General features: G+C 38.2%; 1 protein-coding gene, 1 long non-coding RNA gene and 1 pseudogene across 3 annotated transcripts; 1 reads left to right on the top strand and 2 right to left on the bottom strand.

The window, feature by feature from the left end:
- Positions 1-11,767: 11,767 nt before the first annotated feature.
- On the top strand, positions 11,768-19,135 carry LOC122024026 (N-acetyl-D-glucosamine kinase-like). 2 transcript variants are annotated; one of them, XM_042582535.1, is made up of 7 exons: positions 11,768-12,261; positions 13,211-13,353; positions 15,737-15,928; positions 17,374-17,502; positions 18,223-18,392; positions 18,468-18,598; positions 18,839-19,135. In XM_042582535.1, exons 1-7 carry the CDS (start codon positions 12,076-12,078, stop codon positions 18,941-18,943), a joined length of 1,056 nt encoding a protein of 351 aa, XP_042438469.1. In that variant the 5' UTR covers positions 11,768-12,075; the 3' UTR covers positions 18,944-19,135. The 2 variants fall into 2 exon arrangements, with proteins under 2 accessions (XP_042438469.1, XP_042438460.1); XM_042582526.1 differs by having other exon boundaries at positions 11,769-12,261; positions 13,206-13,353.
- An 11,821-nt stretch (positions 19,136-30,956) lies between these two features.
- On the bottom strand, positions 30,957-37,662 carry LOC122024016 (annotated as a pseudogene).
- Positions 37,663-39,637: 1,975 nt separating this feature from the next.
- On the bottom strand, positions 39,638-40,588 carry LOC122002760. The gene is made up of 3 exons (XR_006117718.1): positions 40,482-40,588; positions 39,934-40,218; positions 39,638-39,822 (listed from the first exon to the last, which is right to left on the bottom strand). It is a non-coding gene; the product is annotated as an uncharacterized LOC122002760 (long non-coding RNA).
- Positions 40,589-72,089: the final 31,501 nt, after the last annotated feature.

Raw genomic sequence — 72,089 nt, 5'->3', positions numbered from 1 at the left:
TTGGCAATAAATTAACAAATAATTTGGTTACCTTGTCATTTGCTTCGCACCTTTGGACTTGTTCTTGGCTCCATTTTCTCTTCTTGAGAAGCTTTCCCTTGGAGTTTGTTGGAACTTCAAAACCTTCCATTAGAGCAAACCATTGCTCTATCTCCATCATAAGAAAATTCTCGATCCTTGATTTCCAAGAATCGAAACTTGTAGAAACATGTGGTGGAGGCACCCTTGTGTCGAATCCAAGACCATCTTGGAATTCCATTTGAAGTTGAGCTTGATGATGAAATATTTGACTTGATAGAATTTGCTTCAACTTCTACATCCTCTAGCTTTGTTGCCCCTTCCGGCGATGATTACGATGAAGAGCGGTCTCGCTCTGATACCACTTGTTCGGACCAAATATGTAGCTAGAGGGGGGTGAATAGCTTAGCGCAATCTCGTGCTCGTCGTTGCTTGCTTCTTGTGATAAAATGCACCGGAAAATACAAAGAAACAACCACACAACGCTAACACAACGGATTTACTTGGTATCCACCTCAAGAAGAGGTGACTAATCTAAGGATCCACACACTCACGCACCCTCCACTAATAAAACACTCCTTTACGGTAACTACCGAAGGCGGAAAAGCCTTACAAGCTCACACTACAAGAAGAAAGGGAAGGGAAATACAATACAAGCAAAAGCTTACAAGAGATGCACAAAACCCCTAACCCTAGCTTCTTCCTCATCTCTTGACTTAGATGTGCACCAGCACAAGCCTCCAAGAACCTTCAAGATCTAGCGTGAGAGCTTTGTGGAGTCACTGTGAAGATCTGGGATGAAAATCGTGAGCTCTGGAAGTTCTGCCGAAGATGAACGCACGCCAACAACTATATCCTGCGCCAACGGTCAAATCCCAATCTATCGGATTGCTCCCAATCGATCGAGGAGGCTTTGGATCGATCGACCGATCGATCCAGAGCACCTCTGTGCTCTTGGGAATCGCCTGGATCAATCGACTAATCGATCCAGGGCTTATCGTGCGAAATTGCACCTCCCAATCGATTGCCCGATCGATCGGAGGCTCCCAATCGATCGACTGATCGATTGGGAGGCTTTTTGTTCGCGCGACACTTCTCCCCAATCGATCCACCGATTGATTGGGAGAAGGCTTGTCGCGGGGACTCTCCCAATCGATTGGCCGATCGATTGGGCATGAGCCAATCGATCGGCTGATCGATCTAGCTCTTGTTTTTGCTCAAAAATAAGTCCAAAATCCTCTAAACCAACATCCGGTCAACCATGACCTGTTGGTACATCATGCCTAGCATCTGGTCACCCTGGACCTGCTAGAAGTCCCTCACCAAGTGTTCGGTCAATCCCTTTGACCCACTTGGACTTTTCTCCTCGTGTCAAGTGTCCGGTCATCCTTGACCCACTTGGACTTATCTCCACCAGGTGTCCGATCAACCTTGATCCACCTGGATTTCCTGTGCCGAGTATCCGGTCAATCCCTTTGACCTACTTGGGCTTCCCAACACCAGATGTCTGATCAAACTTTATCCATATAGATTTCCTGTGCCTGGCTTCATTCACCAAGACTTTCCTTCTGCCTAGCTTCACTCACTAGGACTTCTCATTTGTCTGGCTTCACTCACCAGGACTTTCCATACTGCTTAGCTTCACACACTAGGTCTTTCACCTTGCTTCACTCACCAGGATTTTCCAGCTGCCCGGCTTCACTCACCGGGACTTTCACCTAGCTTCACTCACTAGGATTTTCCTTCTTCCTAGCTTCACTCACCAGGACTTCCCAGCTGCCTAGTTTCACTCACTAGGTCTTTCACCTACCTTCACTCACTAGGATTTTCCAGTCTGCCTAACCTCCCAGTTAGGACTTTCACCTGGCTTCACTCACCAGGATTTTCCAGTCAAGTATCCAGTCAACCTTGACCTACTTGACTCTCCTTCACAATCTCACCACATGAACAATTGCACCTGCAATCTCCATGTCTTGTCTCCATGTATTGTCAAACATCGAAACTCAAACATCAAGACTCAAGCTTGAGCCAATTCAAGCTCAGTCAACCAGGTCAACCTTGACCTAGGGAAAATTGCACCAACAATAACCGCCCTACAAGCGCATGCCACGTATCACCGCCTGTCGCCGCATGCCTGAGGTGACAGGATGGGACGTGCCCCTTGGCGTTTTGCATTTTGACGGCCAGATTTGCCTCTAGGTATTCGTGCTACCGATCGGATGGCTTAGCCTTGCCTCTTGACGTCTATAAGCACGCTGCCGCCACCTTCCCCCCACCTTTACTCATCATTCTTATTTCCGGCGACTTCCTCAGTGTTTCTCGACGAGTCCTTCTGCTTCTCTCGCTGTTCCTGCCCCCGGTGAATTCGTTATTTCCTTCTGTAACTGTCTTCTATTCTGCCATCTCCGACACCCCTCTGATGAACTCTTTTACCCATCCTTTGCCCCATTTCATTCGCTTTTCCCTGGCTCTTCTTGGTTATTTCTTCGACCATGGCCAATACCTCGCAGCCCTCGACCCCCACATCGAGTCCTTGGTACGACATGATGAAGTCCAAGTTCGACGAGGACGATGCTCGGGCTCTCACGAATACCTTTGAACTTCCTCCTGGCTATGAGATCCACGTTCCGTTGGCCACCGATTGGCCGTCCGCTCCGCCGAGAGGCTGTGTTTGCTTCTTCCGGGTCCAGTTTGTTGCCGGCCTGCGGATCCCTCTCCATCCCTTTATCGTAGATGTTTGTAAATATTTTGGCTTATCCCTTTCCCAGTTAGTCCCAAATTATTTTCGCCTTTTGTGCTTGGTAATTATCTTGTTCCACTTGCATCGCATCCCTCTGACCCCTTCGGTTTTTCACTACTTTTATTACCCAAAGCTCTCCGATCAGCCAGACACCTTACTCTTGCAGGCTCACCCTGGCCTGGTCTTTTTTGACAGGGTACCTTCCTCCAATAAGTGTTGGAGAGAGTATTTCTTTTTTGTTCACTTTCCCGATCAACCACCCTTCCAGACCACTTGACAACTTTCGTTGGGGCCCCAACCTTCACTGCCCCGTTATAAGAGTACTCCGACCTACTTACATGCTGCCTCCATGCTGATCGGTCAGAAGTTCAACATTCATAAGTTGCTGGAGGAAGAAGTTCTGGCACTCTTCGGTCTGAGCCCGATCAACCCATCCGAGCCGGTCAACTTAGGTAAACTGTTCACCTGCTTCTTTTCTCTTTGTCTAACTGATTTCTTTCTTTATTTTGCATCCGACATCATGATGAGAGCAAGCTTGGTTGGGCAATCGAAACTTACCAACGTCGACGTCGACAAAGTAGTAGTGGTCAAAGTTTTGGCCGAGCGCGGATTCCTACCGGACGATCTTCCAGAGCAGACACCCAACGAGCGTGGGCTTGTCGGCATTCAAGAGGTCGGTGGGGAGTCAGGTCCAGCGCCTATCGAAGGAGCGGCGATTGGTGCGTCGCCCGCAGAACTCTCGGCCACTCACTCCACTCCAGAAGAAGGCTTGCTATCGGAGACGCCGCTCAAAAATACGCGCAAGAGGCGCCGATCAGAGAAAGCTGCTCGTTCAATTTCCTTAGCGGCAAGGACCGTCGATCGGACTGGCACTTCCGGACCAGATGCGCCGGAGGCCGCCAATGTCTCCTCCGACCGGACACCCTCCGACCCTCTTGTCGCCTCTCCAATCACTAGCTTGTCGCCACTATCGGGTCAGGGTCGTATCTTGAGGTCAAGCATTCACCCCGCGCCCTCTTCTTCCTGCATTGGTCGGTCGGCTTCCTCTCACTCAGCCCCGACCGGCCGGAGACGCGTCACTTCAACCCTACATCTTCCTACCAAAGAGCTTTCGGAACCAGGGGGCTTGGCGGATTAGACTGAGCACCGGATCATCATTCGAGGCCACCTGGCCGAGGTGTGGGAGGATGCTCGTGCCCGAGCGGCGACCGCACCCCCGGGTGTGCTAGCGGATAGCCATACTAGGAAACTCACCGGCGTGAGTTTCTCTTTCAGCTCTTGCACTAGTATGGCCTCTTCTCTGCTCTACTCAATGTTCTTGTTTCTGTAGTTTTGGGTGGACGGCCTGGCGATGTGCCAGAGGCTCGCTTTTGTGGAAGAGGAACTGAGATGGCAGAAGGAGGCTCCCGATCAATCGGGGACCACTCACGGTCTGAACGACACTCAAGTGGCTCAACTGCAGGCTGACTTGGCCAAGAGTGAAGAGCTGCTAACCACCGAGCGGGGTAAGAGCACCGAGAAGACTAGGTACGTCGACCGACTCAAAAAAGAGATCACTACCTTCGAGAGCAAAATCATGCTCGCCACCTCCTGCAAGCAAAGGGTCGTTGATGATCTGGAGAAGAAGAATGTGGAGGGCCGGGCTCTCGAGCAGAAGTTGAAACAGACATAAGACGAGCTGAAGAAGGCGGAGGACCTCCTGGTGTCTGAACGGCAAACTCGCAAGTCTGAAGAAGCCTCTTTAAGGAGCCAGCTGTCCGACAAGGAAGTCCATCTCGCAGTGGTGAAGGCGGACCTGGAGAGCGCCCGATCGGCCTTAGAGGCGCATAAAGAAAGCAAGCATAGCTACTTCGAGGAGATGAAGGTGGCCTACATCCGGTCTGACACCTTCGTTGACAAGTTCGTTGCTCGAGTTCTTAGATTCTTCGGTTGCACCGTGGACAATATCTTTGATCAACTCAAGAAGAAGGGGCACCTGCCTGCCGATCTACCCGGCACTACCATTGACCTCGATCAGCTCAACAACTCTATCCCTGACGACACCCTGGCTTATTTGGAATGAGCCCTTAAAAACCTTGTCTTTTGCTCACCTTGCTATGTAATCTTTGAACTGTACTTTTGTCTGCCCCTGTAAGTATCCGGTCGGCAGAAACTTTAAGGCACAACTCGGGTTTGCTTCATATTCGACGCCTTTCTCCGTTTTTTCCGGTGGCTTTCGAATATGACAAGGCGATCGTCTAGGCCCATACTTATCCGACCGCCGATGACGTGAGGGTTTAAGGTCGCCACTCGACGGTCGATGATGCGAGGGTTTAAGGTCGCCGCTCAACCGCCGATGACGCGAGGGTTTAAGGTCGCCGCTCAACCGTCGATGACGCGTTGGTTAGACGGGGACTTGAGGAAACTCATGAGTTGTTTTCTTCCTGCATTCAACAAGGATATACAAACGAAGGAATACATGAATTCATTCGTGCACCTCTTCACCTAGCTCTATAGGGTTGGAGGTGGTTCACACTCCACGGTCGATTCAGCTTTCTTCCCTCCGCGTCTCACAAATAGTAGGCGCCTGAGCGTAGCTTTTCCATCACCATGAACGGACCTGCCCATAGAGCTTCCAACTTCTTGACATCGGCGACCGGCTTGACCTTCTTCCATACGAGATCGCCTGGCTGAAAAGATCTAGGGATTACCCGCCGATTGTAATTTTATCGCATCCTTTGCCTATATGCCGTCAGCCGGGCGATTGTCTTGTCACGAACCTCATCGACCATGTCGAGTTCCATCATCCTCCGCTCCGCATTTCCTTCGTCGTAATGCGATAAAATTACGACGGGTGCATTACGACGGACTCGACTCTGATTTCTATTGGGACTACCGCTTCTCCGTCGTATACCAGATGGAACGGAGTGACACCAGTTCCCTCTTTGGTGTCGTACGCAGCGCCCATAATACACCAGGCAGCTCATCCACCCAACTGCCTCCCATGTGATCGAGCCGGACACGCAGTATTCTGAGAATCTCTTGGTTGGTGACCTCCGCTTGTCCATTGCTTTAGGGGTAGGCTACGGAGGTGAAGACTTGTTGTATGCCATAGCCCTCGCACCATTATTTCAGTTCTTGGCCAGCGAATTGTCTCCCATTGTCCGAAATGAGCCGGCATGGAATGCCGAACCGACATATAATGTTCTGTCATATGAACTTCTTAACCATACTCTCTGTTATCCTTGCTAGCGGTTTGGCTTCCACCCATTTGGAGAAGTAATCCACCGCTATCAGCAAGAACTTTCTTTCACCAGTCACCATAGGAAAAGTGCCGACTATGTCCATACCCCATTGGTCGAACGGACAGGTCACAGTGGATGCCTTCATCTCTGTGGTCGACTGGTGTGTCAAACCGTGATACCTTTGGCAGGATAAGCAGGTGGTCACTGCTCGGTTTGCATCTTCCTAGAGCATGGGCCAGAAATATCTTGCCAGGATGACTTTCCTGGCCAATGATCGCCCGACCGGATGACTCCCACAGGAGCCTTGATGTACCTTTTGGAGAATGTATTCGGCGTCCTCCGGGCCCACACATTTGAGAAGAGGGCGGGAGAATGCCTTTTTGTATAGTTGCTCACCTATCAGTGTGAACCGGGCGGCTCGCCTCCTTAAACTCCGATCGGCGTCGTGATTTCCAGTCAGAACACCCGATTGGAGGAACTTAACGATGGGTGTCCTCCAAACCTCCGAAAATAGAATTCTTCCCGCTCGGTCCACGTTCGCCACTAGGAAGACCCGCTCAATAGGACAATAAGTGGCGATCGACGTTAGTGCACTAGCCAACTTTGCCAGCTCATCTGCTATTTGGTTCTCTGATCAGGGAATCTTACGTATGATGACCTCTTGGAAGCTCGCCTTGAGCCTCTCAAAGGCTTCCGCATATAGCCCGAGTCGAGCGCTATTGATCTCGAACGTTCCGCTCAGCTGCTGCGCGACCAACTGCAAATCTGAATGTATGAGTACTTTGGTGGCCCCGACGTGTCGAGCAGCTTGCAGACTGGCTATAAGCGCTTCGTACTCGGCTTCGTTGTTGGTGGCCTAGTGATCCAGCCGAATGGATAACTGCACCCGATCCTCTCTAGGAGAGATGAGTAATATACCGATCCCACTTCCTTGGCGAGCGGATGAACCATCCACGTACACCTTCCATGAGGACTCAGGTTCCAGATTTTGTACTTCTGCGACGAAGTCCGCCAAGGCCTGTGCTTTTATGGCAGACCGAGGTTGATACTGGATGTCAAATTCACTGAGCTCAGTGGTCCATTTGATTAGCCGTTCGGAGGCTTCGGGGTTGAGCAGAACTCGACCCAAGGCGTTGTTGGTCATCACAATTATGGCGGGGGCCAGGAAATAAGGTCGGAGCCTTCGAGCGGCGAGGATCAACGCATAAGCGAGCTTTTCAAGACCAGTGTAGCGAGACTCAGCATCTTTCAATATGTGACTCAAAAAATACACCGGTTGTTGTTCTCCCCCCCTCTTGCCTGACTAACGCCGATCCGATCACATACTCAGTGGATGATAGATAAATCCACAGCGGCTCCCTAACAGTTGGTTTGGCCAGGATGGGCAGGGAGTTGAGATATTATTTGAGCTCCTCGAAGGCCCGATCACACTCATTTTCCCATTGGAACTTGGTCGCCCGTCATAATATCTTAAAGAACGGCAGACTCTGGTCGGATGACCTGGAGATGAACCTTGATAGGGCCGTGATTCTTCCGGTCAGCCTCTGGACTTCTTTTAGATTGCGGGGCGGTGGCATGTCCTGGATCGCCTTTACTTTGCCGGGATTCGTCTCAATTCCTCGCTCGGGGATGATGTAGCACAAAAAACACTCGCTCTTAGCGCCGAACAGACACTTGGTCGGGTTGAGCTTGATCTCGTAAGTCCTCAGCGTCCGGCAGGTTTCTTCTACGTCTGCACAGAAGTCGATCGATCGGAGAGATTTAATGAGGATGTCGTTGACATATACCTCCAAATTTCGCCCGATCTGCTTTCGGAACACCTTGTTCATCATCCTTTGATAGGTGGCGCCAATGTTCTTTAGCCCGAACGACATGACCTTGTAGCAGAACGTCCCATCAGCAGTGACGAAGCTAACCTTCTCCTGATCTTCGCGCACGAGTGACACCTGGTGGTAGCTTTGATAGGCATCGAGCATACAGATCAACTCGCATCCGGTCGTCGAGTCCACCATCTGGTCGATCCGTGGTAAAGGGTAGGAATCCTTGGGACATGCCTTGTTTAAGTCTCTAAAGTTGATGCATACTCGCCATTTATTACCTGGCTTAGAGACCAACACTACGTTGGCGAGCCAAGTCGGAAATTGAATCTCCCTAATGTGTCCGACCTCTAGCAGCTTGTCAACCTCGGCCCGGATAATCAAATCTTGCTCGACACTGAAGTCGCGCTTCCTTTGCTTGATTGGTCGAGCGTCTGTCTGAATGTGCAGTTCATGCTGTGCCATGCTCGGGTCGACTTCAGGCAGCTCGTGCGTTGACCAGGCGAATACGTCATGGTTCCTTCACAGGCAGGCGATCAGCTCCCCCTTTTGCTGGTCTAGCAGGTCGGAGGCTATAAAAGTAGTAGCTTCTGATCGACTCGGGTGTATCTGTATCTCCTCCTTATCGTCGTACACCAGTGTGGGAGGCTTTTCCCTGATGACGTTCACTTCCATCCGGGGGCATTTCCTGGCGACTTTAGCTTCTTCCTTGACCATTTCAACGTAGCAACGCCGGGCCGCCACCTGGTCCCCTCGGACCTCACCCACCAGCTTCCCCGACAGGGAATTTAATTTTTTGGCAATAGGTTGACATGACTGCCCGAAACTCGTTGAGGGTCAGTCGGCCTAGTATCACGTAGTACGCTGAGGGCGCATCCACCACAATGAAATTCGTGGTGCGCGTCCTAACCAGTGGCTCTTCTCAGAGCGAGATGGCTAACCTCGCTTGCCCGATCGGCAAGACCTTGTTGTTGGTGAAACCGTATAGCGAAGTGGCCATGGGTAGGAGTTCAGCCCGATCAATTTGTAATAAATCAAATGCTTGCTTAAAAATAATATTTACCGAACTTCCCGTGTCGACGAAAGTCCGGCGGATGGTGTAGTTGGCCATTACTGCCTTGATGATCAGCGCATCATCATGAGGGACTTCCACTCCCTCCAAGTCCTTGGGACCGAAACTGATCTCTAGCCCTTCCGACTTCACCTTACTGCAACCCACTGCGTAGATTGATAACTGTCGAGCGTGGCTCTTCCAAGCTCGGTTGGAGTCCCCTCGAGTCGAGCCACCTGAGATCATTTCGATTTCTCCGCGGGAGACGTTTCTTCTATTTTCTTCCTCACTATAGGGTGCCTATTCCAATCGGCGGAAACGCGAGTAGGACTCTGATCTCGCCGATGATGCCCTTGTTGGTCGCACGCCTTCCGACCATCGGTCCTTTGCTCGGTTCTGCGTTCGGGACGTTGCTCTGGGGTGGGAGACGATGTCGGTATTCCCTCAGCTTTGGTCGGTGCACATTAGTGTCGCCTCGGCACTCCCAGGTGTTGTGCGTTCTTGACTGGTGGAATTTACAGAACATTGGGGTCCATTTTTTGTTCTTCTTCAGCAGATTGGCCTCCATATGCACTACATGCGTCCTTGGCTAGGGATACTATTGTATTCCTGTGGTCCGGGGTCCGCGTAGGGGGTTGGTAGTTGCTGGGCACCCTTCGTTTGGATGGCGCGTGGGGCTCGGCTGGTGCTTCTTTTCTATGGGCCGCTTGTGTTTCCTCTACGTTGATATATTCCGTGGCCTTCTTCTGCAGATGGGCGAAATCTCATGGTAGCCTACAGATGAGTGACCGAAAGAATTCGCCTTCTACGAGTCCCTGGGTGAAAGCGTTCACTAGTACCTCCGGGGAGACTGCTGGTATATCCATCGCCACCTAGTTAAAGCGCTGGATATAGGTCCTGAGCGTTTCTCGAGGGCCTTGCTTCAGCGAGAACAAGTTGACGCTTGCCTTTTGATGTCGGTGACTGCTCGCAAAATGGTGCAGGAAGGCAGCCCGGAAATCCTTGAAGCTACGGATGGACCCGATCGGCAGCCCGGTGAACCATCGCTAAGCAGACCCTGATAGGGTTGTCAAGAAGACCCTGCACTTCACCCCATCGGTGTATTGGTGCAGTGTGGCCGCGTTGTCGAACTTGGCCAAATGGTCATCCGGGTCAGCACTCCCATTGTACTCCCCGATCGCCAACGGGGTGTAATGGCGAGGTAGGGGATCCTCCATAATTCCTCGCGAGAATTGATTGTTGACCCGCTCGGGCAAATCATCGTCTCGTGGCGCTTTTCCCTTCCGAGCATCCCTTTCGGGCGCCTCATCTGACGAAGAGCCCCGGTCTCGACGGGCTCAGCCTCCTTCCTCCGAGGGCATCTGGAACAATGCTCGGTGGAAGGGGATCAACGCGTTGGGTGTTGGTCCGAACGTGTCTGATTTTTTGCGGATCTCCTGGTCGGCCACGGGTTCAGCCTCGCAACCCTGATCTCCAAGTTGGCCGGATCCTGAGACGGTTGGCTCTTGTGCCGGGTGTTCGGCCAAAACTCGTTGCTGTTACTCCATCGCCCTCGCCACTCCTGCCTGGATTAGCTTTTCCAATTCTTCCGTCGTCAGCGTTATGATCGTAGGTCGTCCGGCTTCTTCCATTTTCTGCTTCCGGGTTCAGGTTGAAGTTCCCACAGACGGCGCCAATTTGATCCTGCCCCGAAGTTGAGGAGATGGCCGTTGGGAAGTAACGCTGAGGTGACTCTTCGTCTTCGCTAATGATCCTATGCTCCTGCAATCACAAGTCATTAGTGCCAAGCCGGGAGGGGGTTCCCGACAACGGCCCTCCGACGCCCAAGTCATACACCGGCAAGTGAAGATAGGAGCAAAAAGAAAGTGATGAATAGTAGCTTCCAGAGATGTATTCTGCGTACCTTTGCGGAGGGCGATCTCCCTTCTTATATAGAGCCTCGATGAGTAGATTGCATGCTTCCCGAGTGGACATGCTTCTCTAAGCTTTCCCTACAAGCTAGCATCGAGAAGGTGCCCCTGACACCTTACCATAATGGGGCGGGCATATCTCTGCAACAGCGGCGAAAGCTTCCCTCGTACGATTCTCTGTCTTGCCGTTCGATTTTTTGTCCATCTGCACTGATCGTCGGCGGCACTAACTCCCAAAAGGATGTGGGCATGTGCCCCTACTGTTCTTGTTTGTCGGCCACTAGTCTGACCGGACTCTCATCGAATGGTTCGGTCAGTGTACCGCGGCTGATCGGCTAGAGTATCATTTGCCTTTGTGCGCTGCAAGCTCGGCCGTCTCTCACCGAACTCTATCGGCCGATCGACGATGGAGAGCTTTCCGGTCGGCTAGTCAATTAGTTGACCCCCCTGACCTTGACGCCTACCGAAGCCCCGAACTTTCTCGGAGGTGGGCCCTCCTGCGTACTCCCTGTGTCATCCCCCGATCAGAGAGCTTTCCGGTCGGCTGGTCAATTAGTTGACCCCCCTGACCTTGACGCCTACCAAAGTCCCGAACTTCCTCGGAGGTGGGCCCTCCTGCGTACTCCCTGGGTCATCCCTGGATCAATAATAATAATAATAATAATAATAATAATAATAATAATAATAATAATAATAGGAGTTTGTTCTAGAATTAGATCTTTTGATAATTTAAAAGTTTTAATGAGCATTTTGTAAAATATAAGCAAAATGTTTTGGGCAAAATCAAAGTTTCCCTTTCTTCCGAATGCTCGTAGCTGTCGCGTACGGTTTCTTAAACTTACGCGAGGTTCAACGATACGCACCCGAGATTTCCTTCTAATGCGAGACAATAACCACGCAATTAATGACGCGTGGCAAACAGGACCCCACACAATCGGGGTATGAGATTGTGTGAAGGGTTTAGCGTGGGACTAGGTTGGTAGACGCCAGCCTGTTACTGTTCTATGGTAGACGCCAAACACTGCCTTTCTTCGTCTCCTTCCTTCGACGGTTCTTTGACGCGAATCCAATTCCCTCTCCTTCACCCATGATCTTGAAAGAAAAGGAAGGATTGTGTGCGATCGATTCTACGATTCCTTCTCAAGGTCGAATTCTGTGCGGCGGTGAGTGGGTTCGGCGCGGCGAATCGGAGGAAGACGAGGTCGCCAGAGTTTTGGTTTGTTTCTTTTTTAGGCTTCTGCTGAGTTCGTTTATCTACGCCGAGGTAAGAGGGTGCTGTGGGAGAGAAACACGGCGGCCATGAAGCTGTATAGGAATGGGGAGATTTGGGGTTTCGAGGCTCAGGTCCCGCCGAGTCCCGACGGGGGCGTCGTGCTCGGCGTCGATGGAGGCACCACCTCCACGTTGTGCGTATGCCTTCCGGCCTCCCGGCCCCTTCCTCAGCCCTTGCCTGTCCTTTCCCGAGCCGTCGGTGGATGCTCTAATCACAATTCCGTTGGAGGTACCGATTCCCCTTTCCCTGTTCCTTTCTGTCCTCCTTGACTTCTCGGATGCTAATGATTTTCAAGGTCGCAACTTTGTCTTTTCCGCCAGACTGATCAAATAATCTGGCCATGCACTCTCTTCACATAGAAGAGAATGTACGTCCGAGACCATTTTGGTAAAGGATTTGGAACGTGTTGAGACTGCAGAGGAAGTAGTAACAATGTAAAATACCTTTTTTCTAAAAAAAAATATTTTTATCATGTCATACGAGATGAAAAACTTTCGATGACATAGTAGAACAGATTTTATTCCTATCACAACATGAATTGTTCATTTTATATCTGGTGATTAAATATGAAATGCAAAGTCCTAAGTCCTAATTCCTAGCACCTAACTGGCATCCGCTCTTCGGTATCACTGATACCTTGTTTGAGAGTGGAAAATTTCATGCCTTTTCTTTTGTTTTTTTTCTTAAAAAAATTATCATATCCTAAAACTACTGCCTGAGTTTAGTATCTGATTGGAAATGTCGTGTACAATGACCAAATGTTTGAGGATCATTTTATAATTTCAATCATCTGATGGTCTCATGTTCTGTCAGGGCCTATGTTTTTCTCTTTTGAAAATTTTCTTTAGCTTAAGCTGTTGGCTCAGTCTATATAAACTATTGCAAGGAAAGTATTCTGGTGTACCACCGAGATAAAAAAAAATGCCAATGGCTAAACAAATTGATTGTGGTAGATCTTGTCTTAATTAATTAAGTCCATAGTTGTACTGGTTGCTATTTTGGTTGTTTCCATACAAAATAACAAAGTGCTAATTTAAATTCATTCAATCAGTGAGGGTTTCATCGGATTTTATTAGTTGCATTATGGGTAATATTGAGATGAATGATGACTGCGTCTCTGGTTAATTAATGGCTGTTAGGAGGGTTCTAACTTCCATATGAATTCTATGTAGAAAAGGCTGCTAGGGAGACCCTAGAGGATGTTATGGCCCAAGCTCTTTCAAAAGCTTCTTGTAGTCGCTCATCTGTACGGGCAGTTTGCTTGGCTATATCTGGAGTTAACCATCCTTCAGATCAACATAGGATAATTAACTGGCTCAGGTTTGTTCATATTTTCGCCAGAAAGGCTTTTGTAGTTTATTTCACTTCCTGGGCATTTTTGACATTCCTTTAATGGCAATTTGTTCTAAAGGATACGCAATGTTATTTTCGAAAGATAATTGCTACATTTATTTGAAGGGAGTGACATACATTGTGATTATGAAGTATGAAAGATTACTTCTTGTAATATTCTTTTCACCTAGTACTATGTTGATTTTTAAAGTCTCAAATGCATGAAAATAACAGTCATGTCATACAGAGCATTTTAGCATAGATCTTGGAACGGCAGCTTTGTTAGAAGCTACTGTGCATTTGTTTAGGTTGGTTTGACTACTTGAAAGTACCAGGTTTATGAAGCCATGCTTAGTGCCATTTTGACTACGGTTTACATTTCTAAGAGGAGAATGATCTCTCAGATAGCTAAAAGCTATAGGGACAACTAAGCTGCATTGTTGGAAAAGTTAACTTGAGAATATGATGAAATATATCTGAAATTTCTTACAGAAGTTTCTTGGTAGGTCATTGTAGTCTTCTTTTATTACAGCAGGAACTACTGTTTTATTATATTTCTCAATTACCCTCCAAGCACTAGTTTTTATTCATGATTAAGGTCTAGTCGACTGACTATTTATTGTCTTTTGGCAGACTCCTTTACTGGGAGAAGCTGGGAGACAATGAGGATGTTGGCATTTTGTAGAGTAGTAACAAAAATATTCTTAGTTGAACAGTTGCAAAAGGTATATTGTTTGGTCTGAGTCAAGCATCAATTCCCTCTACATAGTGGGATCATGACCAAATGAAGCACTTCGAGATGTGACCATGTGAGGCTCAATGATCTGGGCCACTAGGAATGAGAAAGAAAGTGTGGTGATTCCAGCAACGCAAGTTGACTTTAGGACCATTTGCATTGAGCATGTTTTACACCTCTAGTTGTGTGCAATTAAGACTCACGCGAGGTGCTTTGTCATTTAAAATGTGACCAATAGATCGCTAGACAAGTCAAATTAATTGGAATCGAAAATGGGGGACCAAACATAATTAAATATGATTTAGAAGTTATGAATTTTGCTAGTGATATAGCCTTACATAGACTTCAACAATGATCTAAGAATTCCTGACTTCAGATAGTTGAAATTCATTACTTGTAATGTGATAGGAACTTATATTCATTAACTTCTACCAAAATTTAGTTTGGCTCATTGATCTTTCCAAATAAAATTGAAATCTTTGATGATTTCATGTAAAGGTTTTTTTAGACTGCTAGTTGGTTATTATCTGACATGCTGAATTTTCAGAATCAACTGGATTTGATGATTATAGATTGAGTTATTACACTATCCTACATTAGTTTCTGTTTTAGTTTTAGATTTTTGAAATTCACTGCCAAACAAATCAAAGGTGTTACTTGTTTGTTTTCTGTGAAACAATAGTATATACTTGTTTGTCAGTACATGGCATTTATGATGCAAGTCTTCTCAGCGTGGTTAGGATTTTTGGGAGAAAAATGATTCTATAATATGACCAACTGAAAGAAAAGATGGATTAGATAATTTGAACAGAATTGGTTAATTAAAATATTTATCTTCTCCTCCATATCCATATACATGTATAGGGCAATGATGCACAACCAAACCAGGGGTGCTCTGGTTATGACGTTGTGTCCTTTGACTGAGGTGCCAGGTTCGAGCACCCCCCTGCGCAGGCTCTTATCAATTAATTGGTACCGTTCACCCAAAAATCCCTTCCGGGGTTCCTGATAAGGGGTCGTTTCGACGGTGGTGTCGGTCACTATAAAAAGTTTACCCATACAATTTTTTTGTCCCCTCCGGGCGGTGCGATGGTTAAGACATGGGGTGTTGCCATATGAGGTCTTGGGGTCGAAACTCGGCGTGACCGAGCATAACCTCCCCCATGTCTTGGCCATTTGCACTAATGGCTAGTAGTCACCCGTGATTTACCTCTTTCGTGTTGGCCTAGGAACGGGTTGGCGGGGGCGCTGGGGACGAGCGAATCGCTTTTTGCCACATGTATAGGGCAATGATGCACTCCCAAGTCTTCTGTTTCTGATATATGTAAGTATTGAAAAACAATAATTGATTTTATTTTATTTTATTCTTTTTTTAAAAAAAAATTGAAGAGAAAAGAACTATTATGCTAGCCATTTACTTATGAAGTATGTATTTGTCATAAACATATATTACTGGGAGATCAATTTACCTTTGTAGAAAATCTACCAATCATGGAACATGGTAGAGCAAGGAAGTTTATTTTTAGGATTGTTCAACTTTCTGAAATTATTCATTAATTGTCTGTAATATGACCCTGCACTCTTGTTGATTTGAATCTGAATATTGTAGCATCTTTTTTTTGTCTCATTTAACAGAAATATATTCCCAGATAAAGTTGCATTCTATGTTGAAAATGATGCTGTTGCAGCGATGGCCAGTGGAACAATGGGCAAGCTTCATGGATGTGTATTAATTGCAGGCACAGGAACCATTGCTTATGCATTCACAGAGGATGGAAAACAAGCCAGAGCAGCTGGTGCAGGACCAGTTTTAGGGGATTGGGGGAGGTTATGCTTATTCCTTATCTTTGATCTAGTTTTGTTCTTAACATGATTGGCTTGCAACATTCATGATTCATAGCATTGTCTAACACGATATGTTTATGATAATTTTTCATACTTTGTAAATGTATCAAACATTCAAGATGATTTGTTCTTGGCAGAGTTTATACTGATATCATAAGTCAGATAGGGATGAATTTTGCAATAAAAAGAAAACCAAACTGCACCTAATGGATTTTGGAGGTGTTCACTGATGAGATGGAGCTTACAAATGAAATATCATGCAATAGAACAAGGATGTCAGAGAAGTAATGTAGTTATAGAAGATGGATAACCAGAAGTGCAACTTTTATTAGCTCTTCTTTGGCTTCCAACTTGATAGTCTGATGCATTTGGAAATGGATGTTTCTTTCAATATAAATCTATGAAATCTACTAAATGATAGATTTACTGGTTTTGTATGGATCTGTTATTCCTTATGATCCAGTGCAAGTAAACTGATAATATATGACTACTTGTCTATCTCGTGGTGGCAAAAGGCGACTACTTGTCTTCGGAGACATCCGATAACATTGGAACGATACTTGTCTATCTCAATTTGATATTATGTGGTGTAAATTGATACTATATGACTACTTGTTGGTCTCAATTTGATATTATGTTTTCTCTCTCAGATTATTTTGGAACTCAATCATTTTATAGTTGAGCGCAGGTGTGTCCTTGAGTGTGTCAGATTGTGTCTTTCAGCTTGTATCTCGTAACTCAAATCACCTAACAGTCTGAGTGTAGGGATGTGTGTTCGTGCTAGCTCTTTCATCTTGTATTTTGTAACTTAAATCACCTTATAGTCTTCTGTAGGTGTCTTTGTGTATGTGTGTGTGTGGTGGTGGTGGTGGTGGTGGTGATGGTGGTGGTGTGCACGCGCACAGTGTGTGGGAGAGAGATTTGTAGATGAGTGTATGCGTTTAGAAAACACAGGTTGTGAGTATATATGTCAGTTCTTTCAGTCAGTATTTTGTAGCTCAATCACCATACTGTGTTGGTGTTTAAAAAGTGCAAGCTTTGTGTGTGTGAGAGAGGGGAGGCTTTAGTTATGTGTTTAGAAAACACAGACTGTGTATATTATGCCAGATTGGCACTTTCAGCTTCTATTTTGTTACTCGCCTTATACTTGAGTAAGCTTTACTACGAGATTTGTATTTGTATTTTTTTTATCTCACTCAACATTGACTATAGAAATGTAATATTCTTTTTCTTTTTGTTTTCCAAATAATTTATAGAACAATGCATTCAGATAACCTGTCACCTGTCATACATGTTGAGTGATTTTGCTCAGAATATATGGTTTGTGGTACTGGTTTTAAGTAGTCTAGACTGAAGAGATTTAGTTATGTTACATTACTATTATTCTTATGCAAGCATGGAATTACTGATATTCTGGCCATATGTAGTGGATATGGCATTGCTGCTCAGGCATTGACTGCAGTCATCAAGGCACACGATGGGCGGGGGCCTCAGACAAAGTTAACAAAGAGTATGCTTGACATGCTTCAACTTTCTTCACCAGATGAACTGATTGGGTACTAGTTCAACTTTCCTACACAATATTGATCACTATGATGTAATCACCCGATGAAAAATTACTATGGTAGTATAGTAATCAAAGGACTATTTTTCACCAACCCTAAAACTAGTCAACCATGTAGCTGTGCATTATTTTAATCGTTGGCAACCCTATGGCATAATCGAGCTGATCACTATATGGTAAATTTATAGAGATAGGAAAAGGTCAGATTCTCGAATAAACTGAAGGAAATACCTCCTTATGTAGTGGCCTACTCAATTTCTTGATCTATCTTTTTGTAAATGGTTATGAGGCCAGATGTGTGAGGCCCGGGATCAGCATGTGACTTTTTGCAGAAATTATTTTAATCGCTGGCATGCCAAAACATTGAATTGAGTGTGTATTTACTTGAAATGAACAGGGAAGGATAAATTTTGAAATGGGAAAATCAGAAAGAAAAATGAAAAAAAATAGAAATTGTTATTATTTTCTTAAATTAGCCCACCTAAATCTGCAAGTTAAATTGAAAGTACAAGAAAACTGGTCAAATGATACTACATAAATTCCTCTTTTTCCTGTATTTTCTCATCTGTTTTTATGTTCTTCTAGCTTCTTTTCAACACAGGGATGCAATATGTATGTGGTGTATGTTTTTTCAAAAAAGACAAAGAAGTTCTTTTCCAATACTAACTTCTTGAGATGAGTTCATGCAATCCCTTTTACCTGTACGATACAGGTGGACTTATGCAGATTCTTCTTGGGCTCGTATTGCCGCATTGGTTCCCACTGTGGTATCTACTGCTGAAGATGGTGATGAAGTTGCAAATAAGATTCTATGTGATTCTGTTCAAGAGTTGGCAGATAGTATTATAGCAGTTGTAAAGAGACTTAGATTGTGTGGCGAAGGTGAAGTGCGAGATACTGATCATGCTGAATGAAAATTCTATTAAATCACACATCTCCATGTTGATTAAATTGCAGATGGCAAGGAGACTTTCCCACTCGTAATGGTTGGCGGTGTTCTCGAAGCTAATAAGAGATGGGATATTGGTAAGGAAGTTGTGAAGTGCATTTCCAAGGTTTTTCCAGGAGCTCTACCTATTCGACCTGAGGTACGAAATCAACTATATTTTCTCCCTTCTGTTAGATTTTGACATTCAAGTGTGTGTTTTGTTTTAAATGGCCTCGTATGATTCTTTCCAGTTCCATCTCTAGATTTATATTACCTTCTACATACAAACTCCTGGCTCATGCTCACAGAATTCTGTTCCTTCCTGAGTGAGAAGACTATCATGTTTACAGAACTTTGTTTCTGCCATGACATACTTCGATTGTTCTTTTGTTTCTTGCAGGTAGAACCAGCAGTAGGTGCTGCATTAGTAGCCTGGAATCGATATATCAGAGGAATTAAAGATGTACAGGAAGAAGCTGATTCCCCTCAAATCTCAGTCACATAGTAACACATCTATAGCAGCTGATGATCATTAAAAATGGCATACTAGAGAGGAGAGTCATCACCAGTAAACAACTCATTCTTTTCTCTTGCAAAGATTTCCCTGTAAATGAGAATCAATTTGCTTGGGCCTAAATTTGTATTTCATAACTGGTGTTCTTAACAAGATTCATATATAATCCTGGTTTCTTCTTTACTATTTTTCCTAGCTAGACTAATAAAAGAACCTCTGGTGCACGAAACTCGTATTAATACAGGATCTTAGGAAAGGGTCTGATTATATTAAATCAATTATATATAATCTTATCTTCTATTATAAAAAGTTATTTCTGTAATTCAAATTCATGACAACAAAATCAAACGACAACAACTTTATTATTGTAACTTTACTACAGATTTTCTCATTCAAACTTAATTTTCTTGATTTGTAAATTAAAGTTTTGATTATGAAATTAGAGCAAACTAAATATTTAGGTAAAAAACAATATATGTAAGCGAATGGTAGTTGGGCCAAATAATAATATATTTATTAATTTATTAAATAATTTTAATCATACAATTTTATTTTTTATTTTACATTTGAATGAGAAAAAAAATTAAAGAATATTTTATGTTATAAAAGTATGTAAATAACGAAAAGAGTGAATTTTAAAGTTGATAATGATATTAGAATGACTTTGTTTTTTTTACATTGTGATAAAAACAATAATGGTTAAGGAAGGTGGACGCTCTAATTAAAATCAATCATAATCTATTTAATTATTAGTAGCATAGAATAAATAATAATTTATGTCTTATCATAAATAAATTCAATCATATAAATTATGATAACACTCATGCCAGATATTTTTCATCATCAAACGGTAAGATGAAAGAGAAATAAATTACATAGATGAAAGAGAAATAAATTACATAGTGAGTGACTCCCTAAATGAAAGGTTATTGTTAGGCCATGACTCGAACCTTTACTTATTAATACAAGTGGACTACTTGACTACCAATTCAGCTACGTTTTGACAGTTAAATAAATACAATAAAAATATAATTATTATTCTAATAAATTTTATATCCAAATATATATTAAATATAATAATCAATTTTAAAAATGGAGTAATCAACATTTATCTTTCATTTTTCTTCGGGCCTACACTTCTATTCTTCTCATCTCTTTAAATATTTTTTATTTTAACTAAATTTTCTTAATTCATAAATAAAATAATTTTATTTCTGAAAATAAATCAAGCAAAATTATAATATGCAAGAAATACTATATTTATTACCATAATAACAACCAAGTCTTTGATTTTATGAATCCTTTTACTAGGATTTTATCCCCTACTATATAATCATTTATATTTAAATAAATTTTATCTTATTTTATCTTACGATAAGATGAAAACAAGTAAATTAATACTGAGCGACTTCTTAAATGGGAGATTATTTGTTACAGCCACGAGTCGAGCCGTTACTCATTAATACAAATGTACTGTTTGAATACCAACTCAACTATACTTTGACAGTTAAATAAATATAATCATGACATATAATAAAATATCATGAAATAAAAAAATAAAATATATTTAAAAAAAATTATTATTCTAATAAATTTTATATCCAAATATATATTAAATATAATGATCAATTAAAAAAATGGAGTACTCATCATTTATTTTTCATTTTTCTTCATGCATACTCTTCTATTCTTTTCATCTCTTTCAATATTTTTTATTTTAAATAAATTTTCTTAATTCATAAATAAAATAATTTATTTCTGAAATTAAATCAAGCAAAATTATAATACGCAAGAAATACTATATTTGTTACCATTATAATAACCAAGTCTTTAATTTTATGAATCCTTTTACGAAGATTTTATCTCCTACTATATTAGCATCTATATTTAAATAAATTTTATCTTATTTTATTATTCCTAATCAAGTATTTTTTTGGTCTTCCTCTTTCTCATTTGATGTACGTATTTGTCATAATTTGAAATTGCCTAACTGGAATATTTATTGGGTGTCTAAGTATATGTTTGTACCATCTTAAATGTGTTTTTCGGAATTTTTTCTCAATAGATCAAACTTTCTCTCTAATACTCTCATTTTTTATTCTGTCCATTCTCGTATGTCCACACATGCACCTTAACATCCTTATCTATGTTACTCTCATCTTCTAACATAGTAAGTCTAATTATCATTTTGTAGAACTTACTTTTAAATTTTAGAGTTACTTTACGAATACAAAAAAACACCCGACACTCCTTCATTTCAACTATCATATTTGTATTCTATCGTTTGTATGTGTTTAGTTTATTTGTATTTTTATTTCATTTTCCAGAAAATCGTATTTTCTCATTTTTCAGAAAATGACTTTTCTGCATTTTTTCGTTTTCTTAGAAAACGCTCTCTCTTTTTCTTGAAATTGAACGTAGAAAATGTAAACGAAATGCGTTTTCTATTTTCTCAGAAAATGAAAATAGAAAACAACATGAAAAATACAAACCAAACGCTCGCTTAAAGTTCTCAGTTCTAGATAACTCGTTATCTCCTATCTTAACAATTATTTCATTATGTCTAATATTGCTAACTTAAATCCTATGTTTTCTGTCTTTACTTTACAAGGCCTAAAACCTTTCACTTATAGTGTTTCCCATCAAAATTCTAGTTTAGCATTTACTTATTCATGTGTCTCATCTACCAAAATAATATCATTTACAAACAACATGAACTATGGTACTGTGTCTTAAATGTATCTAGTGAGTTCGTCCATGATAAATATAAAAAGATAGAGACTTAGAGTTAATGTAATCATATATTTATTAGAGATATTTCAGTTAATCCACCTGAAGTCTTCACTCTGATTGTTACATCTTCATACATATCCTTAATAGTTCAATATATATTACACAGACACATTTCTTTTCTAGAATTCTTCATATAATTTCTCTTGAGACTCTATCATAATTTTTTTTAATCAATGAATACCATGTGTAGATCTTGCTTTTACTCTTGGTACTTTTCAATTAATTGTCTAAAAAGATGTATAACTTCTATTGTCGACCTTCCAAGCATGAATCTAAATTGATTTTCGATCACTATAATCTGCTTATTTAATCTTTTTTCTATTATTTTTTTTCAAAGTTTTATGATATGACTTATTAGTTTAATACTCTTATAGTTTGTACAATTTTATACGTCTCCCTTGTTCTTATATAGGAAAACTAAAGTACTTACCCTCAATTGATCAGATAATTTTTTTATTTTCAATATCATATTAAATAATTTTTTAAGTCATTCAATACCTTATTTTCCTAAGTATTTTCATACCTCTATCATAATATCATCTAGTCTAATAGATTTTCCATTTTGCATCCTATTTAAAACTTATTTTACTTCTGAAGTTTAATTTAAATTCTACAATAAAAATTTAAATTTCTATACTTATTTGATCAACTTAAATTATCTAAGTTAAGTTGGTCATCTAAATTTTTATTAAAAAATTGATAAAAATACCTCTTCGGCCACTCTTATATGTCTCCATTATTACTAATACCTTATTGTATTCATTTTTAATACATCTTATTTGAATAATATCTCTTGTATTCCTCTCTCTCACTTTAGCTATTCTATAAATATCTTTTTCAATTTTTGATATAAACATTCAAAAGTTTTATTTTTTGCTTCGTTCACTGATTTTTTTAGTCTCTTTCTTGATTAAGTTTTCCTTATTCTTACAAATATATAAATTTCATATATAGGTTGTTCGTTTTTCCTTTCAATTTCTCTTATACTTTTTTATTCCACCACTAAGATTTCTTGTTTTGGTGGTGCATGCTCCTTTCACGCACCAAGTACACTCTCAACTGCAATTTTCAACTTTTGATATCATCTTATCTCATGTTATATTAGAATTATCATATATTTCACCTAAAGTTTGTACTCTTTTCTTCTCCTTAGATATATTTTACTTTCTATCCTTTAACGTCCACCACTAATTTCTAGAAGTCGTGTATATTTTTTTCTATTGATACTATGATTGAGGTATATATCCAACACTACTAACCTTTATTAGGTAGTTAAGCTTTCTCCAAGGATGACCTTGCAATTTTAATAAATTTTTCTATTCCTTTTCCTAACCATAAGAAATTTAAATTGTGATTTATTATTCTTACTTTTGAATATGACCAAATGTTCTTCTCTTTTCACTACTACAAACTAAGGCTAAGAAATCACTCCTAAAGTGTTGTTTTTGGTCATATAAATGTTGCATTATACCTAAGGTAATGTTTTTCATTCTATCTTATCAGGTCCTGCCATGTTAGATATAATGCAACGCTTTTGTCATTTTATGCAACACTTTCTTGAACTGTCGTGATATATAGCAAAGGCAACACTTCTTTATATGCAACACTTTTTTCTTCCAACGTCAACACTTATTTTTTTGTTACTCTTAAGCAATTTTAACACTTTTTACTATTAATAGCAACACTTTTTATAATTTTTTAAACCCAATAATGCAATACTTTTTTCATTAAATGCATCACTTCTTATTAATTTTTTCTCCTCTTAAACGCATCACTTATTGATACATATGCAACACTTAAGGGCATACGTAGTCGTAAACCTCTTAAAGAGGTTTATGCTATGCCACATCATTGTCACATCAAAAGTTAAAAATCTTACTTCTTTTAAAACTCACTCTCTATTATCATAAAACCTCTCTCTTTTAAAAACTACATTTGTTTTAAAATTCTCTCTCTATCCTCTCTCCATTATTTTTTTTATAAACCTGGTCCCAAGATTTTGATACAGGTTTATAAAAAAAACTATAAACCCCACCTATGAAGTGGAGGTGGGGTTTATATTGAGAGATTTATAGCATACATTGTATGCTATAAACCTCCCACTGTAGATGCCCTTATATTTGCGTTTTATTTTTAAAATGTAACACTTTTACCCATTAATAGCAACACTTATTTTTACACCAATATATTATTAATAATGTAATTTTATTATCCATTCAAACACATTTGTACAAAATAGATTATTCAAAATATAATCATTGTATTGCAAAAATTATACCACACTATATTCTGCTTAAGAATTTTACAAAAACCTAACAAATGACATCTAAAAATATATAGCCAACTAAAGCACTATACAAAAGACATCAATTTATACCTTCATGAATCCCCAAAAAAGTCAACTATACATTTACAAAAAGCCAACAAATGGCAATGTGTGGTCGACTTCATTAATCACCCAAAAGACATTTGTCCATACATTGAACATGCTCACCAAAAAAGACATCTAAATTTTTCCTGCCAGCATGAAAACAAAAAACAGCACAACACACATTAATCAGTAAAGTTACACAACATAAAGAATATATAAAGAAATAATTCAGTTCTGCCAATGAAAATAAATATACTTGTTCAGTTTCAAGAAAGATCTTTAATCAGTAAAGCTATACAACATATTTACACATGCAGATCAGTTCTAGTCATTAATTGAATCTTGAAAAAGAAAATGAGAGAACCACATAAATAAATTGATAAATATGGTTACCAGTTTAATCTTGAGAAGAAATTATTGAAACACAAACAAATCAAAAAACCATAGATAAGTTTGGTTAACCATCCACACCTATAGAACAGACTACACATAAATAATAAAATCACCCGAAGTGTCTTTAGCTACAGGTCCAATAAGAGGCTAGAAAATAAGCAAATCATTATTAAACTGGACATTAATATTGCACATATTAAAACTAATAACAGGTTATTAATTTTTTTTTTAAAAAAATCAACAACTCAAGACTATAAGAACAGGAAAAGTCTTTTAACTAAATAACGAAAGGGAGAACTTACATGGAGCTCAACCTAGAAATAAAAAGTTCTTCAGTACTTCAAAAGTTGTCAAGGCATGACACTTTTCAAATTTTGAGTTTACCATTCCTGCAAGTCATTTGAAATTTATCAGCCTTATGCAAAAGTAGGAATCTCCAAAAGTACTGTCAAGTTAATTATTACCAAAACCATATAAATTTGCAAGCACGAGCAGGGGAGGAGGAGCATGCCTATGCTACTAAAGTTTCAACAGTGGAATCAGATCACAAACTCTTTGCTTGCCTAAAAAAATGTGGAAGATTAAGCAAAAAAAAAGAGAGAACCAAGGAAAAACCTGACAAACATATTGACATGTTCACCAAATAAACTAGAATAGTTTCGATGTTGGTGCTTGTTTATGATAAGAAATAGTGGTCAAAAGAATGGATTTTTTGAAAGTTTCCTTGCTTGAAACATGCAGAAGGCATGATGCAGTTAGTTTACGTCTTTTGGATGTACTATGGACATAGAAAAATATAAATAAATAAATTTTAACAAGGAAACATCAATAAAAGTGCATGCACAAACCATCAATGAGTACCTTAAGAAATAATGACCCAATATCAATTAAACAAAAATGTACGTACATAAAAGATTTGAGATCATCAAGATATAAATATTCCGAGTGGACGCCACCTACATAAAAGATGTGAGATCATCAAGATACATACATCGATGATAACTGAATTAAATCAAGAAAGGAAAAAAAAAAGAAATGAAAACTGAATTACTTCCAAAATTCCACCACCATGAAATTTAAGGGAATGTTGTGATAGTAACCGTCCATTTATCAATATCTGAATGAACCAGTTATGCTAAGATTCCTTGACATATTACTTGATGTAAATCTGAGTATGTGATAAGTTTAACTATTTACATGTTTCCTGATAATGAGAAAAAAGGATCAATGCAGGGTGACACTTGACTAAGGTACTTTAGAAAATTATTATTGGGAATACAGTACATCTTATAAAGTAAGTGGCGGGACAATTAACAATTGATGAACTTTTAGGGGAGGGGGGGAGATCAATAGCACACGCATTATCCAAAATTGATAGCTAACTTAGTTTATATAGAAAAAGGTAGATGCTCATGAATCATACCTACATTGATGGCGGTCTCAACTGAGTCTTCAAGTCTTGAACAGTAGACTAGAACATAACCAAATGACCAAACTCAATAATCTCGGATAATCAGGTTAGGTGCAAATAACTTACAAAAAACTAAACAGTATTTTAAAACATACAAAATATTTTTTGAACCCAAAATAATTAAATGCATTGTATATCAAGTTGTTGATGGATTTGATTCTTGATTCGTAAAACATTTTGAAACTCTAATATGGCCCAAATCTTGGTAGAAACACTAATGCAAGGGTGCAATGTTATCACTATTCCAATCTAATCCACCAATTCGAGATAAACACAATTAACATTGATTGAATTTAATTGCCCGAGTTAATCCAATTGCATTGACCTATAAACATGAATTAATCAATCTAAATAATCAATCAATTAACCTCAATTTCATTCACAGTCGTTACCTTTCATCTCAAATCTCAATCCTTAAGGTTAGCACCCCCAATTAGCTTGTTAATCAAATCAACACTTAGTTGATCCAACAATGATGCAAATGAATGTTCAGATTCATGTTAACAAACTGAACAAATTTGATCTAATCCCAAATTTACCTTCATCGACGGTAGAACAACGATTCCTTCTCCGATGGTAGCTCCAGCGTTCAGGCGGAAAACCCTACAACTGGCCAGAGTATCGACGGAGACGGCACAAACTGTGGAATGGTTGGGGTGGCTACGAAGAGGATTATAGCTGTAGGTGGCCGGCCATGGACTAGTGTTGTAGTTGTATAAATAGGAGAAGGGGCATCTGCTCCGCTGGAACAATGGAGACGGTGAGCGTCGAGATCTGCTCGCGCTGGCGAGATAGAAGCGAGCACGATAATGTTTCGTGCTCGTGGTGGTTGCGATCGTAGAGACGCTTGGACGAGAGGGGCAGCAGATTTGTGAGAGAGATTGGTCGGCTCCAGTGGATTGGGAGGCTAAGGTATGGAGTGAAGTGGAAGAGATAGGGCGGTGACGGTTCTCACTCGACCGGCGACGAGAGGGCGATGCGAGAGGGAGGCGGTGGTGATTAATCGGGGAAAGAGGAATTGAAGAGGAATGGGGGAAATGGAAAGAAATCGGGAGGGGAGAAATCAAACTTAGGATTTTGATTATAACTTATGTATTTCTATTACAATACTTCTAAAAAGTTTGCTTTTTATAATAACAAGTGCAACACTTCTAAAAAATGTGTTACATTTTAATTATAATGCAACACTTATTTGAAAGTGTTGCATGTTTTTTCTAAAATTTGATATATGACAACACTTATTGAGTGTTGCTCCCAAAGTAATACCTTAGGCTCATTTTGTAATAGTATTTCTTAAAAAATATATTAGCTAGTATAAGATCATATGCTATCATAAAATTCAATATAATTTTCCCTTTTTATTTCTTGTTCCAAACTCATAACCCTATGCACTCTCTTATATTTCCATTTTTTACTCTGACATAAACAGGGTCGTCCTAGACTTTAAAGGACCCGGTGCAAAAAAAAAAAACCTCCTTTAATTCAAGTATGAAAATTTCATTTAAATCGAAGGGTTTAAATGTGTGCACTACTGTGTAGTATCCTGGGAGAGGGCGGTGACGCGACGATGCGACAATGGTGACATGACGATGCGACAACGGCGACGCGACGATGCGACAATGACGACGCTATATGATGGCTATTGGTGTGGGCGAAGAGTTTGAGGGTGAACAAAAGTGGATTCCGGAAGATTAGGATTTAGGGTAGAAATAGAAAAAGACTCGTCTACTCTCGTGCATATTTTTCTCTTTTTTGGGGGCACCTTTATAAAAAAAAATCATAATATTTTAAAATTTATAACTACATCTTTTAATTTTTTTTTCTAATGAATATATTTTATTAGATTTTACTAAAAAAAATATATAATTTTTTTTTTAAAAAAATAGGGCCTGCCAAAGGTGGGGCCCTGTGCGTTAGCCCCACCTTGACAACCCCTAGGCCGACTCCGGTAAGAAATATATGCTATGAGAACTCTTACCTATTTAACATCACATCTAAATTTTCATGGAGATGTAATGGTCCTTGTCGATACGTTACAGTCGGACACTATAATGCTATCTCTTGCATATTTGACACTACACCTGAGGTATAGAGAAATAGTAATCCTTGCCGAGATATTACAATTAAACCTTACAATGTCTTCCTTCTGAAGAATAATCCACTATTAGTAGAATAATTTAATAAATTAATTTAATAAACATTTTCTTTAGTTTAATACTGGTTAACAATCTAATCTAATATAACTCTGGGTAATTTATCATGGACAGAGTTATATTATATTTGCTACTTTGAGGAAATAAAATTTGATTTAAGAAAAATAATTTTCTGGAGAAAAATCAATAATTCATTCCTTAACACAATATTTGATGAATATGTAATTTCTAAAAATTTCTATTTCCATTTACTTTCTATACCTTTCAATTGATTTACTCTAACAAAAAAAACATCTATAAAAATGTTTTAAAATAATCTATTTAGATTATTTTTCAAACTAAATTATTTTTAAATCTATTAAATAAAGACTCAATGTCAATTGACTAAGCTTTTATTAAAACAAAACAGCTTTGCTTCTTATTTATTATGTTTATATTTTCCATTTTTATAAAAACATTAAATGAATGTGTTCTTTTCAGGGCTTAATTTATCAATATAGTCCAATCTTTTGGAGTATTTGTTTTTGTTTTTTTTTTTCAAATTCAATATAACTTTTAAATTTTATCAAATTTAATAAATGCATTTGTTTTATATTAAATATGATAGCCATCAAGTATTCAATCTAACACTATAATTTTTGCTAGGGATCATATTGTTCAAGCTTTCGAACTTAACATAAACTAAACGGTGTTCACTCGGTTTCTTTTTCTCGGTTTAAATAGAAACAAAAAAAATTAAATTACTTCCAATTTTGCAGTATAATTTATCTTTAACGTGCACACTTATTGTTTCAGAACAAATTAAACTAATATAAAATTTATCATTAAAATCAAATAAATTAAATTAATATAAAATTAATTAATTTAATAATTATCGAATTAATGGAACTTTTTATCAACACTCAATTGCTATGTCAACAATCGATTGCGCCCGTCGATTCCTACATTTATTACTCTTGACTTATGGATCACCAGTATCATCAGTCGATCACTACTGTACTGACACTACTATTTAATCAATTTAATTAAAATTTGAATTTTTTAACTAAGACAGAATCGAATAACTCCCTAATAGACACCCATGTATCTAATTGTTCTCATTTTTTGTTAGTATAAAAAATTTAAAATGTGATATAATTCTTTTTAAATTCAATATCATTTAATTAGAATTTAATATATTTTCTATAAATTGGATTACTTCGATAGATCAAGAATTCAATCGATTTGTTGTGAAGAAATATAAAGCATAAAAAGTCTAAAATGATATATAATTTCTCTTAAATTCAACCTCATTTAACTAGAATCGAGTATATTTTATCGATTGAGAATCGATTGTCAATCAATCGATCTGTCATGAGGGAACAGAAGGTAAAAAAAAAAGTCTAAAATGATGTATAATTTCTCTTAAATTCAACATCATTTAATTAGAATCAAGTATATTTTCTATTCAATTAAATACGACTCAGTGAGATAAAAAATATACTAAATTCTAGTTAAATAATGCTAAATTTAGAAAGAATGATACCTCATTTTAGACTTTTTTTACAAAAAAAAAAGAGATATTTTAACTTTCAAAGTCGACTGAATTCGATGGTCATGATCATCAATAGTTTAGGATAGAAGGCGCCATTGAAATTTGGAGGGAAAGAATGAGTATTAGTATGTTTTAATTAAAATGCCAGACAATAAGATAAATTGGTGCTCATTGTGAAGCTAAAGCAAACAAATATATTTGATCAAGGAGCATAAATAATTATTTTTTAAGATTTGAATTTTGGTAAAATCAAGATAAATGCCTCCTTTATATATTAGTCAGTATTCCAAAGGCTAATAACAATCCATAATTTATCTCCTCCGTGTTGACTTTGAAACGGATTGATAGGGACAAACGTATTCACCTTTTGTCACCATTATATATATATATATATATATAAACTGAACTTTCATATTAGCTGAATTGAATTTTCAAAATAAATAAATTTCATGGATCATTTTGATTTAACTGAGATTTTGATGACTGTGTTGGCAACAAGAACATCTACACCAACAGCTGTCCTAACTCATCCTCTATTTAAGAAAGCAAAAGGAAACATTTTTTTTTGTAAGAAGATTCAGAAGAAATCTCCACGGAGTGCACAGTACACTGATTTCACTTTTCACACTGCCATCAGAAGCCTGAGAAAATTGTCCAGATTGAGCAGCAGCAGCAGCAGCACCACCACCATTGTTGCTGCAGCAGAGCATGAAACTGAGAAAAGGTATGAGCTCTGAGAGGTCTCTCTGGTGGCCCCAATCAAGGATTTGGAAGGGCCATGAAATCACCAAGAAGGTGAAAGAAAGAAGATGAGATGCCATGCCATGGAGAAAAAAAGATGCTGCTGATAGACAGACATCTATGAAAGCGAAGCTAGCAGCTGGTGTCTTAATGGAGGCCACATGCTCACCTCTCTTTATGCGATAATGATGATGATGATGATACAGTCAACCACAATGCACAAGATGGTGGGCTCCTCCATTGCCACTTGAAGTAAAAGCACAAGAACAACTGAATCCAAAGAAAGAAAGAGAAGAAAAACAACTCAATCAATGAATCACTGTTCTCATGAAAAGGACAGAAGTGAGTGTGGGGATCAGTGATGCAGAGTATAATTTAATGAGTGCAAATTCCAGCACTCAGACATGGACCCAATCACATGGGAAAGGACTGAGAAAACACACTTTGTGGTCCAGCTCCACATGCCAATGGCTAAAGATAAGGCAGAGGAGCTAAACCTGAATAATAATATGGTTGCAATTTTGATACTCATTAACAGGAGACAACAATTAGATTCTGCAAAACTAGTAGAAGGGATTATGCATCAATACTATGAGACGGAAATCATATGATACAATTATTAGACAAGCATAAATTAAGTAAATTTAAGAGCTACTTGAGTTGAGCACTTAGGGCGGCACGAATGTGTGATAAAAAAAGATTGACAACTGTTTTTCTTTCAGTATTTAAGCGATCCGACGGATGCGATTCTGGTGGTGGTGGAGCTGAGGTTCCTTGAATCCTGGTGCTTTATGTAGTCGTCGCAGCTATTGTTCGGAACCCTTTTGGTGGGGGTGGAGTTGAGGAAATTGGTAGTTTGTTTTCCCATCTGCTGCACTTCCTGAGGTGAAAGGATCTGTATGCACGATACGTTGCTCATGAACTCACTGATGGATGCACAAGTATAGTCAGAGGATTTTATAGAAATGGATGAACTCGTGAAAGAAAGTCAACAATGATTAGAAAATTGCCATATGAAAAAGTAACCACAAAATTGTAGAGAACTTACTGCCAAGGATCATCGCCGACAAGAAGAATGTCATCCTCCCTGTCGACAAATACAAGCTGCCAGCCTGATCTCAAAGGGTCTTCCAACTGGCCTTCAAGGCCAAATAAACATTCCAGCTCCCTACGGAGCTCGTGGTAGCTGCTAAATCTGGTAATGTCTAGCGATCTTCCATAGGATCCTGATTTACAAATCTGCACCGGTAAATCAAACTAATCAATTTATGAGCATGTTTGAACTAAATAGTTAATGACCTTTCATTCTATGTAAGCACGTAGTATTAATCAAAGTATCAAACAATTGGTAAGTCATAAACTATTTAACAATCAATTGGATGTAGCAGACCTTTCTCATTCTCATTTACAAGGAGATAAATTTACTAACCAATGTATTGATCATTGAAATTGAAACTCTGTGACTGACATGAATGCAAGCCATAGTCTTTAACAACTAAGAAATACAAATTAGTATTTTGGTTTTCAACTTTTTATCTAAAATCCAGCTGTAGAACATTGTAATAACACTGAACATTTGAAATCCACTTTTTAAAAGAGAGCTTTAGAACATCAAACTACAAAACGCAGAGCAAGGCGACATTAATTTCATAGAATGATAGGTTACTGACCTTTACAAAGGTTCCACCTTTTGCATTGATTGGATCTGTATTTTCAGGAGATGGCAAATATCCAGGTTCATCTCCATGTGAACCAGACAATGAATGATTCAGTGAAAAATCATAATGCATGTTCAATGAATCAGTCCCAGGGCTAGTATTACTTGGGGCTGTCATACCATTCTGCACCAAAAGTGATGAGGAATCGATGTTAACACCAAACAAGTGATGGCTCTGGGTCTCAACGTTACCATCTTGATCCACCATGCACTCCCTTCCAGGAAATGGTGGCAATGCAACAGAATGCTGAGAAAGGCTATTTTGTGTCACACCTAATTGTTCTACCTGAGGCATGACAGATTGATCTCCAGCAGGGAGCGGTAGCATTGATTCGACTGCTAATCTCTTCGATGACCATTGAGTAGGCCTAGAACTTATTATCTGGTTGCTTCTCGCCCATGCAAGTAGATTCGATGCTGCTTCAGGAGATAATTGTTGCAAAATATTATGCAATGGGGAGACAGTAGAGGTTGGGACGCTGCTACAATTCGAGTCAGTAAAGTTCTGAGTCTGCAAAAATGGAGAAACATTTTGCAGTGCTGCAGATGGAGACTGCAACTCATTCATTAGTTGAGGAAAGGAAGGTACACCATTAGAATTCTGCTCATGATTAGGTAACAATTTCTTCTGTTGCAGTTGATGATGTAAAGTTTGCTGCTGCTCTGGGATTTGTTGCTGCAGAATTTCTTGTGGTTGCTGCTGCTCGCCAAGAGAGTATACTTGTGGCAGCTGATGCTGAAAATACTCAGATTGAGACTGACCTAGCACCGGGTTTATCTGAATATTTTGATGGAAGGTTTGATGAAGTTGTGGTTGTCCAGTCTGTAGAACCTGACTGGCTAGTATCGGGGATGATCTGCTAGTAGTGTTTGGAGTTTGCTGGAAGTGCAGCATCTGAGGTGGCGGATGCTTTGTAGTGTCCATGCTCCTAGTTTCGTGAAGTGCTGCTGCAGCCGCTGTCTGGTACATGTCAGATTGCAGACCAAGCATTTGAGTATCAAACCGTGGCTGCATTTGCATCCATGGTGTAACACCCATACCCTGAAAGTTCCGTGACTGAAATGCAGGACTTCCTGCATGTCAGAGGCACATTAGAGATGAATTCAGAACGATACCATCCTCTTTTCCACTTAATTATCGAAATATTAGTGAGTGGAATGACAATCTCTTCATAAAGGATATAACATTAGCAACTGTACCTGGAAGTGAGGGCAATCCGGTTGGCCATGGGCGCTTAAGCCTAAAGGGAAAGGGAGGCGGATACATTGGAAAAGTTGTCAGAGGCTCAATTTCCCAGAGTGAAACCCTTGGCTGCCTCTGACCAGCAGTTGACTCATCCCAGCCAACCTGGATTAATGAAACCCAGATGGCATAAGCAGGATGATTAGAGTTGTTCGTATCTTCAAGAAATTGGTTTCAAAAAGAATTTCTATGCAGAAAGAAATTACCCAGAATTTTCCTTAGGCAAAGTAAATCTGATTATTGTGTAAATTTTTACCTTAACAGATCGCCAGTGTGAATTTGGCCAATTGACAGGATCAAGATCACTAATTCCTGTAATTGTGCCCATGTATCTGTTAAATTAAAGAAGTAACCATCTTAAGTCATGAAAGAGAACAATAAGAAAATTATAAACAACGAAGCATCAACATGACCATGGAATTCCAGAGGAAATGCTCGAGAAACAAATCACTAAAATAGAGGCTACATATGAAGCTACCTTCGAACGCTTGACTCTTCTGTCTCAAAAAGCATCCGGAAACGCATACCCACAGAAATACGGGTGTGATAAACTGCTTTAACATACTTAGCAAGTGGAATGACAAATTCAGAAGGGCTTGCCCTGAAAAAGATAAAAATTTCTGATTAATCAAATGACCAGAAAAGATAGATCTTTAAGATATGTCTTATTCACCTTGGATTATAGAATATAGTAAATCTACTGTTTGTGGCAGCAGCATGAGCAGCTGCGGCAAGAAGTCCTATGTGCATGCTGTCACTAGACAAAACGGATGAGGGCAAAACTGTTTGTGGTCTATTAGCACGCCGAATTCCCAAAAGTAACTGATTGTTGTCATTCCTATTATATCAGGTGCAGGAAAAATTCAATATTTATAATTTTTTTTAAAAAAATCTGTTAACAATTCACAAATTGTTAATTGGAGAAGCACCATGTGAAAAGAACAGAATCCCCTGCAACAAGTCTCTTTGCACTCACAAAGACACTCCATCCTGTTGTAAGAAGATGTCTCTTTGGCTGACCTGCATCAGAACCATGACCATACCCTCGGTTGAAGATTTTATATCACATGCTAGACCTGACTAGAAATGTTAAACTACCACAGCAAGAACATTGAAAGTTCTGTAAGATGGCATAACTCAAACTCATAATGGCATGTTCTACCAAATAGTAAATCCAACCTCGGCACCTATGAATGTCTTATTGACTATCACGCATCAGCACCATCAAAAAATGCAAATAGAGGCAAGACATTCACATACCTCGGAATATGTGGCGGAACTTCCACTCATTACCATGGAGATCCCTTGCAATCAACTCTTGACATGGAGGCTGCTGTGAAAAGTCCTACAACAGTGATATAGTTTAATTAGGATGGGATATAGAGCCTTGAACAGAGTTCAATCAAGGGACAAGTTCCATGTGGTAGTCTTCAAATAGTTGGGACTAAAAAGGCTTGTTGGTGAAGAGGAGGATCATGATATATACTAGTCAACTACAGATCAGCGAGAAAATGCCATTGATTTTTGTCGATTAAATGGCAATTCAAACTTCTGCTAGCAAGCTAGATTTACCAATGGAGGAAACACTTTTTCTGCTGCTCGACGAGGAACAGAGAATCCACCATGTGTACTGGTGTCACTTGCGGTTAGCGTCTTACAGAAGTAATTAGTTGGCTGTTTGCTCGGAGTACCCAATTCAGCAGGTAGATAGGGATCTTTTTGCTCTTGCTACAGAACAAATTTAAATGTTGCAATGAGAATCAAAGGATGTCGCAGCAAAATAAGGCATTGAGAGCACAGATAAAGTGATTACTGGATTTAATGGTTGCAATGTCATCTGGGCATAAACTTCATCTGTCTCTTTGTCTGCCTGTAGAAAATGCACACTGATGAGTATGTAAATGATCGTGAAATTAAGAGAGAGAATTAAAAATATCTGAGTGAAACTTACATGCATAGTAACATTATGAAGCTGACAAACCAACTGAGGTGGCAAACTTTGGTAGCTAGGAAGGGAGTCAATTTCCTTATTGGTAGATGCAGCTACCTGATGAGATAACCAGATTAAACAGCATGCCAAGAAAAACAAAGAATGACCTTATCCAAACAATCCGAGCTAAATAATCAAATACAAGCAAGAAAAAAGATTCACAGGGATAATTGTTACACTGCTGACTGCCAACTGTTTCAAACAACTGGGAAATGAGTAAAACTGCTTACCTGTTCACTGTGGCCTTGTGGGAAATAGACTACACGACTTCCAACAAGAGGCAATGAAACTAGTGGTCCGGCACAAGCATGCCATAACTCTGAATTCAAGCAAATTTGTTCTTCTGTGTCTTGAACTACATGATTAACACATTATACAGTTAAAATGAAGAAATTATATATAAATGATGGGAGAATCATCATTGCCATCAAAATGTAGTGGTTGAGTCACTGTGAAGGTTGGAAGAAGCAAAACTACTGTTTGCATACACTAAATGGCTCATGGTTTTCCAAATTTTCAAAGCTGCACACATAAATAATGGAATTATGTCTAAGTCTTAACTTAATTAGTAGTCAATATCCTTTTCTTTTTCTTTTTTCTTTTTTCTTTTTTCTTTTTTGTTGATGAAAACACATATTTGTCAAATGTCACTTCCAAACAGATGGATTTAGGAATAATATTGTTTTGCAAAAATGACTACAGTTTGGGATCTTGAAAAGCCACATTTAACAAAGTCTTCTGGGAGGAGAAAGATTTATTAAAATTACAAACTGCATTATTACTTTAGTAATCCTTCTAATAAACCACACATTGATCCAGCAGTGTTAACTAGCACAGTTAGCAATGCTCAATGAGATTCATTTACATTGAAGGATTAATAGCAAAAAATTAGAAGGGGAACTTAGATCACTAATGATGAAAAATTATTATAATCATTGATTAAGTACAACAAAAATGCATATATATCTTGATACGATGAACATTTTAAGCTAATCAACAAAAATGCAATAGAACTCACCATCTTGCTGCTGATTTCCAAGACCTGATGGTGAGAGTTTCATCTTCTTATTTAATGGAGAGACTGCAACGACTGGAACCAAAAAATTGCAACTCTAGTCCTGAAGTTCCACAAAAAACATTTTTGAGAAAAGGAACTTGAATAGCAAGAATTTCCTTTCTCTTTCACACAACAAAGTATCTCTATGATTATGTTCAACTCTGCAAAACATTATCACTATCATTCTTTCATCATCACCAAATGTTTTTAATTGACATGGAATCTACCGATCTGAGACTATATGGAAAAGAAACAAATCAAAATAGAATAACAAGTTCAATCTTCTGGAGAGAGGAAATGAGAAAAATTTTCCAAAGCCGATCCAAGTTCCAAAAAAGTTATAATTCAACATTTTTAGTCCAGCAATTTAACTATGTAAGCTCTCGCTAAAAAGATTTGCAATTTCTCAGCAAGAAACAGATTTTAACCCTTCTATTTAATTTTCAAGAGATCCTGCGCCTCTCGGTTCAACAAAGTTGCAAGCAAAAAATCATTCTTTATTGTCCAATCAACGTCAAAAAAATTCGTCCAGGTTCTCAGACGACAGACGACAGAACAAGGTCAATGAACCATAAAACAAGCAAAAGAAAAATCGCAGTAGCTAACTCAACCAAACAAACCAATTTGAACCCTACCAACGAAGAATTTGAGAACGAAAAGCATCAACAAGAAACCCAAAACCGAGCTTCAGAAAGGAAAGAAACTCTACAAAATCTCAAAAGCCAGCTAAGAATTCGAAGGGGGAGGGAGGACATCGGCAGAAAAGTACTAAATACAAGCCACCCCAGATCTCACCTCAGGAACTCCCTTCTCGGCCCGAACCAGCACCGACAGCTACCCAAGCACCAAAAGGAGCTCCTTTCGTTCACCAAACATCAACGTCCGCCCCGATCTCGGCCTCGGACTTCCCAAACAAGCTGACAGCTGAAACGAGAAGAACCTAGAGCGAGCTCCACCTCCCAAAAGGCTTCATCTTGAACCCCAGGTAGCTCAGCGCCCCGCCGCCGCGAACCAGCGCCGCGCTCCGGGATCTCAGGCGCAGGACGAACATTTAGGAAGCGAAAGCAGCATCCCGCGACAACAGATTCGTGAGCTCGGGAGGAGCAATTGAATGCCGACCCTCTCCTCGCTCCGATCGAGTGCGTGCTCCGAGGAGAGAGCTTGACGGCGCTTCGTTTGAGAAGAGAGTGTCCCAAGTACGCCTTTTTATTTTCGAGCATCCATCAAAACTCTGCTTTTGTTTCCTCTTTTTTTTTTTCTCGTAGTGTAATTTTAAGCGCTATTGTTCTTTTCCCAGGAGAGAGAGAGTTGAGGGGATATTTTATTTCGCCCCACACTTAATTACATTTTACAAATCACCCTTTATTCTACTGCTCTGTTACCATTATTTTATAGCTCATTTATTATCATTTTACTCCTCCATTTTTAATAAGTAAATAAACAAGGTAGAAAATAAATTAAAAAGGATTCTTTATTTTTATATCAAAGAGTATTTTATGCCTAATTTCTCTCTTTTAGCACTATTATAATATTTTTGATTAAAACATAATTAATATTATTAAATAATTTATAGTCCAAATTACTTAAATATTAATTAAAATTATTTTAATTTACAATAGTTATTATAACTTTAATTAAAACTTTCTCAATATAAAATAATTGACTAAGATTACTTAGACTTTGACAAAACTAATCAAAATACTTTTGAGATACGGAGCCTCTTTTTGATATATTGTTTAAAATGAGATGTTTTTTATGATAATAAAAATAAAAGATGTCCTTTTAATTTTTATACAATAATAATTATAAATAAAAAATTTATAGAGGCACTTTATTTAAAATAAAAAAGTATAATTAATGAACCTTTTAACATCTTTGGCCCGTGAGAGATTGTAAATTTATTATCTTAAATATAGAATCCTATTTTACATATAAATTTGTAATTTTATATAACAATAAAATAAAATTTATTACACCTGAGCCGAAGTTTACATATATTATAAATATATTTTATTATTTAAAAAAAAAGGAAAGCGGCCTGTTTTGTGTGAAGTCGCAGCGTTGTTTCCACAAGGGTTAAACCGAAAAAATTGAAAGAGGCAGGGCTGAATAGGCTATATCTATTTACTATCTACGTCACGTTGAAAATACACCCTCCAGTTTGGATTTATTACGATGTCACGCCCTCATTCTTAGGATTTTTTTTTTGTTAATTATCATATGACAGTTCATTTCAAATGCATTTTGAACCTTAAAATTTATTAATTTAGCTTTGAAGCCTTTAAATAGGTTAGTGTATTATAGTAAAGGTTAACTACATGAGAGAGGGAAGTGAGTTTTCAAAAAACAGAGAGGGTGAATTCATCCTCCATTATTTTTTTTTTTTTGATAATCCAAGTATTATAGTATTGTGATGATTGTTATAGTGGTCTCGAAAAGGTCTTCTCCTTTATATTTATAATTATTATTATTATTATTATTATTTTCTAACGGCATGTCTAGCTTGAACTTCAATGGATCTAGCCCTCTTGTTGGTCTAGAATCATCTCCATTATCCATAAATCCATCGACACACACAACTCCCTTGGGAATTAAGTACGATCATGCTTTCCCATCCTCTATTAGATGTTACTGCAACCACCGAGTGACATTGTTCGAAACTACATTCTCGCGAAGGAGGCATTCTAAACCACCACCAAACTACGACATACAAATCTTTTAACTCGAAGAAGCTTAAAGTTAAAGTAGAAACTGATCGAAGGATTGTGATGTGTGAATGTCGGCACAGTCTTCTCCCTTAATTTGTGGTGCACCCCCACACCACACCACACTGTACCATCCAATGGACCACCTTGTAGTACTAACTCAGTCGCGCCCGCTGTGTACATATGCATGCACCTAACTCAACATCGCGGGCATGGGAAACACTGAATGCAAACACATTGGTACTGTTGTTGAGTGCGGGTGCGAAGGGATTTGCAGTCGATATAGGGAGGGGTCATGGACCTATATTGATTGATAGTTTTTTAATAAAGACAAAGAAATTAATTAAGGAAGATTTAGTTAATCCCCCTTGCTTCAGATGAAGCTTCCTCTGTACCTAATTGTTATGGCCTACCCTACTCTGCCCTGCTGGGATTGAACTAAAGTGTGGAAATAGAGAGACCAAGCCATTAGTTTGCACTTTGTAACATTCATGAAGCTCTCCCACATTTCATTTCATTTCATTTCTCTTTGGCCTGAATTGGACAAGTTTTTGCCAAAAAGGGCATTGATGATCCCTATAACGTTAAAAATAGAATTCTTCTTACACTGAAAACAATTAAATTTAGGCTGTCTCTGATCTTCATCCTTCACCATTCTTCTTCTCCAGGAAATGACAGTGCCATTCAATTGCCTCTCGAAAGCTAAAGAGAACACACATTAAGTCATTGAAAGGACCACATCCTTTAAGGGTAATAAATCTTCTGGAGATGAGATGCAATTGGCATTTAAAGCTCATTCGAAAGGTAGCATACCAAGGGATGGGCAAAAACAATTGGCACATTCGATATTATCTGGCTCGAAGAATCGGAAACTTGGAAAAAATTGGAAACCTGAACTGAACTGAGTGGCATGAATTCAACCTCCTGCAGAAATGGCCTTGTTGCCTTGCCTCCAAAAAAAAAAAAGGAGGGGTTAGATCGTTAGGTTTGCACACCTTTTAGTTGTGCCATCACATCAGAGAGTCAAATTTGGATCAAGAAATTGCAAATGGCCTTGTGTTTGCTTTGCACCTACTTCTGGATGTGTGTGGAATGGATCTGTCAGATGGCAATAAGCCCAATGTGCCAGATCAGTGCTGATCTTTATGAAACTTATGCAGAAATAATAAATGGTTATATGAATATTATCCTCTATGCAAATCCATTTGGCTCTTCTTTTTCAGGATTTAGTGGATTCAAGGACATGAAACATGATGAAATTGGAATGCATGGTCAACTAGTGGACGAGGCTTTTCTGTGTAGCAGTTGCAGAAAAGAAAGACCTTTGTCAAAAAGAAATCAGAGATTTTTAATGTTTTTACCTTTGTTGCTTCATGTTTTTCTGCAGTCTCTGTGCTCTAATATCCAAACTGTGAGAAAAGAGAGTTTTAGCATAGATGGTGCTAATAACAATACACGAGAAAATGAGAACGATATTATAATTCGACTTTTGAGTGGCTCATGAAGTAGGCAATATGATATAAAAACAACAACAACAAAAAGAAAGGGTATGAAAAGTTTGAACAAAGCACTAGAACACTAAACACACATGCATGAGAAGCTTTCACTATCGCGAAAGCTTTTTCATTCAAGTTAAATGGATAAAGCAAACAGAATTTCAGCTGGACCGCTCTTGGCTAACAATGAATCTCAAATGTTTTTTTAGGGGTTGAATATTCTGGCAATTTCATTGTTCAGAGTATTCCTTACCTTGAAATGGAGATATCTTTTCCTAATATGTAGATTTGATACTCCTTAGTGGTCGATATATTCTATTCAGATTGGTATTTGACCAAAAGACAATCGCAATTAACTAAAAACAGTAAATCACTCATCATTATGCGCAGTGCAGCTCACATATTATAATTTGATTCCTGAACCAAATTGTGCAACTTGTATGACAGGACAAAAAAAACACTAGGCAATTACTGGATAAACAATAAGATATCAGTAGTTCATGGGGGCCAGTGATTAAATGCACAGAGATGAACATTGAATATTAACCCCCAATTAGTTGATTTATGATCATGCAAACAGTTGTTGAGAAAACTACTTGACATAAAACATGGTTCACTGGGTCCTTCCAGTTCAACTTGGATTGATAATCCGACTGAGAAAAGAAAACTAACAACTCATAGCAAACTCATTCTGTTTTCAGATAAAGTTATGTGGAATCAATAAGAACAGAAAATATTAGATTAAGAACATTACTGGAACAAGTGGAACCCATGATTAGGGGAACCCATGCAGGAAAACCATGATTACTTAAAACCAAAGCTCAAATGAAAGTGAGGGTAATTAAGAAAGGAATAAAATACTTGTGTCCCTACCTTTGAGTGTGGAGAATGATGCTTTCAAAGCAATCTCAATCAAAGTTTGACTCACTTTTCTATGGGGAACAACAAGTGCTTCCTCTTTTCTTCCATGAACACACAGGAGGAGACAGTAGTATGGCTAAGTTTAGATGCAAGAAATCCTTTTGATGGAGTAACAAACAAGCATTTTTTTTTCTTTTCATTTATCTCCTTTTTAGCTTGGTAGATCTGTACTATTGTAGATTTGTAGTCATTACAATTTATTTATTTATTTATTGTAAATAAAGAGTACAGGTTCAGAGTAAGCTATTTGGGCAGCTGAATCATGATGTTTGATGCCAACTCTTGTTTTCTTATCCTGTTGTTTTTATGCAAATCTAGGCACAGTATCCTCGTGCGCGATATAATGGATGGAATAGTTTATAGGACTAACTAAATCATGTGCTTCTTTTGATGAACTTCGATCCTGTACTTGCATTGCCATGTTTGAAATATCCATTCTTGAAGACTCAGTGCACTGATACATGTCTGAAGAGTTTCTCGTCCTTGCTTGGTCCAAAAACAAGAGCCGGCGCGGGAAGACTTGATTTCATCCAAACACGAGTTTTTATTTCGATTTGATCTTGGTGTCATCTGACTATTGAGCCTAAGTGATTCATCTCTGTTTCAAATGAATCATTACCCTTTTAGGAGGTAGTGACAAGAGATTAGCCGTCGATCCAAGAACTTGGGCATGCCTTATTTGGAAACAGATGCTTCAAATAGTTGATTGATTCAATCCATAAACTTGAGTAAATTATATTCGCATCGCTTCTCTTCCTTTTTAACTTAGCTTTCCATCAATTTAGTATATTTGTGTGGTAAAGATTATATTATTAAATGCCAATTTTTGATACTTAATAGAGCAAGCATACAAATCCATTTCAATTAGACAAGTGTAGCTTATGTTTAGTTGTTTGCGACTTCATGATTTGTTCTAAGCAAGTTTGCAATTCACTACCATTTGATTAAACACTATATTTCCCTTTATAAGCCATGTTTTGGAGTAGCCGTAACCAATGTCCTCAAAGACAATAATACCCGAGGAAAGAATTAAAGTAGGCGATGAGTTGCTTTGTGTTCGAGAAAAGGCTAATTGTGGCACTTTGGTGAATGCTTTACACATGAGAGCCTCTGAAAATAAGTGGACGCATTTTGAGTAGTCACATATCATGGGAGTGCTCATCCAACTTTGGGGAAGCTTATCATAATCTTGATGATGCCTTGTGAAAAATCTTCCACCCGAAGAGAATTTCTACGAGAACTTCTATATCACTGATGTTGAAGAAGATTGCGTTTTACATAGGAAAATTTGAGGAAACAAATTCAAACATATCGTCTACAAATATCCATTTTGGTAATATATACAGACAAACGGGGTAAGAATTATCTCGACTTAGCTCATTTTTAATGCAAAACAACCTGCAATTCACATGGAACCTAAGAACAGATCAGATTCGCACCTGAAGAGATGATTCTTTGTTTAAGCATTCCATGCATACATAAAATGGCAGTAGGAAGATAAAAAAGAAATAACAACTACAAATTCTATAAAATTAGCACATCATTCAAACTGCTTCATTTAATAAGAGTGGTAGATATATGCAACATCAGGAGATGAGAGATACAGAATTAATCTTCAAATAAGGTATCCTTGGTTGCTCACCGACCGTATCAGATCAGAGATAATTTTTGTCACCAAACTAATTAAACAACTGCTCACAAAGAGAAATAAAGAAGCGATCGCAAATAATTAATTAAATTAAGTACTTTCTTCAAAAGCAAAACGTAATAATACAACTCGAGTAGGGGGCAGGAGTTCCATCATCACATCTTCACAATTACGATAGGAGTAAACACGCACGGCGGGGTATATTGATCTACATACTTAATAGCTAAAAACCTTACTTGTTGGCTATGGATGGGAGGAAGGTGGCGTTGGGGTGTTGAATATTGGTGCGCTCCTAGGGTTTGTGTTGGCTCCCGGCGCTGCGTAATCCATCTCCGACACCATCATTTCTCTACCGATTGATCGTGACTCATCTTCCTGAACAAAATGAAGCCGGACAGAATGGAAAATGGAATCGTTCACGATTCAGATCTAAAAAGAAGTAGGAGGTAGGCGAAAAGGACTTGCCTCTGATGCAACAGGAAAATTCCCTGTTCCATAGTGCCGCATGACATGAACCCTTCGCGCTGTTCCTGCAGTCACGGCGTCAAATAAAGGGATTCGGGTGATTAATTCATGGTAAAGGGAAAAAGGAAAAGTCGATGCGTACCTTGAGGGAAGATCGAGAAGATGATGACGGCCGAAGTGAGGAGGAGTGGAAGAAGAAGAGGTCGAGCCATGGTCACAGTACTGTGCGGCCGTTTCAGGTGGGCGACCGGAATGGGGGAGGTAGGAGATGGATCGGAGGAGGGCGACGATTAGGTCGGTGGAGGCATTCAAGAACGGAAAAGGTTGATGAGGAGAGAGCAAATAAAGGCGCTTGGAAAGAGTAGCAGAGACGCTTTAAATGTAGGGAAATTTCCGATTCCCCTCTCGAACTTTACTTTGTTCCTTAACAGATGGAGATGAAAATTGATTGAGTTCGATTGGATTTTATATTCTCAGATCCATGTAAGCTGCTCATCCTCCTATTTATACTGATCAAAAGATTGAATATTTTTTATACTATTATTTTTTTTCTTTTAATTTAATTATCATCATTCAATTATATTAAAATCAAACAACATTATTAACAGATTAAATAGTTTATTATAAACATATTAATTAAATTTTTTTAAAAAACAATATATATATATATATATATATATATATATATATATATATATATATATATATATATATATATATATATATATATATATATAAATTGTTTTTTCAAAATTCATAACTAACATAACTAATATGTTAGTATGTTAGGAGTTTCATATATACAATTTTGATGCTCTGCACACTCTTATATAGATGACCATAGACGACAACATATGTGGTGAAAGCACTAAACCCTCTTCCTTCGCATCCCTCTCTTCTCTAAAACGAAAGCACTAAACCCTCTTCACCGTTCATCCACTCATCTCTTCCCTAAAACGAAAGTCCTAAACCCGCTTTGTCGCTCATCCGCTCCTCTCTTCCTCCACTTCCAACCTAGATACAAGTCATCTTATTCAAGTCTACGTTCACGCCAAGTGAGTTAGGGTTTTCGCTCACATCTATACTGGTCATCTCCCTCTCCTTTTTTTACTCGTATTTCAGAATGGCACAAAAAGGTGTTGTGAAGGTATGTTTAGTGTTTATCTTTTACCCTTCACAGTTTCTAAGAACCAGCTGTTTAAAACTCACTGCGAGAACATTTTGGTGCTTGATTTTGAAGAACATGATGATGTTGATTTTAAAAATTACAATATTAGTGCCGGTTTTCAAAAACTAGCACCAACGTTGGCATTGATTTTCAAAAATCCATTGACTACATGTTGGTGTTGTTTTATGCAACCAACACCAACACCAACGTTAGTGTTGATTTTCAAAAACTAGCACCAACATTTGTTCTGGTTAGTAAAAATTCATTGACTACACGTTGGTGCTAATATTGAATGATCAGTACCAATGTTAGTGCTGGTTTGCAAATACCAGTACCAACTTTGGTACTAATATTGTAACATCATCTTTGTTATTTGTATTCTTCAACATGCTTACTAGTAAAAGATTTCATTAACTAAATTATAACTTGAGAATGGTGAAATAACTGTTTTGAATTTTTTTTTATATAGATGAATTGGAGTTCATATCATATAAAGAATTGAAATACTGATGAGAATGAGGACTTGTAGTTGCTTGTTATATTTTATCCGCTAATCACATTGTTAGATTTCAACTCTATACTTGAATCATTTTATATTCCATTTAATAGTTATAAGTTATTGCTAGTTATATTTCACAAATTGAAATATATTATGATTTTCTTATGTACTATCTATTTTGAATCTAGGGTTGTTTCAAATTATATAGGATTGCTAACTTATTATGTTTATATAAAAACAGAACATTCTCATTTTGTATAATTACGTATGAAAATCTAAGTCTTTTACTAGTTAAGAACTAGATTGGTTTAAGTTTTTTATGATTTTATTTTAGTACATCCGAATACAAATATTTCCAAGCTCATAAAAGTTACAAATTGAAAATTCATTCCGATATATGAAGAATGAATTCAAAATTTTATTTTGCATAAACCATGCATTATTTTTATGGTTATTGCAATTTGCTTATATTGATTTATCTCACACACAAGTTTATATACAAGGATTGGACATGCCCTATATCCCAGCCAAGTTGAAATTTCCTTAGTATTGGATTAGGAGTGCTTCCTTAATCTGCAACTATGTGAGACATCGCAGTTAGCTTGTTTGATCTATGTGTAGATAATTTTCCTTATAGGAACTAAAATTTGTAAAATTAAAAATTTTAATTCTTGGATGATAATTTATATCTGTCATATTTTTAATAAAAGTCTACAATTTTTTATGAAACTCAGTTCTGCGTGTCAATTCTACTAATATTGACAATGAAATGATATCATTGGATAAAAGACATTGATGTTGTCTTTCATAAAATGTAATCTAGCAATTGAAATAGGATATTGAGTTTGGAGAACCCAAGAAGCAATGTTGTTGCTGGTTTTGAAAGACCAATATCAACGTGGTGCTGGTTTTGCAAGATCAGCACTAACATCCGTGCCACTTGGCACGCAGCCATAGATTCTTGTATGAGTCTCATAACTATGATTGGAGGACATATGTACATTCTATACACTCACCCCTTCCATCCAATACCAAATATCAAAAATCTAAGGTGTCTAGGTCAATTAATAGGTTTAGGTCAAAACCCATTGATGGACCTAGAGAACTCTGATTAGACCCATTTTAAGTCCTATGGATTCATATGGATCATAAGACTCTGAATATGTCATCATTTACTTTTTTTAAGACTTTCCTAATATTGTTCCAAATGATTTGAATCTTTATATACATTTTGGTACTGGTCTGAGAAAATCAACCCTACGTTGGTGCTAATCTTCATAAACCAGCACCAAGCTTGGTGATCGGAAGCCAAGGCCACGTTGGTGCTACTTTTGCAAGAGCAGCACCAACATGGTGTTTCTTGTGCAAGAGCAGCACCAACGTCCGTGCCACTTGGCACACGACTATAATTTCTTGTATGAGTCTCAAAACCATGGTTGGAGGACATATATACATTCTCTACACTCACCTCTTCCAACTCATACTAAAATATCAAAATTTCAAGACCTCTAGGTTAATCAATGAGTTTCAATCAAAACTCATTGATGAACTTAGTGGACTCTGATCGGACCCATTTCAAGTCCTATGGGTTCATATAAATCACAGGAGTTCACTTATGCCCTCCTTTATTCTTCTTATACCTTCCTAACGTTATTCCAAATAATTTGCATCTTTATGTACAATGTGGTGCTGGTCTAAGAAGATCAACACCAAGTTGGTGCTGATTTTCGAAAACCAACACCAAGCTTAGAGACCGGAAGTCAAGACCACGTTAGTGCTAGTTTTGCAACAGCAGCACCAACATGACTTTGGATTCCGATCACCAAGCTTAGTGCTAGTTTCCGAAGATCAGCGCCAATATGGCGCCGATCTTCTTAGACTAATGTCATAATGTACATAAAAATTCAAATCGTTTAGAATAATACCAGAAGGGTCTAAAACAAGTAAATGAGGGTATATTCAGACTCTTGTAATTCATATGAACCCATAAGACTTAGAATGAGTCCGATCAAAGTCTTTTAGGTCCATCAATAGATTTTGACCAAAACCCATTGATTGACCCATGAGCCTTGGATTTCTAAAATTTTTGTATGGAATGGAAGGGTGACTGTATATAATATATATGTCATCTGAGCATGAAAAAGCAACACCACGTTGGTGCCGCTCTTGCAAAAATAGTACCACGTTGGTGCTGCTTTTGCAAAAACATTACCACGTTAGTGCTGCTCTTGCAAAAGCAGCAACATGGCCTTGGTTTCAAATCACTGAGCTTGGTGCTGATTTATGGAGATCAGCACTAATGCAGTGTTGATCTTCTCAAACCAGCACCACAATGTACATAAAGATTCAAATCATTTAGAACAATGTTAGGAATGTCTAAAACAAGTTAATGAGGGCATATTCAAACTCCTGTGATTCATATAAACTCATAGAACTTGGAATGGGTCCGATCAAAGTCCTTTAGGTTCATCAATAAGGTTTAACCAAAATCCATTAATCGACTTAGGAGCCTTGTGTAGGACCGTGATCGTTCGATAGAGGGGGGGTGAATATCGATTCGAAAAGTCGAGTAAAACTACGCAGCGGAAAAGTAAATGAACACAGTTGTTTTTACTTCGTTCGGAGCCTGTGGCGACTCCTACTCGAAGGCCCGTGGTCCTTGACCACTTTCGTTGGGCAATCACTAGCAATTCGAATATAATTACAAAATGAATACAGGAAATGCTAGTGAAACAAAGTAATATCGACAAAAAAATTAACTAAAAACCGAAGGAGCACTTTGTCGGAGCTTTGTTGGCGTCGCAGGAACGTAGAGCAGCAGGACCAGCAGTAGAAGAGTTCTCAGATTGATTGTTTTTTAAGAAGCTCCATCCTTGGGGCTTCTTTTATATGCTGCTCCGGGCGCCTGGATCCCTTCTGGGTGCCCTGGTACGACGTGGCAGGTCTAATCAGCGAACTCCATGTGGCGACGACTCGGCCTGGATAAAATTCACCTCCGGGCGCCCGGACCTCCGTCTTCCGTACCTCCGAAACAGAGTTAGTCCGAGGCACATATGTATTCTGAAACACAGATTGTTAGCACAATTTATGAAATAGAATTAACAGTAAAAATATGACTTAGATTCCGTCTTTCCGAGACCGGAATCTAGTCACGATCTCGACTTAGATATCCGAAATGGATCTAAGCCGGATCGACGCCTAATGTTCCCTTCCCGGGAATGCGTCCTCGCAGTCACTCCCCTCCAGTGACTTACCTCACTTACCTGCCAGACGTCCGGTCAACCCGTCGACTCGTCTGGACTTCTCGCCAACATCTAGTCAGCCCGTCGACCCGCTTGGACTTCTCGCCAAGCGCCCGCTTGGACTTCTCGCCAGCTATCTGGTCAACCCGTCGACCTAGCTGGACTTCGTGCCAGACATCTGGTCAGCCCGTCGACCTGTCTGGACTTCCCTTGCACACTCGATCAAAGTGTCAGACAACAACAAAACTAACTTAACCTATTTGTCATTCATCAAAACCTAGGTTAGACCGTTAGTGCTACCCGCACCAACAATCTCCCCCTTTTTGATGGAATGACAACCTGGTTAAGTTAGTGAAAGAACGCATAAAACAGGTACATCGATTTTAAAGTTAGTTTTAGTGTTTTCAATTTTGGTTTATCTAACTTAACCACCTAACCCTCCCCCTTTGGCATTCATCAAAAAAAACAAGGGTAAGCAATCATAGTGTAGAGTTATTGTAAAAAATAAGCACAGCTAATCTTGAAAAATATCTGAGTTTGGTTCAAAATTCAAAGATAAAAGTATAATTTTTAAATCCAAGTAAAAAAAATCAAGTTGACTTGGGGGAGACAAGTTGAATTTTGAAAAGTATAAATTTAAAGTTAATCAAGTTTAACTTTTCAAGCGTGTAAAATTTTTAAATCAGGTTTTTTCAAATTTTCTTTTCAAGTTTAAGTAACATTTACTTTTCAAAAAAAAATTTCAACTTCAATTTTTCAAAGCAAACAAGTAAGATTAAATTTGCCAAAATAAATTTGATAAGAGCTAAATTTGGAAAGTTTAATTTTCAAGCATATGTTACAAAGCTGAATAAGTTTAAATTTGCAATCAGGTTTAAAAATTAGGTGGGATTAAATTTTCAAGTTTTTCAAACACTTAGTTAAATTAAACTTTTTGTAAACTAATGTTCAGACATAAGTTAGTTTTAAAAAGCATTTTTCAAACACACAGAATTTTAATTAATTTCTCCCCCTGAACTTGATACTTAAATTTAAACAGCTGTCTAACCAATTAGGTACTAACTAACTATCAGAAGATAGTAGCGTTCACTTGGTTAGTCAGATTAAGGTGATTATAAACAGTCAGTGTTTGACTTGACTGATGATCTTAATCTGATTACTGTCTGATTTGTATTTAACGTCCAGACTTATGCTGATGCACTGAAATAAGCATCTTAAGTCCAGACAGTTGGCCTATGCATCTCACCCCTTTCTATGTTTGTCAAACACAAGCAAGGTAAACCTAAGGTGTTGGTGAGATGCTCAAAAACTAGTCCTATGGGTACATGCTTTCTAAGGATTCAAAACTAGTCTAAGGCCAAAACTGTTTTTGAAAAACTAAAAATAGGAAAGTTTTGAAAACAAACAAGTTTAACTTATAATTTGAAAACATTTATTTTGAAAACAATTTTTAAAAAAATCCTAGTCTATTGAGCACATCCTTAATTTTCGACATAAGTTGCTAAACTCACTTTCAGGGAGTGGTTTTGTGAAAATGTCAGCTAAATTTAATTTGAACTCAATGTATTTGAGTTCAATATCACCTTTAGTAAAATGATCCCTGATAAAGTGGTGCCTAATTTCAATATGTTTGGTTCTTGAATGATGCACAGGGTTCTTGGTTAAGTTAATTGAACTTATATTGTCAATTAATACTTTTACATTTGTGATGTTTAAGTTGAAATCTTTTAGAGTATGCATCATCCATAATAATTGTGCAACACATTCACCTATAACTATGTATTCTGATTCAGTTGTAGATAGAGCAACACAATGTTGCTCTGATACCACTTGTAGGACCGTGATCGTTCGATAGAGGGGGGGGGGGTGAATATCGATTCGAAAAGTCGAGTAAAACTACGCAACGGAAAAGTAAATGAACACAGTTGTTTTTACTTCGTTCGGAGCCTGTGACGACTCCTACTCGAAGGCCTGTGGTCCTTGACCACTTTCGTTGGGCAATCACTAGCAATTCGAATATAATTACAAAATGAATACAGGAAATGCTAGTGAAACAAAGTAATATCGACAAAGAAATTAACTAAAAACCGAAGGAGCACTTTGTCGGAGCTTTGTTGGCGTCGCAGGAACGTAGAGCAGCAGGACCAACAGTAGAAGAGTTCTCAGATTGATTATTTTTTAAGAAGCTCCATCTCTGGGGCTTCTTTTATATGCTGCTCCGGGCGCTTGGATCCCTTCCGGGCGCCCTGGTACGACGTGGCAGGTCTAATCAGCGAACTCCACGTGGCGACGACTCGGCCTGGATAAAATTCACCTCCAGGCGCCCGGATCCCTTCCGGGTGCCTGGACCTCCTGGCGCCCGGACCTCCTGTTTCCAGAAACTTCCTTTCCTGCAAAACAGAGTTAGTCCGAGGCACATATGTATTCTGCAACACAGATTGTTAGCACAATTTATGAAATAGAATTAACAATAAAAATATGACTTAGATTCCGTCTTTCCGAGACCGGAATCTAGTCACGATCTCGACTTAGATATCCGAAATAGATCTAAGTCGGATCGACGCCTAATGTTCCCTTCCCGGGAACGCGTCCTCGCAGTCACTCCCCTCCAGTGACTTACTTCACTTACCTGCCAGACGTCCGGTCAGTCAGTCGACCCATCTGGACTTCTCGCCAGCTATCTAGTCAGCCCGTCGACCTAGCTGGACTTCTCGCCAAGCGTCCGGTCAGCCCGTCGACCCGCTTGGACTTCTCGCCAGCTATCCGGTCAGCCCGTCGACCTAGCTGGACTTCGTGCCAGACATCCGGTTAGCCCGTCGATCTGTCTGGACTTCCCCTGCACACTCGATCAAAGTGTCAGACAACAACAAAACTAACTTAACCTATTTGTCATTCATCAAAACCTAGGTTAGACCGTTAGTGCTACCCGCACCAACACCTTGGATCTGAAATTTTAATATGGGATGGAAGGGATGAGTGTATAAAATGTATATATGTCCTCCAACCATGGTTCTGAGACTCATACAAGAAGTTATGATTGTCTGCCAAGTGGCACAGACATTGGTGCTGCTCTTGCAAAAGCAGCACCCACCAACATGGCCTTGACTTCTAATCACCAAGCTTGATGCTGGTTTCTGAATATCAACACCAACGTGGTGTTGATCTTCTCAAATCAGTACCATAATGTACATAAAGATTCAAATCATTTGGAACAACGCTAGGAAGGTCTAAGAAGAGTAAAGGAATGTTGGTTAGTCCTAAGAAAATCGTACCGGTTCCACTGTACAAAATTTTTTTGTACAAGTGTCGAACTTTTCCTTAAATAACCTATTGTGTTCTTTAGAAGTTAAATTAGGAATCGTAGACGGAACTTAACATCATTGATTCCAAATTTAACTTATATGTTCTTAATGGTTTAGATTTGAATCGCAAGCGGAACTTAACACTATTGATTCAAATCTACCTAAGTTATTAATTCCATAAATATTAATTTCCAAAATTAGCTTCCAGGACTGCATGGCGAGGCACATGGCCTTCTTGGATATGAGAGCAACCACCACCGCCTAGGCAAAGCCTTTTAAGGAAAGCTAATATTTATTTCCTTAAATAACTCTAGGTTAACAAAAAAAAAATAATCGAATCACAAATTCGAAAAAAAAAGAAAACGCAAACTCAAAAAAAACTATTTCGAAAACTCTAGAATCATATGCCTCTTGTGTTTGGTATTTCCATAAATAACTATACAAAGAAAAACTAGTATGATGCGGAAAACAATTACTAGTTATACTTTTCTTTGTAAGCAAAATAATCTCTTGATCTTCTACCGTATTCCTCTTCTTATCTCGGATATTGTGTGGGCAACGATTTTCCGAGACGAGAACCACCAAGCTCCTTCTTCTTCAAGCTAGATTCGGCCACCAAGAATCCTCCATGAGAAGTAAAGGTCCGGCCACCACCACCAAGCTCCAAGGGATGCAAGAAACAAAAAACTCCTTTCTCTCCTTCTTCTCCTAGCTTGAACCGGCCACCATCAAGAGCTCCAAGAGGGGATAAAATCGGCCACTAGAGAAGAAGAGAAGAGGAGAGGGAGAACCTCTAAGGGCCGGCCACACCAAGGAGAAAAAGAGAGGAAGAAAAGAATAGAGTTGTACACCATGAAGGCACCTCTACCCCCTCTTTTATATTCCTTGGTCTTGGAAAATAAGGAAATTTTAATAAAAACTTCCTTAATTCCTTTGCCATGAAAAAAAAAAATTATTTAATTAAAAATAATTTTCTTTTCTTAATATCAATGGCCGACCACTTATTTTCCCAAAACAATGAGAGTTTTAATTAAAACAAAAATTAAAACTTCCTAATTTGTTTCCAGAAATTTATAAAAAATTTCTCTAATAATTTTTCCCTTCATGGTGGATTATAAAAAGGAAATTTTATAAATTAAAATCTTTCTTTTAAACATGTGGATGATTTCCAAAAAGGAAAGTTATCTCTAAAAATTAAAATCTCCTTTCAATCTACAAATAAGGAAAGATATAAAATCTTTTCTTAATCTTTTGTAGAAACTTATAAAAGAGAATATTTAATTTTTAAACTCTCTTTTAAATCATTAACATGGTTAAAAAAGGAAAGTTTTCTCAAAATTAAAATTTCCTTTTAATCTACAAATAAGGAAAGATTTCAAATCTTTTCTTAATCTTTTGTAGAAAGCTATAAAAGGAAAGATTTAAATTTTAAACTCTCTTTTAAAACCAAGATATCCACATAAGAAATAATTTTAATTAAAAATAAATTTCCTTTTAATATGACCGACCAATCAAGCTTGGGCTCCAAGCTATGCCCGGCCAATTAACTTGGCTCAACCTTTGGGTCTTGGCCGGCCCTAAGCTTGAGCTTCAAGCTTAGCTTGGCCGACCCCTGTAGGTTGGGTAAGAAGGTGAGTATGTGGTGGGTATAAATCTCTATATACAAGAGGCTACGATAGGGACCGAGAGAAGGAATTGGTTTTGGTCTCCCGATGAAATTAAGCTTCCTGTGTTCACTCCGAACACACAACTTAATTCCATCAATAATAATTCATTCCACTAAAGAACTATTATTGAACTACCGCACCAATCCCAAATTACATTTTTGGGTTCCTTCTTATTATGAGTGTGTTAGTCTCCCTGTGTTTAAGATGTCGGATGCCCACTAATTAAGTGAGTTACTGACAACTCATTTAATTAATATCTTAGTCCAAGAGTAGTACCACTCAACCTTATCGTCATGTCAGACTAAGTCCACCTGCAAGGTTTAATATGACAATCCTTATGAGCTCCTCTTGGGGGACATTATCAACCTAAATCACTAGGACACAGTTTCCTTCTATAATCAACAACACACACTATAAGTGATATCATTTCCCAACTTATCGGGCTTATTGATTTATCGAACTAAATCTCACCCATTGATAAATTAAAGAAATAAATATCAAATATATGTGTTTGTTATTATATTAGGATTAAGAGCACACACTTCCATAATAACTGAGATCTTTGTTCCTTTATAAGAACAGTATAAAAAGAAACAACCTCTAATGGTCCTACTCAATACACTCTAAGTGTACTAGTGTAATTATATAGTTAAGATAAACTAATACCTAATTACACTACGACCTTTCAATGGTTTGTTCCTTTCCATCTTGGTCGTGAGCTACTGTTTATAATTTATAAAGAACCGATAACACGATCTTCTTTGTGTGACACCACACACTATGTTATCTACAATATAAATTAATTTAACATCTACATTTGGTATATATAAATGTAGACACTTGACCAATGTGATTCTTATAAATGTTTATACAAAAGCTAAGCTTTTAGTATACACACTAACAAGGAATGCATAGTCAAACTCCTGTGATCCATATGAATCCATAGGACTTGAAATAGATTCGATCTGAGTCTTCTATGTTTATCAATGTGTTTTGACTAAAATCCATTTATTGACCTAGGGGTTTTAATTTTTTGAAATTTTTGAATGAAATGGAAGAAGTGAGTGTATAGAATGTATATATATGCCCTCTGTGCATGGTTCTGAGATTCACACAAGAAGTTATGGTCACGTGCTAAGTAGCACGGACGTTAGTACTGCTCTTTAAAAAGCAACACCATGTTGGTGCTGCTCTTGCAAAGGCAACACCATGTTGGTGCTGCTCTTGCAAAGGCAGCACCAATGTTGGTGTTACTCTTGCAAAAGCAACACTAAACTGAGCTTGGCTTATGATCAACATGTTAGTTGCTACTCGGAAAACCTAGAGGTTCCACTGTACAAAAATTTTGTACAAAGGTCTGAACCTTTTCCTAGCTACCATGTGTTCTTTTAAATTAAATTTTGGATCGCCTGCGGAACTTAACACGTTTGATCCAAAACTTAATCTATTTGTTCTTTTAGGTTTTGACTTGGATCTCCTGCGGAACTTAACACGTTTGATCCAAATCACCTAAGTTATTAATTCCATTAAATATTAATTTCCAAAATTGGTTCCCAGTACTGACGTGGCGAGGCACATGGCCTTCTTGGATATGGGAGCAACCACCACCGACTAGACAAAACCTTTTAAGGAAAGCTAATATTTCATTTCCTAAAATAACTTTAGGTCAACTGAAAAGAACAATCAAATCACAAGGAAAAGAAAAACAAAAGAACACTATATCGAAAACAAATTCGAAACACTAGAATCGTATGCCTCTTGTATTTAGTATTATTTCCAAAAATAACTAGTATGATGCGGAAAGAAAAATTACTAGTTATACCTTTTAGAAAGACCTCTTGATCTTCTACCGTATTCCTCTTCTAACTTCGGACGTTGTGTGGGCAACGATCTTCCGAGATGAGAACCACCTAGGCACCTTCTTCCTTCTTCCTTCAAGTTTCGGCCAAGCACAAGAACTTTCAAAGGATGAAGAATTTTCCACCAACCAAGCTCCAAGGGATGCATGCTTTCTCTCCTTCTTCTCCTTCCTTGATCCGGCCACATCCTCCAAGCTCCAAGAGATGATAGATTTCGGCCACAATAAGAGGAGAGAATAGAAAGGGAAGGGTCGGCCACCACACCAAGGAAAAGAGGGAGAAAAATAGAATAGAGTCCTTAGCCTTGAAGCCTCCTCTACCCCCTCTTTTATAATCCTTGGTCTTGGCAAATAAGGAAAAATTAATAAAAACTTCCTTAATTCTTTTGCCATTGAAAAGGAAAATTTATTTAATTAAAAACAATTTTTCTTTTCAATTTGTAATGGCCGGCCACCACATAAATTCTCCAAGTAAATAAAATTTTAAACAAAAATTAAAACTTCCTTATTTGCTTCCGGAAATTTATAAAAAATTTGTCCAATAATTTTTATCCCTTCATGATTGGTTTATAAAAAAGAAATTTAATAAATTAAAATCTTTCTTTTAAACATGTGGATAAAAAGAAAGTTATCTCTATAAATTAAAAACTCTTTTAATCTACAAATAAGGAAAGATATTAAATCTTTTCTTAATCTTTTGTAGAAACTTATAAAAGAGAATATTTAATTTTAAACTCTCTTTTAAATCATGAACATGGTTAAAAAGGAAAGTTTTCTTAAAATTTAAAATCCTCCTTTAATCAACAAATAAGGAAAGATTTCAAATTTTAAACTCTCTTTTAAACATGTAGATGATTTACAAATTAGGAAAGTTTTTACCAAAAATTAAAACCATCCTTTTAAACTACAAATAAGGAAAGAGATTAATCTCTTCTCTTAATCTTTTGTAGAAAGCTATAAAAGGAAATTTTTAATTTTTAAACTCTCTTTTAAAATCATGATATCCACATAAGAAATAATTTTAATAAAAATCCTTTTTAATATTCTAGTGGCCGGCCACCTACATGGCTCATCCACTTGGTCTTGGCCGACCCTAGCTTGGGTTCCAAGCTAGCTTGGTCGGCCCCATTGGATGGGTAAGAAGGTGGGTATAAATCTCTATATACTAGAGGCTACGATAGGGACCGAGAGGAGGAATTGGTTTTGGTCTCCCGATAAATTTAAGCATCCCGTGTTCGCCCCGAACACACAACTTAATTTTATCAATAATAATTCATTCCACTAAAGAACTATTATTGAACTACCGCACCAATCCCAAATTATATTTTGGGCTCCTTCTTATTATGAGTTTGTTAGTCTCCCTGTGTTTAAGATAACAAATATCCACTAATTAAGTAAGTTACTGACAACTCACTTAATTAATATCTAACTCCAAGAGTAGTACCACTCAACTTCATCGTCATGTCGGACTAAGTCCACCTGCAGGGTTTAACATAACAATCCTTATGAGCTCCTCTTGGGGACATTCTCAACCTAGATCACTAGGACACAGTTTCCTTCTATAATCAACAACACACACTATAAGTGATATCATTTCCCAACTTATCGGGCTTATTGATTTATTGAACTAAATCTCACCCATTGATAAATTAAAGAAATAAATATCAAATATATGTGCTTGTTATTATATTAGGATTAAGAGCACGCACTTCCATAATAACTGAGGTCTTTGTTCCTTCATTAAGTCAGTATAAAAGGAACGACCTCAAATGGTCCTACTCAATACACTCTTAGTGTACTAGTGTAATTATATAGTTAAGATAAACTAACACCTAATTACACTACGACCTTCCAATGGTTTGTTCCTTTTCATCATGGTCGTGAGCTACTGTTTATAATTTATAAGGTACTGATAACATGATCTTCTGTGTGTGACACCACACATCATGTTATCTACAATATAAATTAACTGAACAACTACATTTATCACAAATGTAGACATTTGACCAATGTGATTCTTATTTCTAGATAAATATTTTATACCAAAAGATAGGCTTTTAGTATACATTCTAACAATCTCCCACTTATACTAAAAGACTAAGCTGCCATATCTGCTGCCATACATCTGATTCCCATGCCTTTCAAAAAGCTCTTGCCTTAAGGACCTTAGGTTATCATCTGATGCAATCTAGGCGGCAACAACTTCTCCTCGTTATACAATTTCTTGTATTGGGTAGTACTTGCGCTCTATTGTGTTTACTTGCCTTATAGACTCATGGTTTCTTCGAGTTTGCTACTGCACCATTTTTATTACAATAAATTGTAATAATCTTTGGACAAACTAGAAATCATATCTAAGTCTATCTTGAGGTTATTTAAGTCATTCAGCTTTTATGGCTACCTCAGAGGCTTGCCATATACTCAGCTTCTATGGTGGAGTCCAGAAAAACACCTATGCTTATCACTCTTCCATAGTTATGACTTTTCCTCCTAAAGTAAACACAAAACCCCGAGGTCGACTTATTATTGTCCCTATCCGATTGGAAGTCAAAATCCGTGCAACCTACAGGAACCAAATTAACTGCCTTGTAAGCTAGCATATAATCTCTAGTGCCTCTAAGGTACTTTTAATATATGCTTTTACTGCAGTCCAATGTCCTTGTCTAGGGTTACTTTGATATCTGCTAACTATGCCCTTGGCAAAACAGATTTATGATCTCGTGCATAGCATACATTAGGTTGTCTAACTGCCGAAGCATAAAGAACTGCCTACATGTCCTCAATCTCCTTTGATGTCATCGGAGACATCTCTTTAGATAAAGACACTCCATGCTTTAAAAGGTAAGAAACCTTTCTAGGAGTTTTGCATGCTAAAAACGAGCAAGGATTTTTCCGATGTATTAAGCTTGGGATAAGTAATATATATTTTTTTTCTCGCGATCCCTTATTACTTTGATCTCAAAAATATATACATTCTCCCAAGTCCTTTATATCAAATTATTTGGACAACCATACCCTTACTTCTGACAACATTTTGATATTGTTTCCAACTACCAAAAATGTTATCTACGTATAGTACAAGAAATACCACCACGTTTCCATCACACTTTTTGTATACACAAGACTTATCCATTTACTCAATAAATCCATAGGTCTGGATTACTTTGATAAACTGGATGTTCCAAGACCTTAAAGCTTTGCCTCAGTCCATACACTGATTGAGCTTGTACACAAGATGCTCTTAGCCCTTTACAATGAACCCTTCTGGTTGCTTTATATTGATGCTTTCTTCAAGACTTCCATTAAGGAATATTGTCTTGACATCCACTTGCCAAATAGATAAAAGAATCCGGATAGACTTAAGCATGGCTACCAGTGAAAAAGTTTCCTTTTTCATCTAGCCTTGCTTTTGAAAGTTTCTACCTTCCTGTCTATTCCTCTTTTCCTATTATAGACCTTTTTACACCCAAAGGCTTTTACACCATTTGGTGTTTCTACAAGCTTCCAGATTTTATTAGAATACATATATTCTAATTTTGTTATTCATTACTCTTTGCCAAGATGTTGCATCTTTATCTTGGAGTGCTTCGTCATATGTCCGGAGATCAGGTTCATGTCCTCCAGAGATCGAGTCCAAAAACTCTCCCAAAACATGAATCCTTTTAGTTTGCCTAACAACCCTCCCACTACGACAAGACACTTTCTGCAATTGTGTATAATTTGTGATACGTGTTGCAGTTTCCTTGTGGTATCTCATCTTGTACAGTTGGTACTAGATTAGACATGTCTTTTATTATTTCCTTAAGAATAAATTTTCATATGGGCACATGGTTTATTACATAGTCCTTTTCTAAAACTTGGTCATTGATGCTAACAATGACCTTCTGATTTTTAAGACTATAAACCTACTTTCATTTCTCTAGGATAACCCACAAACAAGTGAATTCCTGTCCAACTTATCATTGTCTCTCTTCTGCATATGTGCTGGACTACCCGAATCCGAATATGTTTCGAAATAGGCTTACGCCTATTCAGCAATTCTATATGAGTAGAGAGTTCTGTCTTTGGAAGGTACTATATTCATTTCTGTTTCCAGAGTATATCCTTAAAATGATTTTGGTAATATTCTAAATAACTCATCAATCTACTTATTTCCATAAGAGTCCTATACCTTCCTTTTCCTACACCATTCTGTTGGGGTGTACCAGGTGCAGTTAGTTGGGATTGAATCCCTACTTCTGATAAGTGACTCCTAAATTCTCCCAAGAGGTACTTGCCACTACGATTTTACCATAGTGACTTTTACTTTAACATTTCTCCGCATCAACCTTGTACTCTTTGAACTAATCAAAGTACTTAGTCTTGCGGTACATTAAGTAAATTTATTTGTATCTTGAATAGTTGTCTATAAAATAGACGAAATATTCAATACTACCTCTTTTCTGGATAGTCATAGGATCACACAAATCAGAATGAACCAATTTCAACATATCTTTGACTCCATACCCCTTAGACTTAAAAGCTTCTTGGTTATTTTTCCTTCCAAGTAAGACTCGCAGGTTGGAAAGATTTCCACTACTAATCAATCCAAAAGTTCATCAGCTACCAATGAATCCTACTCAAGTTAATATAACCTAGCCTTAGATGCCAAAGATATAATTGGTTCATTTCCGAAGGTTACTTTCTCTTAAAGTAAGAAGATGTGTTACTAATTTCCATTTGTTGCATCATGAGAGTTATTGGATTTATAAATTGTCAACCAACGTACCAGAACAGATAACTTCCCTCTTTTTCTTAATAACAACTTTGTTATTAAAAGAGACAGAATATCAAGTTCTTTGAATAGTTTAGAAACTGAAAACTAGTTCTTTCTAAACTTGGTGCGTAAAGACAATTACTCAAAAATCCATGTTTTATTCTTATCAAAAGATAAACATCTCCCACTGCAACAGCTACCAATTTTTACAGTAGTGCCCATGTGGACGGTGTTTTAATTTTTATTTAGTTGTCGGGTTTCCTGGAACCCTGCAATGAATTGCGGACATGATTAATGGCATCTGTATCTACACTCCAGGTTCTGGTAGATAACACCACTAAACATGTTTCAACTAATGAATTAAATACACCTATATTGTTCTTAATTCTAAGAAGACAGTCTACCTTAATGTTCAAGTTCTATTTCCAATCATTACAATTGGGACTACTAAGTCTTTTCTATAGTATGACTACTAGGGGATTGACAAACATTTTAAATCCTAAGAATCACATAAATATTTGGTCAAAATCAACTCCTTAAAATCCCCATGAATTTTGTATGCCACGATAGTGTGAACGTATACAAAATCGAAAAAGAGATTTTATTCATTAATTTTATTATCTCATCAACTTTACTTTATGACGAATAAGATTAATAGTTGATATGTCTTTGATCAAATATTTGGTCAAAACTTTTTGAATTTAAAATAACATTGATTCCTCAAACAATATTATTTAAATTCACCAACACCTCAAACACCGTGAATTTTGCATGCCACGATAGTGTGGACGTATACAAAATTAAACATTTGTAAGAGGAGGGGTTTATCCATTAATTACCTTGTCAATAAATCTTTATGACAAATAAAATTACCTCAAACACCGTGAATTTTGTATGCCACGATAGTGTGGACGTATACAAAATCAAACATTCGTAAGAGGGGTTTTTAATTTTATTATCTTGTCAACCTATTTATTTGACAAATTAATAGTTGGTTTTCTTCGGTCACACAAATAATAGCAGTGACTCCGATGGGGAGGACACTATTAGACGTGCCTAAGTGTATACCATTACTTGACACTAAGTCCATTAATAAGATTATGCCCCTTCCGATGGGGAAGATCACACGCTCTTAATTAACTTCCTATAGTCATCCAAAATGGAAGTTTAATCTAGTGATCTGCAAACAAGCTCATCCGATATGGAGGAAGGCACTCAGAGCCAACGCGCAAACTTGTTACATCACTTATAAACCAGTAATGGAGACCGTGGAATTTATTTAAAATAAATCTCTCTCCCACTTAGTTATTTAAAGTGAGGAATTTTGACTATGCTAGTCTACCTAACATGCATACTAACAAGCACACACAACACAGCATAAAAAGTAATAAATAGAAAAACTAATTTTCAACTATTATGACTTTTATCTATTGCTGTCCTCCGTGTGTCGCCAACCCTAGCTGCTGCCATCTTTGGCCACCACCACCGGGTCTAGTTGTCGCATCCATCTTGCTCCTTGTTCCGCTGCGCTTCTGGTCCTCAAAAAGGTTCCACGCCTTGCAAGATTCGATCCGCGACATAAATAGAATTTTACATTTTTCGATCCTATATTCCTCGAAGGAATGTACATGTAAACTAGATCAAAAAATAAAATCCTAATAAAACTAAATACAGCTCCTGCTGTATTTTATAATACAATCATGCACACACAATAAATGCCCTTGACATGTCCAAGGGTCCAATCACACACATAATAACTATAAGCCATAATAGTTGGATCCTGCATCCACAAAGTTAGCACATCCTACTATTATCCTGCCTAAATTATGTATGACATGTGTATAATTAAACTAATACCAAATACACAGAGGCAAAATCCTAGCTCTGATACCAATTGTTGGTTGCTACTCGGAAAACCTAGAGGTTCCACTGTATAAAAATTTTGTACAAAGGTCTGAACCTTTTCCTAGCTACCATGTGTTCTTTTAAATTAAATTTTGGATCGCCTGCGGAACTTAGCACGTTTGATCCAAAACTTAATCTATTTGTTCTTTTAGGTTTTGACTTGGATCTCCTGCGGAACTTAACACGTTTGATCCAAATCACCTAAGTTATTAATTCCATTAAATATTAATTTCCAAAATTGGTTCCCAGTACTGACGTGGCGAGGCACATGACATTCTTGGATATGGGAGCAACCACCACCGACTAGACAAAACCTTTTAAGGAAAGCTAATATTTAATTTCCTAAAATAACTTTAGGTCAACCGAAAAAAACAATCAAATCACAAGGAAAAGAAAAACAAAAGAACACTATATCGAAAACAAATTCGAAACACTAGAATCGTATGCCTCTTGTATTTAGTATTATTTCCAAAAATAACTAGTATGATGCGGAAAGAAAAATTACTAGTTATACCTTTTAGAAAGACCTCTTGATCTTCTACCGTATTCCTCTTCTAACCTCGGACGTTGTGTGGGCAACGATCTTCCGAGATGAGAACCACCTAGGCACCTTCTTCCTTCTTCCTTCAAGTTTCGGCCAAGCACAAGAACTTTCAAAGGATGAAGAATTTTCCACCAACCAAGCTCCAATGGATGCATGCTTTCTCTCCTTCCTTGATCCGGCCACATCCTCCAAGCTCCAAGAGATGATAGATTTCGGCCACAACAAGAGGAGAGAAGAGAAAGGGAAGGGCCGGCCACCACACCAAGGAAAAGAGGGAGAAAAATAGAATAGAGTCCTTAGCCTTGAAGCCTCCTCTACCCCATCTTTTATAATCCTTGGTCTTGGCAAATAAGGAAAAATTAATAAAAACTTCCTTAATTCTTTTGCCATTGAAAAAGAAAATTTATTTAATTAAAAACAAATTTTCTTTTCAATTTGTAATGGTCGGCCACCACATAAATTCTCCAAGCAAATAAAATTTTAAACAAAAATTAAAACTTCCTTATTTGCTTCCGGAAATTTATAAAAAATTTGTCCAATAAATTTTATCCCTTCATGATTGGTTTATAAAAAGAAAATTTAATAAATTAAAATCTTTCTTTTAAACATGTGGATAAAAAGAAAGTTATCTCTATAAATTAAAAACTCTTTTAATCTACAAATAAGGAAAGATATTAAATCTTTTCTTAATCTTTTGTAGAAACTTATAAAAGAGAATATTTAATTTTAAACTCTCTTTTAAATCATGAACATGGTTAAAAAGGAAAGTTTTCTTAAAATTTAAAATCCTCCTTTAATCAACAAATAAGGAAAGATTTCAAATTTTAAACTCTCTTTTAAACATGTAGATGATTTACAAATTAGGAAAGTTTTTACCAAAAATTAAAACCATCCTTTTAAACTACAAATAAGGAAAGGGATTAATCTCTTCTCTTAATTTTTTGTAGAAAGCTATAAAAGGAAATTTTTAATTTTTAAACTCTCTTTTAAAATCATGATATCCACATAAGAAATAATTTTAATAAAAATCCTTTTTAATATTCTAGTGGTCGGCCACCTAAGCTTGGGACCCAAGCTTTGGCCGGCCACCTACATGGCTCATCCACTTGGTCTTGGCCGGCCCTAGCTTGGGTTCCAAGCTAGCTTGGCCGGCCCCATTGGATGGGTAAGAAGGTGGGTATGCGGTGGGTATAAATCTCTATATACTAGAGACTACGATAGGGACCGAGAGGAGGAATTGGTTTTGGTCTCCCGATAAATTTAAGCATCCCGTGTTCACCCCAAACACACAACTTAATTTTATCAATAATAATTCATTCCACTAAAGAACTATTATTGAACTACCGCACCAATCCCAAATTATATTTTGGGCTCCTTCTTATTATGAGTGTGTTAGTCTCCCTGTGTTTAAGATAACAAATTTCCACTAATTAAGTAAGTTACTGACAACTCACTTAATTAATATCTAGCTCCAAGAGTAGTACCACTCAACTTCATCGTCATGTCGGACTAAGTCCACCTGCAGGGTTTAACATGACAATCCTTATGAGCTCCTGTTGGGAACATTCTCAACCTAGATCACTAGGACACAGTTTCCTTCTATAATCAATAACACACACTATAAGTGATATCATTTCCCAACTTATCGGGCTTATTGATTTATTGAACTAAATCTCACCCATTGATAAATTAAAGAAATAAATATCAAATATATGTGCTTGTTATTATATTAGGATTAAGAGCACACACTTCCATAATAACTGAGGTCTTTGTTCCTTCATTAAGTCAGTATAAAAGGAACGACCTTAAATGGTCCTACTCAATACACTCATAGTGTACTAGTGTAATTATATAGTTAAGATAAACTAACACCTAATTACACTACGACCTTCCAATGGTTTGTTCCTTTCCATCATGGTCGTGAGCTACTGTTTATAATTTATAAGGTACTGATAACATGATCTTCTGTGTGTGACACCACACACCATGTTATCTACAATATAAATAACTGAACAACTACATTTATCACAAATATAGACATTTGACCAATGTGATTCTTATTTCTAGATAAATGTTTTATACTAAAAGCTAGGCTTTTAGTATACATTCTAACACAACAAACTTAGTGTTGGTTTCCGAAGATTAGTACCAACGTGGTGCTGATCTTCTCAGACTAGCACCACAATGTATATAAAGATTCAAATAGTTTTGAACAACACTAGGAAGGTCTAAAACGAGTAAATGAGGGCATATTTAGACTCCTGTGATTCATATAAACTCATAGGACTTGGAATAAGTCTGATCCAAGTCCTTTAAGTCCATCAATGAGTTTTGACCGAAATTCATTGATTGACTTAGGGGCCTTGAATTTCTAGAATTTTAGTATGAGATGGAAGGTGTGATTGTATGAAATGTATATATGTCATCCGACCATGATTCTAAGACTCACATAAGAATTTCTGTTCGCATGCCAAGTGGCATGGATGTTGGTGGTGCTCTTGAAAAAGCATCACCACATTAGTGTTGCTCTTGTAAAAGAAGCACCGATGTAGCCTTGGCTTCCGATCACCAAGTTTGGTGTTGGTTTCCGAATATCAACACCAACATGGTGTTGATATTCTTAGACTAGCACCATAATATACATAAAGATTCAAATCGTTTGGAACAATGCTAGGAAGGTTTAAAAAGAGTAAATGAGAGCATATTTAGACTCATGTGATCCATATGAACCCATATAACTTGGAATGGATCCGATCAGAGTCCTTTAGGTCTATTAATGGGTGTTAACTAAATCCTATTGATTGACCTAAAGGAATCGATTTTCTGAAATTTTTATATGAAATGGAAAGAGTGAATGTATAGAATGTATATATGCCCTTAAAGCATGATTCTGAGACTTACACAAGAAGTTATGGTCGCGTGCCAAATGACACAAACATTGGTGCTGCTCTTGTAAAAGCAGCACCACGATGCTGCTCTTACAAAAGCAGCACCAACGTGGCCTTGGCTTCCGATCACCAAGCTTGGTGTTGTTTTTTGAAGATTAGTACCAACGTGGTTCTGATCTTCTCAGACCAGCACCACAATGTATATAAATATTTAAATTATTTGGAAAAAATGCTAAAATAGTCAAAAAAAAAAAAAATGAGAGCATATTCAGACTCATGTGATCCATATAAACCCATAGGACTAAGAATGAGTCTGATCAAAGTCTTCTAAGTCCATCAATAGATTTTGATTTAAACTCATTGATTGAGCTAGGAGCCTTAGATTTCTAAAACTTTTGTATTAAATGGAAGGGGTGAGTGTAATGAATGTATATATGCCCTCAAACCATGATTCTGAGACTCATACAAGAAGTTATAGTCGCATGCCAAATGACACAGATGTTGGTGCCGATCTTGCAAAAGCAGCACCAACGCGACATTGGCTTCTGATCACAAGCTTGGTGTTGGTTTCCGAAGATCAGCACAAACGTGGTGTTGATCTTTTAGACCAGCACCACAATGTACATAAAATACAAATTGTTTGGAACAACATTAGGAAGGTCTAAAAAGAGTAAATGATGACATATTTGGACTACTATGATCTATATGAACTCATAGGACTTGAATTGAGTCATATCAGAGTCCTTTAAGTCCATCAATGGGTTTTGACCGAAACCCATTGATTGACCTAGGAGGCCTTGGATTTATGATATTTTGGTATGGGATGGAAGGGGTATGTATATATATATATATATATATATATATATATATATATATATATATATATATATATATATATATATATATGCCCTTCAACCATAGTTCTAAAACTCACATAAGAATCTATGGCTGTGTGCCAAGTGACACGAACGTTGGTGCTGATCTTACAAAGGTTGCACCAACGTGGTGTTGGTCTTGCAAAAACAGCATCACGTTAGTGTTGATATTAAAAAAGCAGCACCAACATGGCCTTGACTTTCGGTCACTAAGTTTGGTATTGGTTTCTAAAAATCAGCACCAACATGATGTTGATCTTCTCAGACCAACACCATATTGTAAAAAAAAAAAATCATTTGGAACAACGCTAGGAAAGTCTAAGAAGAGTAAAGGAGAGCATTTTTCAAACTCTTGTGATCTATAGGAACCCATAGTACTTGAAATGAGTCTAATCAGAGTCCACTAAGTCCATCAATGAGTTTTGATCAAAATTTATTGATGAACCTAGGTGTTGGTCTACGCACAACTAGCTAGAAGGGAGGGAGGGGGTGAATAGCCTTGAAAAGGAGTTAGCCAAAATCTCTTGCTTTTGAACTAAGCAAGGTTACAATATTAATTAATCAAATAACATAAAAGGAAGAACTTAAAAATAATAAAAAGGTAAGAGTTTACTTAGTTACAACCTAAGTCGTTGTTAATCTAAGACAATGAAAAACTCTACTAGAAGGACTCCTTTGTTGAAGGGGGAGCAACCTCTTATACACTTTAAACGCTCAGAAAAAGACTAGGAATTAAATACTAGAGTTATCATCGAAGTCCTATCACCATGAGGCTTTTTATAGCATTATGGGATAAAGTAGTTGTTGTTATTCGTTGCTTGGAGGCACCTTTAAGGGGATCCAGGACACCCTCAATGGATAAGGTTTTATCCTCTTCGCAACGGTAACAACAACGGTCACGACCAACGTTCAAATGATCCATATGCATAACGCCTCCAAAGGAGGCACGAGGGCACCTCCAACATGGTTGGAGGCGCTTTCCACTAAAAGGCGCAAGGGCGCCTCAAACCATATTGGAGGCGCCTTCTACAAGGCAGTTCGACCAATTAACCTTCAAAACTAGTTAACTCTTTCTTACTCTTCTTTGGGTGATTTTCCAGCCATTTGAAGTTGAGCTCACCCGAAACCAACTTCGACTTTCTTCTCGAGTAGACTTCCTCCTTAGCTTCTCATCCACCGGTGTACTCTTCTATAGCATCTTGTCCCTCGGATGTGTTGGTGCAACCTTAGGTCAAGGTTGACCTGGTTGACCTGACTCGAGTTGACCTGACTCGAGTTGTGTTTTGATGTTTGACAATGTTTGATGAGAAGAGAGTTGTATTCTTGATGTTTGACAAGAATAGGTGTTTGGGAGATTATAGGTGCAACCTTAGGTCAAGGTTGACCTGGTTGACCTGATTCGGGAAAAGTCCAAGCAGGGAGCTTGGCACGCGAAAAGTCCAAGTATGGAGACTTGGCACTGGAAAAGTCCAAGTATGGAGACTTGGCACGGGGAAAAGTCCAAGCAGGTAGCTTGGCACGCGGAAAGTCCAAGTATGGAGACTTGGCACGGGGAAAGTCCAAACAGGGAGTTTGGCACGGGGAAAAGTCCTGGTGAGTGAAGCCAGGCAGTCGGGAAATCCTGGTGAGTGAAGCCAGGTGAAAATCCTAGTGAGTGAAGCTAGGTGAAGGTGAAAGTCCTGGTGAGTGAAGCCAGGCATTCGGGAAAGTCCTGGTGAGTGAAGCCAGGCAGTTGGAAAAGTCCTGGTGAGTGAAGCCAGGCAGTTTGGAAGTCCTGGTGAGTGAAGCCAGGCAGATTGGAAATCCTGGTGAGTGAAGCCAGGTAAAAACCCTAGTAAGTGAAGCTAGGTGAAAGTCCTGGTGAGTGAAGCCGGGCAAGGGAAAATCCAGATGGATCAAGGATGATCGGACATCTGGTGTTGAGAAGGTCAAGTAGGTCAAGGGAGTGACCGGATACTTGACACGAAGAGAAAAGTCCAAGTGGGTCAAAGGGATTGACCGGACACTTGGTGAGGAGTCTTAGCAGGTCAAGGGAGTGACCGGATGCTAAGCATGATGTACCAACAGGTCAAGGTTGACCGGATGTTGGTTTGGGAGACTTGGGACTTGGTTTGGGCAAAAACCAAGCTCTGGATCGGTCTGCAGACCGATCCAGCGATACGTTTGTGTATCTGATCGGTCTGGTGACCAATCAGATAACAAACAGAAGGCTGTGGGCTTACTGATCGGTCTGGGGACCGATCAGCATGGAGCCTGATCGGTCCCCGGGACCGATCAGGGACAGGTGGGATCGGTCCGGGGACCGATCAGATTCCACACAGAGAGTTGGGCAACTCTCTGTGAAGCCTTCTGATCGGTCTGGGGACCGATCAGCACAGGGCCTGATCGGTCCCCACGACCGATCAGGCAAGGCCCAGACCGATCAGGCTTCAGCCTGATCGGTCCACGTCCTAGCCGTTGCGTAGCAACGACTAGTTTCTTCTGTGTCTTCTTCGCAGGTTATAAAAGGGATTGAGGAGCTACTGTTCTGGCCTTCTTCTTCCTCTTCTTTCTACTGAGCTGCTGGTGTGCTCTTGAGCTTTGCTGAGCTCTTTGTTTCTGAAGCTTCGTGTGAGCTTCCCCGGCTGGTCAGCTGTTGCTGTTCTTCCGTGAAGTTGCTGCTTCGTCAACGGAAACCAGTCGAAGGCAAGCAAGGTGTTTTACATTCATATTGTTTGTATTTCTTGCTGTATTTCTATCTTGTTGTTGCAAGTTATTGTGGCGAGGTTTCTCCACCCAGAAGGAGTGATTATTAGCCGGTTCTCTGGGGACTCATCCACCGACGGATTGATAGGGCTCATCCACCTTACGGACACGCCGAGGAGTAGGAGTTTATCTCCGAACCTCGTTACATCGACGCGTTGAGGTTTGATCTTCTTGTTTTCGTTTCTTGTTCTTATTTCCGCTGCGCTAACCCTAGTTTGTAGAAAGAAACGCGAACAATTTGGGGTGGCTATTCACACCCCCCTCTCTAGCCGCGATCATCGATCCTAACAAGTGGTATCAGAGCGAGGCCGCTCTTCGACGGATCAACACCCGGGGGAGCACGGGCTAGAGATGGATCTCTATGGAGAAGATGTCATGATTCAACCTTTCTACGAGTCTCACGACAACTTCACATATTGGAAAGTAAGGATGATGTATTTTCTTAGGACTAATATGTTAAATTGGTTTTGTGTACAAGAAGGGTTTTCCCCTCCGATGGATGAGGAAGGAAAACCTATCAAGAAGAAGGAGTGGACGAAAGAGCAAATCCGACAATCCGAAATCAATGACGAGGTAACAAAAATTATTGAATTTGCTTTACCTAATAATGTTTTGTGCAAGATAGATAGGTACAACAACGCCAAGGAATTGTGGAACAATTTGGAAAAATTCCATGAAGAGGAGCCTAGTGAGCCAAGTAGCTCACATCGTGGAGGTGAGGAATTAGAAGTTGAGGGCTACTCAACATCTAAGGAAGAAGAGGAGGAGAGTTCGTCTTCAAGAATGGAGCAAGAGGAAGAAGCTTCTACCTCCGGAAGGGATGAAGAAGAGAGCATTCATCCATCCTCAACCCTAGGTAACTCAAGCAATTTAAGTTCAAATAAATTGCATATAATGTGCTTTGAGTGTAGGGAATTTGGGCACTACAAGAGCAAATGTCCAAAGAGGATTAGAAAGACTCCACCGGCGCCAAAGGTCAAGGAAGCCGGAGTCCCGACACGCAAGGGCAAGGAGCACGTGGTGTGCTTCCAATGCAAGCAACGGGGACACTATAGGAGTCAATGTCCAAGGGGGAGGCAATCTCACAAGGACAAAAGACCAAGCACGTGTAAAGGGGGAGTGAAGGCAAACCCTAAGGTATCCTCTAAGGTTCATTCTTGCACTTCTAATAAGATACATGCTAGTAGTCTTATTGCAATTGTCAAGAATGATAAGCATGATAATCGTAGGAATCGATATATGTGCTTAGGTGCCAAGCATGTTAGTCTAGGTAAGGACAATGCTAGAAATGATAACACTAGGATTAACTCATCTAAGATTAAGGAGAACCTAGGTAGAAATCCCAAATCATCTAGACATATGCCTAGAAATACCTCAAGGAATAATGATAAATTAAAACTTGAGGTATTAGAGAAGGAGAATCAAGTCTTGAGGTCAAGACTTGATACTTTGGAAAAGGCTCTTAAGAACTTGGAGAAGTCATCTCTAGGGTTTAAGGGTCAAAAACCCAAGTCAAAGGACGAGAGAGGTTTGGGTCACAAACCTAAGTCCCAAGTGGTCAAGCCCACTTATCATAATGTTCCATTCGATTATGGAACAAAATCTAGGGCTAGGAAGACCACCACCAAGGTCACAAGGGGAGTCACCCCTAGAGTTGATCTTGATGAGTCCCAAATGACCAAGGCTTTAAAGCCTAAGAGGGTCATTAGGAGGGTTGCTAGGGAAGTTATCCCTAGTGAATATTTAGTGAACCCAATGAGCTCAAATAGGTATTGGGTACCTAGGAGCATCTTCTACCCATAGATGGGTTAGAGAGTGTCAACTCCGATTAGAAGGGTAGTTAACCCAACTTTGAGGAAATTGACACTCAAGGAGCATTTTCAAGATTTTTGGGAACCTTTGAAAATGAAATGGAACAATCATTAAGATTTACTCCTTGGAAGAGTAAAATGTGCCATCATGGAAAATGATGATGTTAATTTCAATTGGCACAATTTGGGAAAATCTAGAGAACTCTTGAGGAAAAATGAAACATGCCAAGATTTGAGGATAAATTTGATCTTTAAGTGGCATGAATGAATCTAGAATTCAAGAAGTGTCAAAATTAGGATTTTGGCATATTAGGGCAATCAAGGGTTAACGCTTAAGTATTAGCTAAGGCTAAGGATACTTAGATAGGTAATCTAGGTATGTCTTATTCATGCTAAATCTTGCCATGATTGTTTGCCCTCACATGTCATGACATCATATTTAAGTTTATCTTTTGAAATGTCATGATAATGCTTAGGTTAGTTTTATGTCATGTTTATTTAAGTTTCAAACTTTATGCCATGACATCATGACATTGGCACATGCTTCTATTTATGATATTATTTCATGTCATGTCATCATCTCTTGCATTAATGATCAATTTAAATTGATTTAAGGATAAAAGCACATTTTGATATTGAGATCAAAGTGTAGTTTAGCAAATGCATGAGAACTTAGCCTAAGATAACCTAAACCCATATCTCATATCAAAATTGACTTGGATGTGTTTGATACACTTTAGATGTGTGTGAGATATTAGGATCATAAGTTAGGATCAAGGTACATAGTTCTTGTACCTAGATGAGCCTAATTCAAGAGATTGGGGGATCATAGGGAAAGCTTATGTACAAGTCATGTACATTTAGCCCTAAGATTATGGTCCTAAATTAAAAGGTTTAAAATCATTTTGAAATTGATTTGAAAAACCTTGATGAAGCTTTTCTAGTGATAGCATTCATCATTGAACAAAGTGATACAAAGTTTTTGAAACTTTGAGCTATTTCAAAACTTTTTGAACTTTGTATCAAGATTTGAAAATGGAAGTTATTTTCATAGAAAACTATTTTTCCTTGATAGTATATGTTATGAGGAATATATCCTCAGAATTTTATAATTTTTGGAATTTTCTGGAATTTGTTGTGAGTTTCGAATTTCGGAGAAGGAAATCGAACTCGAGTTCA

This window comes from Zingiber officinale, chromosome 1A (genome assembly GCF_018446385.1).
Source record: "Zingiber officinale cultivar Zhangliang chromosome 1A, Zo_v1.1, whole genome shotgun sequence".
Lineage (NCBI taxonomy): Eukaryota > Viridiplantae > Streptophyta > Magnoliopsida > Zingiberales > Zingiberaceae > Zingiber > Zingiber officinale.
The sequence above is the reverse complement of the archived record's forward strand: the minus strand, read 5'-3'. Positions and strand labels throughout refer to the sequence as shown.

Bases quoted from the DNA above. Each gene is read 5' to 3' on its own strand.
- LOC122024026 (XM_042582526.1), top strand. From the start codon at position 12,060: ATGAAGCTGTATAGGAATGGGGAGATTTGGGGTTTCGAGGCTCAGGTC. The intron at 12,262-13,205 runs GTACCGATTCCC...AATTCTATGTAG, and splicing joins TAATCACAATTCCGTTGGAG to AAAAGGCTGCTAGGGAGACC. The intron at 15,929-17,373 runs GTTATGCTTATT...GGCCATATGTAG, and splicing joins GTTTTAGGGGATTGGGGGAG to TGGATATGGCATTGCTGCTC.